Consider the following 72089-nt stretch of genomic DNA (forward strand, 5'->3'; position numbering starts at 1 on the left):
CGCGCCCTACTTGAGAAGGGGCAGCAGACCGTATAGTTGAACGTGGGGCTATTTTAACTTGTCCTGGTGTTGGCATTGAAGTGGTCGTGCTTCCAAAATTGCTCTTTAGCATCCGTTGTCATCCCTGTAATTCTTTTTCTGCCAGACATGCAAGTTAGAAAAATCTAGGAACACTATTGTATTCTTTGTAATCAACTATGTCTTGAATTTCATGCCTTAACCCTCCATAAAAGCATGCTATTGCAGCCTCTTCATCCTAAAAAATATCACAATACAACATACTAATTTGTAGCTCTTGATAATATTCTTTTACGGATCTATCACCTTGATTTAAGTGCTTCAATTTCTTACGCAAATCATGTTTAAAAAAGGGTGGAACAAATCTGTTATGCATAGCAACCTTTAAAACATTCCATGTAGTAGGCACTAACCCATCGATGCAAACTCTATTCCACCAGATGATTGCAAAATCTTTAAATTCACTAGTAGCTTGCCTAACTCTATGCACTTCAGGAACCAAATGAGCATTAAACTCCTGTTCGACCGTCATTTTCCAATCTAAATACTTTTCAGCATCATAAGCACCAGCAAAAGATGGTATAGTAAACTTAACCTTAGCAAATGGATCATCATTAACACGTGGGTTATGTTGCTAAAAATTATTACCTCTCATACCTTGACAGTTGAAGTTCAATCGATTCCGTTATCGTGCATCAAAGGTGTCTTGTTTTTACCTCAAAATTTTATCATCTGCGACGGACTCCTCTTGCTCATGGGCTGCACCATGAGGATCCACATGCCCATGGTTTGGTGGCTGATTAACCACTCAATCAAAGAGTGTATTGAGCATGGCAATATTATCATTAAGTCGTTGCAATGTAGTGTTTGTCTCTGCAAGGTTCTTATCAATGCTGTCATTAATAGGATGATTATCAACACCATTGTGAGTTCTTCCCTCAAAACTCACTCCTGTTCATCCTATGCTTCTCCTACCATGGTTAGTCGAATATAGAAAACAATGAAAGATAAATTATCCCTATCGACTATTAAGTGGTAGAGGTGGAGTCACACACTCTCAAGCGTCTTATCACGCTCTTGCAAATGTTTTTACCAATCACCACAGTTAGCACAACTGGCGGCTGGTTCGTGATACCTTATCGGGTGCGAGTGAGGTAGCTACAGGAGGAGAAATCGTTCTGATCGAGAGAAGGTGTAGCTTGGATAGACAATATTTACTAGCAAGGAATAACAATAATTGAAATCAGATTAGCAAAGCTGAATAAAAGTCCACACTACTCATCACAGTTGCTGGCCTGAACACGTTCGTAGAACTAACTCAAACAAGCCAAAAACTATAACAGACACAAGCACAATGGAACAAAATTCGCAAAGCAAACTGATTCTTTTTTTTAATTCTCTCTCTCTTTTTTTACACTCTTTGATTCTTTTTTTACACTCTTTGCTTCTTGCTTTCTTTTCTTTTCTTTTCTTTCTTTTCCTTTTTTTTTGAATGTGACATAAACTCAAAACTCTTCTACTGCTTTTACTAAGACCAGTGAGGTATATGGGTCACAAACTTCTTTTGGAGAGTAGGGGTATAAAGGTAAAAAAATAAGGAAAGTCATGTCGGACAATCCATTCTTTCGTAAATGGCTGGTGTCTAACACTCTTCTTGATGTATCATAGGTAGACTCTGCATGTGTGTGATTATTACCGTAAGTAGACTTATATTCAATCAAATCAAATATTACCAGAGTAATAACGAAATGGTTGGGTTTTACCTTTGTAGCAAGTCAATGACGGGTTGTAGGTTTCTTTTGGATTATTTTGTGAGATCAAAACAATGATCTTGCTAATGTCTGGCTGGATGATAAGGAGGATCCAGTAATAACTGCACATAGTTCACCATATGTTAGTTGGTCCTAATTTCTAACAATGTATTGCTCAAAAACACTAGAACATTCATGGAGAGAAATATATAACCAACGTGGTAGGGCAAAAGTATGTATTTCTTCAATTTTAGCTCTAGAATACACTTCAATGCATAGTCCTCGATTTCTTTTGGATCAGATTGCATCATTGTCGGGTTTACATGATGCGGATCGATGAATCCCACATGGTCGATGCCCTCCATCCCGCATCTTTGTACCTCTATTCTACATAAGGAATAAGTTAAGACATTGAATCTAATGGTACATGAATGTATACTATAAATTATACGTATACCACACTTACAGAGTCCAACAGCTTAAGATAGACACGTCGAGGGCATCTTGCTGGTACAGTCGATACATTTCCTCAAATAATATATAAATAGAGCTATCCCTATGGAGGAAATCTTGATCCTTGTATCTGGCCACGAACATTTCTCTACCATCTCGCGACTCCTTTATGTATCACGCATGGAATTTTTGAAGTTGATATGTCAGTTTGTCCAACACATTTGGCGCAACCAAGAGTTTGCCCAGCTTAAATTGCCATCTCTTGACTGCTTTTGGTGTCAGGGACTCATCTAGAAATTGCTCTTTTGTCATTTTAGAATATTCAAGAAATCTTTCTAAATTATGTTCTTGTTGTATCTGTTCGATAGAAGACTCCTTCAAGTATTTTTGCTTTTGATGTGTGCATAGTCTAATTTAATCTTACGCTTAACAGATTTGGCCATCTTCAAGAAAAACTTCTGTGTTTCTGCACGGATTGGTATTTTCTTATCAGGCTCTGGCTTTTGAAAGAATTTCTTGACACTGGCGTTCACTATCACTCTAGTTTCCTCTGGTGTTTGTTCATAAGGCAACTTCTCAGGTGTTGCCACCTTCTTAGGTGCCCTTTGCTTCTGGGATGAAACCGACTTCTGAGATAAAGTCAAATTCTTAGACTGTGCAGCTGTTGTCAACTTCGGAGGGGGAGGAGTTGGCTCTCTTGGTGGTGGCGGTGCTGACTTCGGAGGGGGAGGAGTTGACTCTCTTGGTGACACTAGTGCTGACTTCTGAGAAGGAGGAGTTGGCTCCCTTGGTGGTGACTTGCGTTAGGGAGGATTTGGCTCTCTTCTGGGTAACGGTGGTGGTGGCGGCGACCGTGGAGTTGGCTCTCTTCTTTGTGACGGTGGCGATGACGGCGATCGTGGAGGAGTCAGAGAAATTCTGTGTGGTGGGTCCTACTTCGCATCTGATGACTCGTCTGTCTCATCTTCAAACACTATGTAACGCTTGGGCCATAGAACGAAGCCACCCATGTTTGATCCAAGCCTCTTGGAACCTATCTCTCCGGGGTAATCCATGTCAATCTTATGGTACAGCCTTCGCTTGGAGTCCACGTGGACCTTGGCGTATCCTCATGGTATTGTAAGATCGTTAAAGAGAGCTCCTTCCACGCATTGGTCGACCTGCCCCATAGCCACTGTAGTGGTAATATTCAAGGTGGGCACGATAAGCTTGCACACTTTACTTTTTATGATGCTCTCCACGGGGTAACGGGTCGATTCTTCTTCTGCAAACCCCACGGACGCGTAGCTACTCCGACGACCACTAGGGCTCACAACATTTTTTTCGCCTTGCTGATGTTTGTTTTCTTGCCGAAGTGCTTCTCTGATTTTCAAATCATAACTCACCGCCACTTACTTACACCTTAAGCAAGCCATTTGATATCGACACATATACTCCGTCTTGCGATATCGACCGTCGGCAAGTCTCTTCCACTCCCGATCCCTCATGCCGCCTTGTCACTTGCACCGGCATCCCTTTCACTTGACTTTGTCAACACGTCGTCTTCATCCACCATCTCATTACTTGCTTGTCCTCCATTGGGCAATCATCGAGTAGGTCTCTACAACAAATTGGGCAATCATCATGTTGGCACCAGCAGATTGCCAAACATATATATCAGCTGTGAATGAATCTATAGTGGAGAAATGCTGCGAAGTATATTGGAAAAACGTACATTCTAATGAATCGTTGTGAAGAATTGCTCCTAAGGGCTTAAAATGTTGCTATAGTTTCTATATCACCTGTGCGCTGGCTTCAATTTGCTGGCACCTTCCTGCTGAGTAAAAAACTGGGGAGGACCGAGGAAGACAACTAAAGTAGATGAATATGAGCCTTACCAATTTCTTGAACAGTCTATCAGTCTTTTCATTCAACACATCTCAGATCAACACGTGAAAAAAAAACAAAACCGAGAGAAATAAAACACAACAAACATCTCTAAAGAAAGCAAGGCTCTCATGAATATAAACTTTAGGTTTCATAGAAGTCAACTCCAAGAGTCATAGCCACAAAAACTTACAACTTGATTCACTTAAATTCAAAGAAATAGGCACTGGGTGTAGAGATTCTCCAAATTGATGATCTAGAGGCAATAGATGGTTTAAGACCAACTCATAGATGATTCTTATCCGTCTAATAACAAGAAGAACAACTCTAAAATGATAGAAAAATTCAGCTCTTCAACAAAAATGAAAAACACAACCGAAAACTAAAAGACTTGAAAACTTGCAAGAGAAGCTAATAGAGGAAAACTATAAGGAGATGAACTCAAACATAAGAGGAAACATAAACTTCATTTCTTGCAGATTAACACCCTATTTTTGACGAATTACAAAGTATTTTTACTTTAAAAAAGCTCTCACCTAACACAAAGGCTAAGCTCCTCTCTTACTCTCCTCTAAAACTCTAGCACATAATCTTAAATGATTGGCTCAAGTGGGCTTAATCAGCCCTCCACTCTATTTATAGTCTATGTTCCTTTATCTTTAAGTTTTCTAGATTATTTCCAAAATGCCCCTCTCTTCTAATACACTCCTACCTACTACTAAGGGCATTTTCGTCTATCTTTTTCTCGTTCATCAACGGTTGTACCTTCATGACTTAGTTTCGTTTCAATGCAAGCTTCGCGATGATGCCACATACACTTTACACTTTTCTACGATTTTGAGCCAAACTGTGAAACCGCCACTTACTTACACCTTAAGCAAGCCATTTGATATCGACACATATACTCCGTCTTGCGATATCGACCGTCGGCAAGTCTCTTCCACTCCCGATCCCTCATGCCGCCTTGTCACTTACACCGGCATCCCTTTCACTTGACTTTGTCAACACGTCGTCTTCATCCACCATCTCATTACTTGCTTGTCCTCCATGTGTACATCTATGATCACCCTTGACTTCACCTGACCTTCTTAATTGTCCAGCACCAAGCACCTCACTTAGTCCCGATCATCCCGTTATCGACTGTCAAGTTGCATCCATCATTTACATATGACAAGACAAACGCACACGTTTCTCTAATTCCATCTCTAATTAGTCATAAACAAAAATTACTATAGAAATGCTCATCTCAAAAAAATCATGAACACCGGATGATCCGGTGTACACTCCTTTTGTACACCAGACCATCTGGTGTGTGTAATCCCATCTTCCATTGCACGGATACAAAAACTCTAGAAAACACTCCAGTGAAGCCTCCGGTGTACACACCGAACCATCCGACGTGTACAAAAGCTCTTTCTCCACTAAGCCGAGGGAATTTTTTTGGAAAATACTCTGGTGAAACATCCAATGCAATTTAGACATTGTCAATGACTCATCACATATAAACCAAGGTACATATCCTCTTGATTTCTAAAGAACATACCGGATCAACGAGTCTTTGATCGATAGCAGCGCAGGAAACTCGTTCTTCAACTTTGTCGCATCGATCTTGTTGTTGCTTCGAGGCGCACTGCTACATAAACCCCTATATATATATATCGGCTCATTACTGTCGGTTCCTAATGGGCCATCAGTGATGGGGAATCACTGCCGGTTCATAAGCCGTGCGGGAAAATACATCACTGCTGGCTGTTGGCTTGAGCCAGCAGTGATGCCCTGCTCCATCTTCACTGCTGGTTTAATCCATCGACCAACAGTGATAGCAGGGCACACAACAGAGAGGAACTTTGTTTGCTCGATGACAGCCATTTTTGGTCACCAAGTTCTTAGTGGCTTCAAAATTTTGAGAAATCCTCATGCCCTAGGTGTTCCAAGGTATGTAACTTCATCTCTAATCCATTTCTAGTTCAATTTTGTTTGCTAAATTGCTCTAGATTTTGAAATGAGGGAGATGCACCTATGGCCATGATGTTTTAAGACAATGTAGATGCAATTATATCTCATTTATTATACGGAAGCTTCAATTAATAGCTTATGGTGGAAAGTGTCTTTATTATTGATTTATATTAGCTACAGGTTTGAGCATATTTTCTTTATTTTTAATGAATTAGAAAAATTATCCATAAAATTTAGATATATAGCAAGCTTCAATTATATTTTTTATATTTTAATTAATTTCTTAAGTTCCAATATAGAAACTTTAGGTATGAGCATATTTATTTTTGATTTATAATGAATTAGAAAATTAGCAATGATATTTAGGTATGTTGCAAGCTCCAATTATATTTTTATATTTTAATTAATTAGAATGCTCCTATATGAAAACTTTAGGTATGAGCCTATTTATTTTTAATGAATTAGAAAATTTCTCCATGATATTTAGGTATGTAGCAAGATCCAATTTTATTTTTTATATTTTATTTAATTAGCAAGCTCCAATATATAAACTTTATGTATGAGCGTATTTATTTTTTATTTTTACTTAATTAGTCCTACAAAAGGGTTGGATAATAAAGAAAATTTCTAAGAATGGCACCAGCAAATACTCATCGGAAGGGTATGCGAAAGCATACAAAAGGCGGTCCTCCAACACAGGCCAATTGCCAGTAGGAGATGACGAGGTAATTTATTTATTGGTGATCGCAAAATCTTCTAGATGTTATGAATTTGGATTTACAATAATGATATAATTATAGATGGACAAAAGATGGATGGAAGATGCAAGCCGTGTGAGCACATAGTACAAGAACGGCATGAATTGTTTCCTAGTACAAGCCGCGGCGCACAAGTCAAATACACAGTCTCAATACATGTGCTGTCCATGCGTCGATTGTGAGAACAAGAAACAGTTTTCCACCACCTAGCAGATACATTCCCACTTGATGCCAAGGGGCTTTATGCGTGGCTATACTCGTTGGACTGAGTATGGTGAAGCTGAGATTGTACAGGAAGGGCAATACATTGGCAGATAAGATGAAGACTTGTGGACCGATATGCTGGCTGACGAATACACCGATATGCCGCCTACCGGAGATACGTTGGTCGATGATGATCTAGAGGAGTTGTTGGTCGACGCCGATGCTGATGATCTGGATCAGATGTTGCGCGATGGAGGAGGGGAACTTCACCAATGAAAGGGAGTTTCAAAAGTTCCAGCGTATGGTAGAAGACTCTAAAACACCGTTATTCCTGGGCTGCGAGAAGGAGCACACAAAGTTGTATACCGTGCTTTCACTGCTACAATTGAAGAAAAGCAACGGATGGTCTGATACAAATTTCACAGAGTTGTTACTGTTCTTGTAGAAATTGCTTCTAAAGGGAAATGTGCTGCCAAAAAACACGTACCAAGCCAAGCTAGTTGTGTGCCCATTGGGGTTAGAAGTGCTGCCAAAAAATACGTATGATTGCATGCTGTATCGCAGAGCATGCTAAATTGGAAGCGTATCTCATCTGTGGTGCATCACGGTACAAGCGTGACTGTGATAATAACGATGGTGAAGGAAAGAATAAAAGGCCTCCCATCAAGGTGATGTGGTATTTTCCTATAGTCCCCCATTTGGAGCGTTTCTTCGTGAACAAAGGCATGCCGAACTGATGCGGTGGCACGCCGAGGAGCGCAAGGATGATAGAATGCTGAGACACCCCGCTGATTCTACGCAGTGGAGAAACATCGATAGGAAATACAAGGAACCCTTTGCAGAAGATGTGAGGAATATAAGATTTGGATTGAGTACGGATGGGATGATTCTATTCGGCAACATGAGCAGTAGTCATAACACTTGGCCTGTGACTCTGTGTATCTACCACCTTCCTCCTTGGTTGTGTATGAAGCGGAAGTACATTATGATACTGGTGCTGATACCAGGGCCGAGGCAACATGGCAACGATATCGATGTATACCTGAAACCATTAATGGAAGATCTTATAATACTGTGGAACGATGGTGTGCAGGTATGGGATGCATACAAATAAGAGAACTTCACCCTACATGTAATGCTGTTTGTAACAATCCAGGATTGGCCAGCCCTTGGCAACCTATCGGGCTAGATTGTCAAAGGCTATTGTGCATGCGTGCATTGTTTTGATGAAACAGAGAGCTTGTGGCTGAAGAATAGTCGAAAAATTGTATTCCTAGGTCATCGTAAATTTCTTCGTAAGAATCACCTGTACCGCAACAACAAGAGAGCTTTAGATGGGAAAGTTGAGACTCGATCACATCCTAAGCATCACACTGGGAGACAGGTTATGACATGGTAAAGGGACTTAGGGTTATCTTTGGAAAGGGACGCGGGAGTACACTGGTTCCGAAATCTAATCTTAGAGCTCCTATGTTCAAAAAGAAATCTATTTTTTTATGACTTAGCGTATTGGCCAGATTTGGTGGTTCGACATGCAATCAATGTCATGCCTGGTAAAACAAAGGATACACTTGATTGGTACGTTACTAGACATGCCTGGTAAAACAAAGGATACACTTCAAGCACGGAAGGACCTGAAATGTTTGAAACTTAGACATGATCTACATCCTAAAAATATGGAAGAAGGTGACAAATATCTTGATCCCGCTAGCTACAGTATGAGCAAGGTAGAGAAAATTGCAATGTGCAAGTGTTTGAATGGAATCAAAGTTCCATCGGGTTACTCTGCCAACATAAAGAGACTAGTAAACATGAAAGATTTGAAATTAACTGGCATGAAGTCTCATGATTGTCATGTGATGATGACACAGATGCTTCCAATTGCAATTAGAGGCATTCTGCCGTCGAAGGTCCGAAACCCAATCATAAAGTTGTGTTCGTTCTTCAACGTGATATCGCAGAAGGACATTGATCCGATCAAGCTAGATAAACTGCAGGAAAACGTGGTCGAGACTCTATCCCAACTTGAGGCATTGTTCCCTCCATCGTTTTTTGATATCATGGTGCATCTCATTGTTCACATTGTGAAACAGATACGGATTCTTGACCTCGTGTTTCTGCATCAGATGTACCCTTTCGAGAGGATCATGGACCCATATGTCGAAGAACACCAGAAGATGATACGCACCATAAACCCAGGGAAGTCTGATGTTTGGATCGTGTGACAGCACCGAGATCATTTTGGTGCCTGGTTATGTAGATAGGTGATGTATAAGCAGATAGAGTGTGCTCAATTGACTGTGTTGGCTCATGGACCGTCAACTATAATCCTCACATTCCAAGGATATGACATAAATGGCTATACATTTTATACGAGAGCTCAAGATAATAAGAGTGCCAAGCAAAATAGCAGTGTCTGTATTGATGCCTACGACTACAATGGAAATAGGGAGACCTACTATAGATTCGTAGAGGAGATCTGGGAGTTCGACTATGGAGTGTTAAAGATTCCTCTTTTCCGGTACCAATGGGTCAGACTCCCAGGGGGTGTGAAGATCGACAAGTACGGTATGACTACAGTGGACCAAAAACTCGTTGGATATAGAGAAGAACCATTCGTACTTGCGAATAATGTTATGCAAGACTTCTATGTAAAGGAACCAGACCCGGCTAACAAGGAGGAGCGCCACGTGGTTCTTCAAGGAAAAAGAAGGATTGTCGGAGTGGAGAATGTTGTTGACGAGGAATACTACAATCAATTCGACGCGCTACCTCCTTTCAGAGAGGATGTCGACCTAGGTCCCGTGGAAGACACCGATGAAGCTCCCTATGTACGTTGTGATTATAATAAAGGGCGAATCGTTAAGACAAAGTAGCTAAATTTTATTAATTACTATGTATAAATTTGTTTTAGATGCAATTATACCTTACTTTTGTTATGGAACCTTTAGTTTCTAGTTTATGGTGGAAGATGTTTTTATTTTTAATGAATTACCTATAGTTATGAGCGTATTTATTTTCAATTTTTAATGAATTATCTATAGTTATGAACATATTTATTTTATTTATTTATTGTATTAGAAATTGAACCAGAAAATTTAGGTATATACAAAACATAATTTTGGTATATAGCAAGTTCAAATTTAAATAATATGTATTAGGATTTTAGGTCAACATAATATTAATATGTATAGATAGTACAAATTAAATCGAAATTACTTGAGTAGCACAGCGTTTTGTTTGGTTTTACTTGTGCAGGTCGTGGGTTCGAGTCTCTTCGCGCGCACGTGAAACGTAAACAAATTTTTTGCACCCCAAGCCGCCAGCAGGGAAAGGTGTTTCACTGTCGGCGGTCATATTTGACCGGTGGACTTTTTGGGCCGACAGTAAAAGTACCCTTTCACTGCCAGTCATCATATTGAGCCAGTAGTGAAGGTACCCTTTCACTGCCGGTGCTCAATTGAGTCAACAGTGAAAGTACCCTTTCACTGTTGGTGCTCAAATTGAGCCGACAGTGAAAGCACTCCCCTATATTGCTCGACGCCCACTCTCTAACACTTAAATTTTTTTTCCTTGCATGTGCCCTCTGTGACACCGCTGTCCCCGCTGCCTCCTCGTCACCGCCGGCTCCTCCCCAACACCGTCGTCCCCGCTGCATCCTCCCCGACTTCGCCGTCCCTGGAGCCCCGTCGTCCTTGTCCCAGAGGCCGCCATCCCCTTCCTCGGACCCCCGCCATCCCTATCCCAAAGCTGAGGCCGCCGTCTCCGTCCCCTGCACCACCATCTCCCGTCCTGCTCGTGCCGCCGTCGTCCAAGCCCGCCCGCCTCGCCGACCGATAGAGCAAAGGTAAATCCCTTGCCCTCCTTCCTCCCTTGTTGTGAGGCGATATCAAATTCGGCTGCACTCGTGTGCATTCAAAATCTACCACCGGTTGATGTCATTTTGATGATTTCTGCGGCATTTATTTGATTCTGTGCTAATTTTTGGTAATTTGAGTTTGGCCTCTCCTTACTATTTGTGAAGATGGAGGGATGTGGAGGATGAAGGAAATGCCCTCCTTTTCCATGAAACATTTTTTTCATCAGTGTAGCAATTACTATTTGTTTACTGTTACTGTGTAGATTATGCAACTAAATAATTTTGCATGTTAATGGTACTGAAGGATGTTTTGGCCACCCCTTACTTTTGGGTCACACTCCGCCATTGCTCACTCTATCACTTGGTCTTCATCAAATTTCTCACCTCTACAAGTTTGCCAACTATCTGCAATTCATGGCTAGTGTTGTGCTAGTGATACTTTTACCCTGCTTTGAGTTTAGCTACTTAATCTCAACATCTGAATATTAATATGGCCATGCTTTACTATTCCAAGTCTGGCGCTTTTGTTTTTAAACGCTTTGATTTTAGCTACTTAATCTCAAATGTGAAACTGCAAAATCACGAAAAGTTCAGATAATCAGACAGTTTAGGGCGGTTGTGGTATCATAATCAGACAAAAGGCAATACAATTTCACAGTTGGAAATTTTCTAAATTTAATCTGTAGCTTTTGAATGTTATCTATATTTAATGTTTCATTTGTCTTCGGTATACAATGCTAACTGAGAATTGTACTTAATGCTTATCGTCTTTTCCACTAGTGATTTACTTGATCCTACTATAGCTACGCTAGAACCATTCCCTAGGGTGTTCACACTAGCTTAATTACATCTTCTCAATTCACTTTGTTTTGTTCCAATACCAGCTAATTAAACCGATATGTATCACGATCTATGATTCGAAATTTGTCCATCATGGAATTATCTTGGTGATCATGATTCTCCATATCTTGACACAGCTGTAGCTGCGAGAAGAAAGGAATACATTCTTTTATCTCTGGACTATGCAAACTAGTTATTATCTTATCTACTATTGTGATCTTGATGGTGGCATGGTGATAGAAAAAATATATATAGTGGTGATGATGATATGGCTCGAGGATGCTTCAACATGGTCTGTTTAGAGAGGAAGCATTCTTCTCAAGTCAAAATTTATGTTTCAGTCCTACTAGTTCAGAGAGCAGCTTCTCTCAAGACGAGCTTTACACCCTACCTGAGGTTGAGCTCTAGAGTTTTCTTTTAGCCCATATTAGTTAGGGCATCCAGCTTGTCTTGAGAGAAGCTGCTCTCTGAACTAGGAGGACTGGCACATAAATGCTGACTTGAGAAGAATGCTTTCTCTCCAAACAGGTAATCAATACTGAAGTCCTAATAAGGCCATTTGCTAGAGCCACTGTGTTGTAATATTTTCATCGCAGTAACATTTTTTGGTGTTAGTGTGGTTTGTAGTGTATCATTTTTGCATATTCTCTAAAATTTAGGACTGCTATGACATGGTATGCTATTCATCGTGGTCGGCAAAGTGGAGTGTTCTCCAGTTGGGAGGATTGCCATGCACAAGTTAATGAATTTAAAGGAGTATGATACAAAGGATACAAGTCCAAACATGAAGCTGCTGTGGCATACAACAGTCAAGTCATCCAAGCCAAGCTAAAATTGGCTAACTTTGAAAATAAGAAGTGTGATTTCACGTGTAAAGATGTCATAATCCTAGTTCTGGTTGTAATCATCATTATTTTGCCATGTAAGATGATGTGACTTGTAAGATCAATGTGTCAACTGTCAGTACCTTTACGCCTATTTTGCTTTGTAAGATGCGACTTATTTTTGTTAAATGTGGTCATAACGTACTCATTTACAATATTATACGTGCATGCATTCTATCTATCGATTCCTTCATGGTTATCTCACTGTTTCGACAACCTCCCTCCCTCCCTCGTTGACTTTATCTCTATCTTCCTCCTTCCTCTGCTCTTTATATGTAGAATACTCAACCGCTCATCATCATCGTATAAAGAACTCCCAGGAAGTGATGGCATCACTAATCACCGATCCAGGTCAGATGTTAGAAGGAGATGTAGTGCCACCGTCAAACATTAAAGAAGGTAGCCCGAGCCACTACCTCAACCTGGACCAAACAGACGCCTGTGGAGGCGATGAGGTAATTCATAAGTAGATGAATGCATCTATTCTACATATTATCATTTAGGTTCCCAATAGTTTTTTCGCTTATGGGCAGATGCTTGATGCTCTGGAGGGTCACGACAATGAGCAATCCTAGGAGTGGCATCGTGTCTGAGGTCCCTCGAAGATGCCTACGGGACGATTTGTGATCACGGAGGTCTCACCAGCAGGGGAGCCAACTGCACCAGAGAGAGTTCTGGGGCCATACAAGTCAGTCTATGGGATTGCTGTTAAGGATCACGTGCCCATCAGCTATAGATTGTGGACTGGTGAACGAGGTGATCCGCACATAGTTCCTGATTTGATCAAGAATGATATCTTGCGGACCAAGATATTAGAGAAGTTCGACTTCCCTGAAGAGACAGATATGAAAGTAGTTAAGTGTAAGATGCTAATGATCATGAGCCTTTCATTTAAGAATTGGAAGGGGACACTAAATAGAATATATGTGCAGAAAGGTACAACGCAGATTTCCGTAAATGTCTGCAACTGGAAGATCATTGGCAAGCGTTTGCGGAGTACAAGTTGTTGAAAGAAGCATAGAGGTTGAGTGAGGTGAACAAAGCAAACTCGAAGAAGAACTTGTACCCCCACAGAGTCGGCAGTCATCGGTACGTGAGGAAAAAAGGCAGTGGCAACAATAGCTAAATGAACTGAGAGAGAGGTGTCACACCTGAGATGGAGGGCTGAAGCGAACGATCGACACACTTCCTTCTTGGGAGGGGTGCTTCTTACTCGTATGATGGAAGCTTATCCTTTACGACCTCCAAAGACCTAGAAGCGACGCAAGATCTTGCAAAAAAGCTTGCGGAAGCCCACGAGCAGTCTTCACAAGGCTCTTTCAAGCCAGACAGGGATAGAGACGAGCTCACCTTGGTCCTGGGAAACAAGGAGCACGGTGGTCGCACACGAGATGTTGGGGTGATATGTTGGAAATATGGATTCCCAGTCGACGTCGACAGTTACAAGAGTCGAAAGAGATCCCAAGCAGAGCGAGATGCAGAACGAGAGGCAGAACAAGCTAGGATGATGGAAATGCTTGAACAAGCACTAAAAAAGGAGAGGGAACATGTAGAAGAAAAAATAGCACAAGCAATGTCCCAAGCCCTCATGCGTCAACGGGGTACCATTGTGAGCGAACAGAAACGGCCGAAAGCATATCCTGATGGTGCGCGCTCCAGCCCCAGTGGTCGTCGGAGTAGCTATGCGTCTACGGAAGTTTTGGAAGCTGACTCCATAACTTATCTTGTGGACCTCATCATAGCACAGACACCGTGTGAACTACACATTGGTGCTAGGAACATTACAATCAAGGTAACTTCTGGCGTGGCTTATCTCCGTGGCTCCCATGAACGATTGCACGGATGTTCGATATCGGAGGGCTACGCTATCGTCGAAGTAAACGAGGCAGTTGACCAGTATTGCCATGTTGAGGTGGACCACCCCATAGAGGATGGGGCGAACACTAGGAGAGAGTAAGTACACATTCATCGCATGGGAGAAGGCCTACATAGTGTTTCCACCAGGGATAGCTCCCGAGAACCTCTACTCTCCAGTACACCTCGAGCCATCATCTCCTCTTAGATCTCCCTCTCCTCACCCATCTCCTAGAAGAAGTCAACCTCTTTAGCCATTGTCTCAAAGAAGTCCACCTCTCAAGAAGCTAGCACCATCAAGAACCCAGCCATCAGCTCGGAAAACACAATCAAGTTCCGCAGCATCCAAGCATACTACATCATCTAAGAAGTCAGTGGCATTTAAGAAGTTGGCAGAACTCAAGGATGTCTATTCACTCACTGCTGAAGAAACCAAAAAGATTGTGGATGCCAGTGCCACGTCTCATTTCCATCCTCCACCGAAGCCTGTTGTGCCTGAAGATGCTGTGAAAGTTTTCACGAAAATGGCCAAAGTTAAACAGACAGGGGCGGATTCAAGAAAGCTGCTGACTGACTATGAACGCATCAGCAAGAAGCAGGCTAAGAGCAAGTCAAGCCCAATCATTAATGATGCTCCAAGCATTGCAGACTTCCTGGCTGAATCAAGAATAACAGCAGAGGAACTAGCATGGCTTACTATGGGAGCGGATATCCAAAAGTTGGATGTTACATGACCGTTTGAGTTGACCAAACCTTTGGTCAAACCACATATAGAAAGAAACCTTACAACTCAAATGCGCCGATTACTTCAGTTGTACTTGGAGCATTCCAGACAGGGTTTTTAGGCGTTCCCTGTAAGATATATAGATGATTATTTCCTCAACAGGGATGGCTCCTTCTGGGTGTATTTCAAGGCTTGTATGAACTGTATAAGGCAGATGCCCTCAGCGTGGCTATAGTCAGAGTGTGGACTCTGTAAGTGACTTATGCATATAATTCACGTTATATGATCTTGTACCTTAAAATTGCATAGCTAACTTCTCTCTTTCGTAGAATAGAGATCCAAGCATGCGGACAAGACTTAGATAAGCAAGTAGGACTCATCGATCATGGGCTTGTAAACCAGAAACTTATAAGGGAGAATCCAGATTTCACCGAGGACTACTTATTGAAGAGTCTGCTTCACCACCAATACAAGAAATTCATACTCTTACCCTACAGTTATGAGTGCATGTTTGCGCGCCATGGCGTCCTCATTTTATGGGCAACTCGATTCTAGTACTAATTTGCTATGGTGACATATTCTGCAGTTTTCATTGTATCCTCCTTGTCATCCACCCAGACTTGAGCAAGATCATTGTCTTGGACTCACAAAAGAGAGATCAGACGACTTACCAACACCTCATCGATATGCTAAACAGGTTAACTCGATCATCTAATCTTCTCGATGATTGCATCTAAGTTTATATTCATATTCATGTACAGGGCGTACACAAGATACAAAAAAAGAGTATCATCAACTTTCCATTCAGGAAGCAATATGATGTAAAAATCGACTTTCCGGTATGCAGGGAATATTCATGTCTTGTATTTTCTACTGAATAAAAAAGTTCAATTCATTCCACTGACGAATCCTTTCCTCTTGAAGTGTATGAGGCAGGCAGCAGGCAACAATCTCTACGTGTTTTATGTTGTTACTAACATGAACACATTCAGCCCGGACAGAGACGCTGTTAGGTTCAATGATCTTGAGGTATGAAATAACATATCGATACCTTCTTTTCAATTTCTATACGTGTTCAAGGACTAATTCTTTTGATTCTTCAAACGCAGCACTCGAAACTACGCACAAATGTGTTACAACCTGCAGAAATACATGCCCTTCAAGAATGGATCACTGAGTTCTTCTTGGAACATATTATCAACCCAAACGGCTAGTTTCATAAACTGATCATGCCGTCCACGCGTGATAGACCTTCAGATGACACCATTCCTTCTAGTAGAGAGTATGCAACAAGGAGGAAGGCTATCAAGGGGCTTGACAACTTATTATATTTCGCCAAATGACACGATATTAATGTATGTCATTAATTACTATTTATTAATGAATGATATGAATTACTATGTATGATGCGAAGTTGGTATCGACGGGATGGCCTTCCAATGATGATGCGAAGGAGGAGCAAGAAGCAGCGGCCAGGAAGCGTGCCCAGGAGGAGGATGAGAGGCTGGACCGTCAGCTATGCGCTGCGGAGGAGCAAGAAGCTGCATCTTGTAAGCGTGCCCAGGAGGAGGAGGACGAGAGGGTGGCCCGTCAGTGTGTTGTGGAGGAGGCCGAAGGCTCAAACTGTAGAGGCGTTTAGGTGTCAGACTTCAATGTCTTTGACACACTAGCGAGCCTGGAGCTTAGGCGACGCTGCGGTCGATTAGGCGTGGTCGGGTCCAACGCTCCACCACCATCCCCCCCCCCCCCCGGCGTCCCCAGACGTAGACACGCCAACAGTCGACAGTGCGTAGATGCAGTCCTCATCGCAGGAGAGGTAGAGGTAGAGGTTGAGGGATACTGGACTGGCTGAACTTGACCGACTTTTCATGGAGTGACCTGTGAGAACTATTATGTATATATGTGTGTTTGTCGATGCCTATGACTTGAAATATGTGTTTATTACTATATATTAATGAAGATGCTTTTATTATTGATTTACATTAAATATATGTATCATTGTATGCATGTATTGAGAGAGAGATGGAGAGATCGAGGAGTGAGAGGGAGTACAGAGGGTAGAGAGGGAGGAGGCGAGGGAGGAGAGGCAAAACACTGCCGGCTGAATCCTTCAGGCGACAATGATTTTAGGTTTATCACTGCCGGCTGAAGGATTTAGCTGGCAGTGATTCGTTGGGTATCACTGCTAGTTGAATCCTTGAGCCGGCAGTGATAAGGCCCTTCACTGCCGGTCCACCGAACCGACAGTAATAGTCCATGACTATCACTGCCCGTTGCCCACTGCCAGCTCCAAAACCGGCTGTGAAGGTGGTTTTGGAGCTGGCAGTGAAAGGGGTTCCTGCAGTAGTGTCACAACAATGACCTTGGCCTACTCATCGAGCGCGAAGTCTGTCCACTTGAAGCTGGGATCCATATACTTCGGGGCATTCATTTATTTGCCATTCTGAGGGAGTAGCAATTACGCATTTGTCATCCTGTCCCACATGCATAGACTAAGGGTGGCCCACATGTCATCCTCAGTAGCAATTGTCACTTGTTTATAGTGGCAACTGAGCAATTATCCCATATACTTCTTGTATATCTTCAAAATCTCATTGTGGCTTACAACGCCAGGGTTGGTGAAGTTCCAGATGTCCCGTAAGTTCCTTTTTGCCATCTTAATTGAGATTGGCAAAAGTTCATCCAATATTGTCATGCTGCTGGGGATGTTCACCACCTTGTTGTAACGACTAATCTTTGTGACAAAGTTTCAGGGATTGCTGAGGTCAAAAGATATCGGCATCCGGACTCTTAGTGTGCAGACATTCTCATACTCCTTCAACAGCTCCTCGACCTGCATTCTGCATAGAGAAAATAACCAGATGTTTCATACACAACTTAAAATTATTAGGATCGTACAAATTTAAAAATCAGAAGATAGTAAAACCAATCATTTCAGGGGTAGCTATTAACATTGCCTTGGTCTTCGAGTAGAATGAACCAGTAAAATTTGGTGTATCCCTCCTCTTTGAAGCCAATGCCAGACCCTTCACCGAACGGGCGAATGCCCGGGTGGTAAAGCTCGGTGGGGAGCAACCACGAGTCGGGGATCGAGCTCCAGCTCTTGCACTATTCTGCAACATGCACGGAGCAGGGGGGCTTGAGCCCAGCAGGCGCTCCGTACCCCATTCTACATCCAATCCTGGGTCTCCAATGAAGACCATGCAGATGGGGTCGCACTGTTAAAATAACGCCAGACCCTTCAGGATGCTATGCATCATATTCAAATATGCATACAGTGGCATAGTTCATCATCAATAAGCCATGCTCCCTACACACATCATCTAGAGTCAAGGTGCCCACAACATTGGTTCGAATGGTATCCAGCTTGTGTGATTCACACCAGTCAACATTGGGTCTTCCAGTAACACCAGTAGAATTGAAGACATGTGTTGGCTTAACACTTTGGATATCCAGGTGGAGAACGCTCTTCCAAGCAACCTTTTTCCATATTCATATGGAATTCCTTACTTCTCACATATTTTTTCAAGAAGGTCACTGTCGAGGGTTAGTCTCTGATAATGATTTCAGAGTATACTGGACAACGGATGCATGAACAGCATTTCAGGAATTGATGTGTGCATGTACGATAGACTCAGGGACATAGAGAGTTATACAGGTTCAGGTCTCCCGAAGGATAATAGCCCTACATCCTGTGTGTTGTGTTATGGAGGACCTCAATTGGTCACAGAGGTAGTTCTAGCTGGCTGCCAGACTTGATCTGCCCTTCTCTACAAATGGAGTCATAATCCCTTTATATAGTAGGGAGGAGGCGACCTTATATGTGGGTCCAAACAAAAGACCCTACTCATTCTAATATCTAATCCAAGCCATCATTACGGAGAACCAGGCGTGTCCATTTGTTCGAAGGGCTTAGTATATCTCATCATCATGCGTCGTTGTGCTGGTCTGTAAAGTCCCCACTATGTAGCATTTAATGCTATGGGATGGAGCAATGCCCCTTTGTGTCATCCCTGGCCACTTGCTTGATTGGCCTACTAACAACATCTCGTCCTTCATGCGGCGTCGCGTCTACCTGCAAAAGTCCCACTCTGTAGTATTTAATGCTATGAGATGGGACAATGCCCCTCTACGTCGTCTATGACTTCGTCCACTGGAGTTAGTGCCTATGGAAGGAAAACACTTGAGTGGATGTCAATAAATGCAATTGGATAGGTTGTGTCAGATCCGGCCCTGCAACCAGTGAGGCCGGTCGCGGGTTTATGCGATGGCTCTGGGAGACTAGTCACGTATGCTTCTTCTAGCCATGGGAACCATACCCTGGTTGCGTGACCGACCAGTTTTAGGAAATATACGCCTCTGGCGGTTTTATTCTCCATCTGCTCACAACGGAAAATATCATTTTTCAAGTCGGGGCGAACATAGGTACCATGGAAGTTGGCTCGAAATAGATCGCAGAGCTACTCCCATGGGCAAATTGTCCCTGGTGGTAGGTTGGTCAGCCAGGTCATGTCTACCCCTTCAAGGGCTGTGAGGAGGTAATTTTCCATTACCTTTTCATCCCCGTCAGCCGCTTGGATGGTTGTAGTGTAGATCTGGAGGAACTCAACGGGATTAGTATTCCTGTTATACTTCTCAATTGACCCAAGTTAGAATTGCATCAGTTAGTGTACCCTCCATAGTTCCAGAGAGAAGTCCTGGTACTCACTGATGGTGCCCTGCTCGATCTGGGTAGCCATGAGCATTCTACGTACGGGGGTTAGAGATCTACCCCGGCCTCTACTCGAGCGGCACCAAGACATCCTCTAGTTATACCGCTAAGGAGCAGTTGATTCTTAATCATGGGTCTTTGAGCATCTTTGGCGATCTATAAACACGCACATAACATTGATGGGATGGTCTCTGATCGATGAGCTCCTGCGGTGGCTAGGTGCCCAGTTATCTTCCTGGGTCATCTTGTTCTAGTGGTTATTTCTCTCTGAATCTAAGTCACCACAAGAAGGGTCAGCGCGAGACATTCCCTAATTATGGCTATTCACGGTAATGGTTAGATGAGAGTTTTTGTACTGGATGCTAGCTTCCTTGGCCAGATCAGTCACCAAGTTAATTTAGTTCTTGTCGTTGAGGGTGGTCAAATCTATAATAGGGGGACACGTGAGGGCCTCCTGTAAAAGGTGGAGCCTCTGCGTCATTGTGGATCTAAAACACTAAGCCCCCTATTGATGGTGAGGAGATGTTAGATTTTGGACTCCGTTATGGTTTGGGATCTAAGGAGTTGTCACTAGCAGAGGCTGACCATTTTCTCCCGCAGCCGGAGTGGTAGGTACTCGTGTGTTTGCAGGATCGTTATCATAATGATCGAATAGACTAGCATCCCTGCCTCCAATGGTGAAGATTTATTGGGAGTAATCTCCAATAGAGGAGGAGTCTAGATCCATCAAGGATTTTTCATCAGAGAAATTCTCCGGATAGGTACTTCGATAATCCATGTTGATAGAAGCCACATGGAAGGATCCCAACTTGTGGCAAACGTCGCTCTCACGACTGTCTTGGCAATTGAGTGGTTCAAACTCAATACCATAATGCTTGGAGTACTGACTCATGAAGAGACTTAACTCGTCACTAGAGTCATCGCCGGTAAGGTCTTTAGCGACGTTCACCCAATCGATCATCGTGTCGTCGTTGGTCGAGGGGGTTAAGTTATCATAGAATCTTCATCCGAGAAGCCGGTCCTCGGTGTATGTTTAGGTGAAGCCAACGACATGTCATGTGTAGAAATTTCAATACCTTTTGTCATGATCCCCATGGATGGTGCCAACTATCGACGATTGGTGAACTGGAAATCTCATGAACTTGCACAAAGGGTAGGGGATGGTTCCAGTATTTGAATCACATAGGACACACACAAAGTTTTATACAGGTTCAAGCCTACCTTGGGATAATAGGGACTTATATTAATATCTAAGATTGTTTACAAGGGGGTTCTTGTCTAGCTAAGATGGATCTAAACCTAGTTGGAGGGTTCCCTTGCGAGCAGTCGGGAAGAGTTGCTAATACAAATCTAAACTACAGAAGGCTCGAGGGTTCAGAGCTCCTACATGCCTGAATGACTTCAATGGACTTATCCTCTATAGGGTCCCATGGCTTCGTATATATAGTGGTCATCATAAGACTCCTGGAGTCTTTTCTTATCATTCTTGGAGATAAACTTCCCTATTTACAAGATATCCTGAGTATCTACGGACAGTTTCTATACGTTCGGGAATTCTGTTCCCAGGGATATGATTTGCCTCGAGAATGTAGGGAACCTAAGGTATCCAGATACGGTAGTATTATACTACCCATCGTCAAGTTAAATTTGTAATTTAAATGAGACATGGTTTAAATTGTTGTGCTTCCTAGATTTAAGGTGATTGGAATATCAACTGATTTCAGTTTGTGGCCATTCTGGTGAGTTAGGGCATAGGGGAAAAGGATTTTGAAGGTGACGATGACTAATGGGTAACTACCATGTCTGGACACCCCAGGGTTTCCCGTAATTTCTGGGGCATACCTCTATCTCTGGGAAGGAGATCCCTAGATAAAAGAAAACTACCAGTTGGAAGCCAGGGTAAAACGTAAACAAGGAAATTTATCACTAAGAATGGGAAGAAAGAGTTCAAAGGACATATGACGCCCTCCCCCTCATGTATGTGAAGCCTGGGGACCGTGCGGAGGACAACATTCATTGGAAAATTTGCACAAGTTAGAAGACACCACAAGCCGAGCAAGGAAGTCATTAAATAGGATAGATCTATCTAGGCTAGTCATGCACTCCCTTGTAACAGGCTCAGGTCAATAGAACACAAACATGACATAGGGTTATTATCCTAAGAGAGGCCTAAACTTGTCTAAAAACCCCTCTGTGTGTTTATTTGATTTGTCTACTCTAAGCATCCCCATCTATTCTACAAATTCATAAGATCGGTGGTTCACCAATCATCGACAGTTGGCTCCGTCCGTAGGGTTAATGATAATAGGTGTTGAAGATATTTCACAGAACATGCGTCGATTTCACCCAAGAGGATCGGTTTCTCAGACGAGGGGTTTTGTGACAACTTCATCCCTCCCATTGATGAACCGGTGATCGATCAGGTCAACTTCGACGAAGAACTTTTCAGTGATAATTCTAGTGATGAGTTAAGTCACTTCATGGATTAATGTGCCGAGTATTACGGCTTCGAGTTTGAACCACTCAACTACCAAGATAACCGTGAATATTCACCACAAGTTTGGATTTTCTCCCATGACTTCCAACAACATGGACTATAGAGACACCTATACGAAGCAATACAATGAATGATGGAACTGAACACCTCCTCTAGTGGAGGTTACCCTCGAGAAGTCTTCACCATCGGAGATGGGGATGACGGTCTAAACAATCACGATGATGACCCTGCAAGCATGCAGGGCCCTCCTGTAATAGTTGAGCATGCCGCCCACAATCCTGAACCCTAACAAGATGCGGGGTTTACCATCTCCCGATCATCAGCATGGAGCTCAACGTTTTAGATCTATGATGGCTCATAGGATTCTCCTTCTACAGGAGGCCCTCACACGTCCTCTGACTATAGATCTGACAACCCTATCTGGTAAAGGCTAGATGAACTCGGTGATCGACATGACAAAATAAGTTCTCATGCAGACTAAGAATTCCCATCTGGCCCTAGCCGGTAACAACTCTAATCAAGGGAGGTCATGTAATGCCCTATCATGAGAAGTATCGGACTCAAAGAGGTGTAATCAATAGAACAAGGCATCCTGGGATGACAATAGTGCGCTAACCACAGCAATGCCTTGCCAGTTAGAGTTAATTCGATCAACAACTTGCACCCCTCAATGATATGATTGGGGCACCCGAGTTATCAATCAGTAGAGGCACCTGATGACAAATGAGGTGGCACCATCCGCCCCTCAATGATATGATTAGGGGACATCCCGGCACTGTTTATGCTCAGGCAGCTGGGACCTAGCAAGGTGCCATCAATGATGTCTGGCCTTTTCTCTGGACATTCAAAATGTGAGCTGACCGGATAGCTTGCACCCCGGTCAATCAAGAAGTATAATGGGAGCATGAATTCCATTGAGTTCCTCTAGATCTATACCACGGTCATCCAGGTGGCTGGTGGGGATGAGAAGGTAATGACAAATTACCTGCCCATGGCCCTTGAAGGAACAGCTAGGACATGGTTGACTAATCTATCGTCGAGAACTTTCTACTCATGGGAGCAGGTTTGTGACGTATTCCGAGCTAACTTCCAAGGTATGTATGCTCGCCCCAGCACAAAAAATGGTCTCTACCATTGCGAGCGGACGAAGAATGAAACCTTGCGCAAATTGGTGCTCCACTTAAGCAACACCCAAAACACCATCCCCAAGATGAGCGACTATGATGTCATCCAAGCGTTCACTCAGGGGGTTAAGAGCCAAAGATGTGTTGAAGATATCGCCAGAAAGGAGCCTGAGATGGTCAAAGAGCTCATGAAGACTGTCAATAAGTTTTCCAAGGGCGAAGATGCACTCCTCTTCGTCAAGGAGAAAGCCCAGGGCATCAAGCGTCCTCAACCTGGCTTTAAAAGTGACACTGTCAAGAGCAAACGCAAAAAAAGCACCAAGGGAGGTAATGGCAAGAAAGCTAAATCTCATGAAGTTTTTCTATCTACCCAATACACGTCCTGACAAGCTCTCCGGTTCTTCCCGAGGCAAGAACTTCACACCAGGCTCTAGCGAACGTGATGGTAAGACTTGATGCGACCTCCACCATACCGACAACCATAGTCTCCATGGGTGCCACCTGTGGAAGAAGATGGTTAGGGCGGAGGTCAGTAAAGCAACCAAACAAAAGAAGACCCAGTTTATGGCCTAGAGTAGGGACTCAAGCGATAGCAAGAGCAACACGGACAAGATATCTTTTCAGCCTTACTAGAGGACAGTCGACCACATGTTTGGTGGTTCTGCCTCCTACGAGTCTAAGTAGCAATACAAGATGGTGGCCTGAGAAGTCTTAGCCACCATCCCCAAGGGTCACCAGGCCATGAAGTGGGCAAATGTTCAGATCACCTTCAACCAAGATGACTACCCAGAAAACTTCATATAGCCAAGCCACTTCCCGATAGTAATCGAGCCTACGATCAACAACTGTACGGTCACATGAGTCATTATCGACAGAGGTAGTTCCCTGAACATCCTCTTCGTAGGGCGCTCAAAGCAATGCAGATATCCTGATTTGTCATCAAGTCAGTTACGTAACCCTTCCACGGTATAGTACCCAGATCATTGGCCACTCCCATTGGCCAGATATTGCTTCTCGTTACTTCAGAAACATGACAACTTTTGGACAAAAAAAATTCATTCGATCTGATTGACTTCAAGAAGGTGTACAATGCCATCTTGGAACGACAAACTTTGGCCAAGTTGATGGTTACCGTGCATTATGCTATCGAGATCGGTCCAAGGAAATTGACCAATCTCATCTATGTGGTGAGCCCAGGAATGAATCCCAACACATAGTGACTTCATTGATAATCATTACAATATACATTCCTTAATTGACAAATCATCTTACAAAAGACCTCCAAAGGTCGAGGAACCAAATGAAATCTGTAGTGGATCCTAAGCGTAGTCTTCATCTTCACTGATAACTCCACAGGGAAAATCGGTGTAGAACACTTCCCTAGATTTCACCTCCTTGAAGTCTTTCAAGTCTTTCCCAACTGAGTGTTTGGTTATATCAAGTATGAGTACATAGCATACTCAGCAAGTTGTGAAGAAAATAGTATGCATATTAAGGCTTTCACAAAGATATGGCTAATAGGCTCTTTTGCATAAAACGACATTTAAGTAAATTTTTTTTGAAAAAGTGATAATAATTAAGTGAACAACAAACCACTTCAAGATTTCATCCATCCTGACTTAACCAACTGACCACCTCAACCAAGATTCTAACCACCAAGGTTGAACAACAAACACCTCAACAATGGTTCCCACCGCCGAAGTTGAACTACAAACAAACTACCTTAACCATAATTCCAACCATCGTGACTGACCCACACCTCAACTATGGTTCCCACCACCATGGTTGACCACACTAATTAAACCATCATGTCATAATCAAGGTAGGTTTTTTATGCCACTCATGGCCGTGAGCACGATCGAATATTCAGTTTTAACTCTGCAGAGGTTGTACATTACCCACAAGTCATGATATCGTCACCCGCAAGCGGGTGACTAAGTCTCCATTTTGCCCATACAGATCAGGCACGCTGCACACTACCGAGGTGTGTGGCTAGCAGATCACTACAAAGACTTTACAATGCCCCTCTCAGCACATGTCTACCCTCTAAGGTTTCACTGCCATGTGATTCCACCTCAACAACAGAAGCCCCCTCTCGTGCCTTTCGGATCTTAAGACATCGTCCATTCACCACTCCTCTGCTTGGTCTACACTATGCTGAGAGTAATCAAATTACTTGGCTAGGCCCGTTCCATACAAGGTTTGTGGTTGTACTATAAACACAGAAAGATCACCCCATGAACCGATTCTTAGATTTGATCAAGACTACCACTTTCTCAACCATACATCTTATCATACCACCTGCTCAAATCCCTATACCATGTTGCTATAAAAATTATTCCATCATATTTTATTATTGTTGCATAGGATCATTATCAAGTTCGTGGAACAATTATCATGATTACCATTCCAAAGCAAGGCTAAGCATCATTTACCCTTCCATAACCCGAAACCATACTAAGGCGACAAGGATGATAAGGGAAAACTAGGGTAACACCTAACACTTGAGATTCCCAACATATTATTAGCATGCATGTTTATAAAACAAAACATTTGTGAAACTAGGATAAATATGATCAAGAACACAACTTGCCTTCACTCGACTCGGTTAGGTCTTCAGCGAAATCTTGGTCTTGAAGTCCTTCTAGCTCCTTCAAAACTTGGCGTCTACTCGCAAAAATAAGAGAAAAGGTAACACATAAACACCAAGATCCAAAAAGAACCAAATAATACACAACAAACATTATCACATACAAGATCACGCTTATTCGGACAATCCAGCAAAAGAACGGGTCAAAATGGAGCTACAGTTAACAAGTTATGATGTTTTAAAGATCAAAATAGGACTAAAAAGATTAACTACATATGGAATTATGTTGTTAGGAAGTTTCTAGTATTTTTCCAAAGTCATCTATGATTTTCTAGAATTTTCTAGAATTTTCTAGAATTTTTCTTTGAATTTATTAGCATTACTCTAATTATTAAACTATATAAAAACATTAAACATAATTAAATAAAATTATAGAAATATTACTAAACAATACTAAAACTATTTCAGATTTTATCCTTTTTATGAAATTATTTTTATTCTAGAAAACATCATTTAAACCATAGAAAGAAAAAAAAATTAAGCAGAATTAACAAACATTTATTTGAACTATGTACCATTACATAAACACTATAAACACCATGAAAACTATTTTCATATGTTTACCCTAATTTTAGAATTATTTTTATTGTGGAGAATATATATGTTAGAATTATTCCACGAAAGAAAGATTATATAGAATTATAAATGTATATACAACTATTAAACAGAATTAAATATACCTATAAAACATTATTAAGCATTATTAGAAATTAATTCCCTATTCTATTTATTGCGCAATAATTAACATTATGACATCATCACAACAATAAAAGAAAAAGGACGCTGACTCGGCAGGCTGACTAGGTTGTTTGTCTGATGTGGCATGACACATCAATAGATTTGCTGACGTGGTAGGGTGAGCTGGCGTCTGACTGGGATCATGTATGACACAAGGTGCTTTGCTATTGGCCAACGAAGGGGTATGGGATCCTTTTAATTTAGGCTGTTTAGATTGGATTCGACACATGAGGAGATTTAGTGCTTGCGACTGGGAGAGAATGACGGCTGAGGGCCTCAGGCACGGTGGTGAACTCACCAGAGTTCAGCGAAAACCTCATCACCGGCCTTGGGACTCGACATCGAGTAGCAAAAGAGCATCACAAGAGGGTGGAGATCATACCTCAAGCTTCGGTGACATCGGAGAAACGGTGAGATGAGCTGGTGGTGGTGTATAGCAACAACAGAGCTCAGGAATTGTCGTCGGCGCTGCTCCAGCGATCAGGAGGCAAAGGTGACAGCGGCGGTGCACTTAGGAGGTCACAACAAAGGTGTGGACGAGTAGGTGGATGTCGGCGTGGCCTAGACAGCGAGACGAATGAGCTCGGTTGGAGCTTGGCAATGGTGGCGGCGGCGGTGGGCTATGTTTTGCGTTGGGGTGCGGCAAAAATTGGGCGTCTCAGCCTCTATTTATAGGGGCAGCTCGACTTGGGGATCATGTTAGGGCGATGGACACTCGGGCTCGGGCTGGATTCATGTAGCGTCACATCGAGTCAACTCAGTCACAGTGGTGATGCTCCAAGCTTGGCTCAGAGTCCTTGTTTAAACACGATTCGGTTGGAGATAGGGAGCAACACATTTGTGGGACTTAGGGTTTATCTCTTAGTCGATCCTTCGGAAGCTTCTCCTCTGGATTCCATTCAGACTTGGGTGGTCTTGCATGGTGGCTGACTCAGTTTAGGAGGTGTACAAGGTTCAGCTGGAGGTGAGGGACGACGCCAACAAGTGGGCACATGTGATCAGCGGAAGAGAGGGGGCCAAGCAAAGCTGGGCTGCGGTGTGACCCAGAGAATAGGAGGGTGGCTAGCTAACAAGTTGGGCTACGGCCGAGAGAAAAATAGGAGAGGCGCAGGAGAGATGGGTTGGACTGGTTGGCTAGATTGGAGGGTTTCGGCCCTTTTACTCCAATAGCTTTTCCATTTTCCTTTTCTATTTCTATTCTATCACACATATACTACTATACACATGTACATATACTTGTACGGCATATAATCTTCTCAGTATACCTTATATTGCCTCACATAAACAGTCAATCAACAATCATCAAACAATCAAATATATACACACATATATATCTATAAATATTCTTTTATAAGAAAATAGCCCTCAATGTATATATGTATTTATGCATATAACACACATACTCACATATATGTGTACATGAATAAAAACACACATACACACCTAGGAATTTTATTTAGTTTTGCAAACCCCCTTTATTTTCTTTGGAAAAGTTTTTATTTTCTTGATTTTAATAATTTGGGCTATTACATATGCTTACCAATGCATGAAGATCTCAGGACTCGAAGGAGTCATCACCATCCAGGATTGCCCCAAGGCCGGTCTTCGCTGTGAAAAGCAAAGTCTCGATGTGGCAGCTCAACACCAACCAAGCAAGTAACCCAAGAGCTCAAGAATCAAGGTGAATAATAATCCTTAGTCGTGACCACGACTACAGTGCCTCGAGATGCAAACCCGGGAGGCCTGATTCAATGACTAGTTTGGAACCCATGTAATAGGGTCCCTACTTCTTAGCATAATCTAGTATGTTGTGGGCCGTCAGTAAGCTCTATAAGTCCCAAGTATAAGTACTAAGAGTACATTTATAATAATAAATATCATATTGCCAAGGAAGTCGCTTGAATTATTTTCCTACCTCACTTGTCTTCCTATGCATCGTCATGCCCAAAAACAGGATAAACTACATATCGGCTCCTTCATCCCAAATGTGCACCCAGGGCGGAAAAAGCTTTTCTCAACCCAAAGGAAATATGAGCTTTTTTTTTCTCTTTATTACTCTTTTGTTTAGACTGCCTACCCAAAAAACTTCTCAAGGTAGACAATCAGGGGCTTTATCAAGTACTTAGTACTGGAAACCGAAAACCAAATATTGTGTACCATCTGAAAGCCAATTTTGATGAGAAGGGGAGGATTGTTACATTGCGAACTCGGGGTTGCGAAAAGTCTCCTTACAACATCCCACAAGTGGTTGGGGGCTATGACGCCTTCCACTCAAGCAGACCTAAGGCTGGTTATAATAATCACTCCAACTAGTGATTAATGCGTCCCGAGCTAATAGAAGGAAGTAGTTAGTAAGTAGATCATGATATGTTATTGAATGCATCTAGCATGAAGTACTCCCATCAAATGCGAAAAGAGTTTAAATTCCTACAAGTTTAGCAAAAGCTACCAAGTATTTATTATAAACCGCAGGGTAAAGAAAAAATCTACAGCAAGGACCCAAGTCCAAAGTCCATTGCATCCAAGAAAGCCTTGGCCGGCCCGATCACATCTGCCACCTTCTGTGCCGATGACTCATCTGACTCCTCCTCGAAGCCATCTTAGAGAACATCGGGGCTGACATAAAGATTAGGATGGCCAACATAAAGATGTCTACTTATTTCGCACTCTGCCTGGCCTGGCCTGAGAGGTGCTCAACCAACCTTCCCTTGGAGTCCCCCGTACACCTTGGCCAGCTAGGTCACTCGAGTCGCGAACCTGGCTACATCGCCATCACTGATAGGCTCCACTAGGATCCTGACTCCGACAAGCGCCTCTTGGATGACATTGAGGGCCATGGCAAGTTGTTCTCAGACTACTAACATTTGGACCCATTCTCAGTCCATGGATTCCCAAGTCTCGGAGAGTTCTGCATAGCATCATGTTACAGAGCAACAAAGGCAAAATGATGGCATATCAGAGTTATCAAAGGCTTACCCTTCACCTGACCCTCCAGTTCCACGCATGCATTCTCCTTCTCGATGAGAGCATGGGAAAGATGATGGCACAGCTCGATAGCCTCCTTCACGAGTTCGGCTACTCGAGTAGTAGTCTTATCAGCGTCGTAGCGGGACTTTCTCAAGTGATACATGAACAACTACAAAAATGTCAAGTTAGTATAAGTTATTTCATTGATTAAACGGCTAACCTGCAGGCAGATGCTTACTATAGAGAAGGCATTAAAGACCGAGTCCGGGTGGTGACCCATCATCCCTTCAACCATATCCCTCTAAGTTGCATTCGGAGGAATATTGTACATCCCTTTCGCTAGTGCGGCAACGGGCCTCTGGAGCGGCGATCTCCAATTCGTAGCTATTGGTGACCGATGTCGGGGGCTCGCCAAGTTTTCTCCCGCCTCCTTCGAATGAGGTTTTTATTGGAGACTAAGGCGGTCGGATCTTAGGGGCTGCAAGCGGTGCTCCGAGTATCCTACAAAGAGAGTAATTTTAATGATATGCTCCTGTTAACATAGGAAAGGCATTCATGATAACAGCGCATACGTGGGTTGTTTCCTAACCAAGGAAGGCTTCACCATGATTAGAATGGGCGCGAACCTCTTGAGTGTCTTCTCGAGGTCTCCTCCTTCAGTCCCTGATCCCAGTGGGACTAGGGAGCACCGCCAGACCAACCCATGACAACGATCGCCTTCCCGTGCTCCTGATCTAGGGCCTAAACACACCCAAGTAAAGCACTATAGCTACAAAGGCTCTAGTTAAATGCTCAACTTATCGGAGTCGGGGTTGCTACTTCGAGTGCCCGAGTCAAAACCAGACCCCCGATGGCCATCGCTAGAGTCAGATCCCCAATTAATGGAGCTGACACCAGGTCTGTAGGAACTAGGAGAGCTTAGGCGTCCAACGTCGGTGGCCTAGAGTTAGCCCTTGGTGAGTCAACCTCTGCAAGCAAGTCATCCCCCTCTAGCGCCAAGCCACTGACATAGGATGAGGCTTGCAACATAGCGCCACCGCCACCGCTCCTGCTCAGACCTCTGTTCCCTGTGATCTGAACCTCGTCTGGGTCCGCATCCCAAGCGCCCGCGTTCTCAGCTTTCAAGTTGAGTTGCCCATGCCTGGGGAGCTTCATAGGTTCGTAAAGGTCGTTACTATGGCCACGACTACTCTAAAAGAAGATTTGTGGAACTTACCAACAAGATCCTTTCTTGAGCGTCAGTCTCTATCTCCACAATGGGGATTGGGACGTCCGAGCGGCTAGAGGCGTGGTATCATCAAATTGGAGCATGGTCCTTTTTTCAGCCACCTCCAGTGAAAGCACTATGGGAGGCAACAAGTAATGAAAATTTGTGAGGACTAAGCCTGCAGCTTCTTTAAAATGGCTACTTGGGATCAATAAGTACATGTCTCACCTTCTCTGTTGTGGTCCATCTCGGTTGAGAATTGCTAAGCATCGGTGATTTTCAACTTCAGAGGACTCAGGCGGTGCTTGATTAAATTCTTGGTGAATCTTACACCGTCAACTTCTTCTCCTTCAAATCCCACATGTCTGTAATAAGACTCTGGCAAAGGGTGGTCATCGTCAGCTCTTCCATCTATGCAGACCTCCACAACAGGGGAAGACCCCAGTAAGGAAGCCCTGGTGGGATGGGTTGGCAGTAAAACCACTTCTCGTACCAACCTTACCAGGAGCTCTTGGTGGTGAAATCAATGTACTATATCATCTTTCTCTCCCATAGCTAAAATCTAGCGTCGCTGGCGGCCTTGCCCTGGAACCCCTTCAACAGGTAAAAATGCCTGAAGAGGTCAAGGGACGGACGTACACCCAAGAAGCCCTCGCACAAATGTGCGAAGACACCCAGCATGATGATTGAGTTAGGGTTAAGGTGAATGAGTTCCAGGCCATAGAAACCAATCACCTCAAGAAGAAAACTGGAAGGGGGAAGTGAAAACCATAGCAGAAGAAATCAAAATATATCACCGTCTAGGCAGTATCTAGGCTTGGGATTGTCTGCCCCGCCACCGATGCACAGGCGATTAGGGCCCGAGAAGGAACCACCTCCTCGAGCTTAGCCTTGACCAGAGCCTCCTTCACGATGTCAGACTTTTGTAAGGCTAGAATCATGCTCGCCATCTCGTTGGTGGTGGAACTCTCTTTTTGGATCTTCTTTCGGCCCACAGCGCCGGAGGAGTTGGAGGAGGGGGTTTTTGGAGACAAAGGTGTAAGAGGCGCAATGAGATGACATGAGATAGACAATGATGGAGGGGTGAACATTAAGTGGGCTCCCCCTCTACTTTTATATAGGGCGGTGGCTCTCGGAAATTGCTCTTCGACTGACGCCATGGCATGACTCGAGGCCACAATCTCCTGCTTTACTGTCACATCGCATTTAATGTCCGACGCTTGAGGGAGCAGTTGGAGCATAACATGAGGAACTCGGCACACCACGCCTCCACGTGCGCGCGTTTCCCTAGCATAATCATGATCTCCTGTCATGTATAAAATTATCACCACTACCCAAAATCTCTGTTGCGACGGTCCAACTTTCGAACCGGGCCAATGATGAGTCTTCTCTTCCCTCATCTTTTGCAAGGATAGGACGATATTTTTGGACTAATCAGAAATCCTACTCGGATGGAACACCTTCTCGATGACTTGCTTGAGAACTTGGAGGCGTTCAGAACTCCGAATAGATGATCTGGGAACCTTGAGAACCTAATTAGACGCATCATCCTAATCGGGAACCCAAGTCTTACTCGATGACGCGATCGGACAAAATGTTTATCTTTGTTAGCCAAGTACTTGATCTGTAGAACCCTCATTTCATATACTGGTGGAGGGCTTGATGATAACTAATGAGTAACTACCATACTCGAACACCACAGGGTTTTCTGTAAATCTCGAAGCATATCTCTATCTCTGGGAAGAGGATCTCTTGATAAAAAGAAACTATCCGTAGGAACCTAAGGTATCATGTAAAGAGAAAAGTTTATCTCTAAAAATAAAAAGAATGACTCCTGATGGTATACGACGCCACCCCTGATATATGCGAAGTCTGAGGACCCTGCGAAGGACAAGTTACAAATCATTAGAAAAGTTACACAAGCCAGAAGATATTATAAGCCAAGCAAACACGGCATCGACTAGTATAAATCTATCTAGATTAGTTATGTACCCTTTGTAACATGCACATATTACCAGAAAATAAATATAGTATAGAGTTATTATCTTAAAAAAGATCCCACCCTATATAAAAATCCTATGCACCTCGTCTTGCGTTATAAGTGGATGTACGTTGACTAATGGAGGCACCCACAACCACGAACACTACCTACAGTATCTACCAACTTGCCTGCCCAACTTCGTTCCTCCATTTTGGCTCCGATTTCTTCCCGTCACATATAGCACATGTGCAGTTTTATGCGCAATTCCTGCAGAACTCTGAGATTTCTACATTCCAAAAGAGATTTACTGCCTTTTTATGGTTGTAAGTGAAGCACGATCTTTGGATGGTTCAGTTTTCAAATACAGAAGAAAACGCGGCCTCCCACAGTATAAGAAATTTGATGTTCTACGATGACTAGTAATCATCATAGTATCCGGAAATTTCGTCACAAAAATACCCTAGTGATATATTTCCAATGTTACCCTCATAAACATAATGTGTAGGATCGAATAGGTGTAAATTACCTCATCAGAGAGGATGAATGATTGCAGAAGCTCGAAGCTAAATTTCAGATTTAAATAACCTAATCAAATATGGAATTCATTCGTGAAATTCAGTTCAAGATAGACAGCTATCACATCACTAAAAGTTGTCCAGAAGTATCCAACCATTAGATTTCTCTCAAAATTTTATTGTAAAAAAACACTAGACAATCATACGAAACTATTACTATAAAAATCATGTCAATCAGATCTCTATATTTAAAGATATAAAATTCACAAGCAGTCTGTGATTGGCTATTGGCTATGATGAAAATAGATCAAACGTAAATATCATAAGAATTATAAAAATTCATCAACCAAATTTCTCATAATATTAACTTGATGCATTATGAAGATTTTAGATGTATCAAACCAGTACAAATCGCAATAATCAAGCTATTCATAAAAAATGACCATGAAAAGACTGAAAAAAAAATACGAAAGAAAACTTACAAAATTTGAACTTTATTAAATGTATAGGTTACAAGATACATCTTCAAAACATCTCAAAAATTTTCGCGTGAGATCCTGATTAGTTCATCTAATCTCCTATTCTTCTTTCTTGCCTACTGCTATGCTCGCATGGTCGGTCACTATTTATTAGTCGGCAAAATAGCACAGTGTCTTGATCTTTTTTAAGTCTTAATATTAAGATACAAATTGTAGTATCTAAACGTACAACAAACATATGCCACATATTACACACGTATAACTAAGACACATAAGATCAACCTAACATGTACACACGTTCCACATTCACACAGTATTCCGACCCTATTCCAACACGATTTCGACTTCATCTGGCCAACACGTATGGGCCTCGGCCAGCTCCCTGTGCGCGACCTGCCACAGCAGCCACGTGCCCCTCCTGGGCCTCAGCCTCTCCTCAGCGTGGGCCATCTTCCCACGGCCACCTGCAGACCGCCTGGACCGAGCTCCACTAGAGCAGCCCAACAACAGATGCTGGCCTGTCCACTGGACCTCAATCACCAGGCTGAGCTAGCCAATGAACACAGTGCAAAATGCACCTTTTCTTTTCTTCTGTACGGCCGAGTCACCCATATGCAAGTATGCAACCTGCCGAGAACCAGCGCCTACCTCGGTGGTTCGCTCCACCCGTCCTGGTTGGGTCCCTGAGATCGAATCACGTGTCTGATCGGGATTTATTTCCCAGTATGAAGTATGATATACCCTTGTGTGCGTTTAGTGATACCACGTGTTTCCACATATTGAAAGTCATAAATCTCTCAATCCCTTTTAAATGTGTATTTAGACGTGCATACGTGCTTTCCGTGTAGTATGAGTATAGAGTACGTGGATAATTCAAATTCTCTTTATACCCTCTTAAAAAAAGTTACAACCTACCAACATATAGGCCCTGATACACCCATCCAATAGCGCAACAACACAGTGCTTCCTTTTTTCCTTTATTCCAACGCAACTCACGCATGTATGTTTGGAATAAATCTTCCGCTCCCCTTCAGACGACTTCTCTGCGCTTGCCCAGCACCTGTCGTTTTATGGACCAGGACCAATTTCACCTCAGACCATGGTGGCTGGATAACGTTCTCTCAAGGCTAAAATGCCTTTCATTTCTCTTATAGGGTCTTTCTTTGTCCTACTTATAGTATCTTTCCTCTAGCAAGAGGAGCAGCCCTATACCACGTGTAGCCACACTCGTCTGTCCTTTTCTACTTAGTTGGACAGATCACTTCAGAAAATAGTATAAAAATCAAGCAAGAAAACGGATGTGCGTTAGCGCAACGGCTTTCGTGCCTGCTCTATTACATCGACCACCTTCGAGTTCTCTATATGCGAAGAGCCTGGAATGGTGATAGAACTATCGGAAACTACCCAACGACGATTCTAGAAAGTGTCAAACTTCGCTTCATGAAAACCAACACTTTGAAGTAGTGTAAGTGTATAGCACAATTGAATGTAGGATTTATCTAAGTAGTTTCAATAAATCACCTACAGCAGTTCGTCTTGTCTCCAAAAGCCTATCAATAAATAGGAACACATTCCCACAAGTTAAAAAAAAAATTATATCAAATTAGAACTAGTAACCAATCCCAACATAGAAGTATTAAAAAAACTTATATAAACAAAAAAATCTCATGTGTATCGCTCTTTAGCTCGAACGTCTCACCTGACCTTCTAGTCCCATTAAGCTCAGTTTCTCTCTGAATTTAGTCCCGATCTTGTCACGGATCACGTTCGCCCTCAAGACGACACCTGCATATGAACAAAATCAATAACTCCAAGCATAAGTTTTTTAAACTTAGCTCTCGTCAATCGGTACAACACCACTCATACTAGTATATGTTGCACATATAAAAACACAAATACTATTATGCTACCATGAGCATCATTATCACATACATAACTATGTTGCCACAAGCATATTCAGTAACATTATCGCATGCACATAATCATATGAAATGATAAAAACACTTTTTGTCTTTTGCTAATTTCATAATTATGCCAATTATTTATTTATCAATTTTTCAACACATAATCTCACATAATGAATTTAGTGACGTTGTATCGGAGATTGTCATGAAATATGTTACATTTGATTACCAATATTATTGCATCATCATGAAACACCATTCATTTTGCGATGCTAAATTTTGCCTTGCTATCTCAAATTTAACGTCATGCATTCCCGATGCGTCATCACTAAGACGGTGGACAGGTTACTTGCATCCCTGCATCTGCTTGGAACCACTTTGAATGAATCAAGGAAGCATGACGCGGATTGGAATACTAACAGTGAAAAAAAAACTCAATTGCAAACTGCAATATCTACAAATTCAGAATGATATTGTACCTTGTTTAATTTTCCAACATTGAGCTTTGTCAAATTAGTTAGGTGCGAGCATATATTCGTATTTTTGCCTTTAGCGGACAACTTCTTATTTCACCAAAGTAGAAAAAAAATCAGCATTTAGAGTCCAATCCAGTATGTCAGTATCAAGAACCTAAGGTGAAATGCTGAAAATGCTTGGCATACAATAATGCAAAGGCATCAAGCATGAGCAACATCAATCGACCATGCCATGGATGGTGCAGTGGAATGGATAAGTTTTGAGAAAGTAAGTTGAAATATATCTTGATTTATACATGATGAGTATTTGACATTAGTATTTATTTGGTTTAATGATTTTTGATTTTGTATGAGTTTTGATGGGCTGATTTTGGTGAACTCAGAACTTCCGGTCCAAACCTGAAACTTCCGGTTGAATATCCGATGTTCAGAATTCTTATCTCGCCGGAGCTTCTGGTGTTCAGTTTTGGCAGCCAACCCGGAACTTCTGGTCTAAAACCAAAACTTCTGGTGTCATGGAAAAACTGAAACCGAGAGCCTCTATCCGGATTGAATCCGGAACTTTCAACGACCCAAGTTAATGTTCCGATGTCCGGTGTTCACGATTTTTTTTGGTGTGATTTTAACTAAGAATTTTTTATTTTGAACTAATTGAAGATGGAGTTAGAAAAATATGTTTGCTTGTCTCATAACGTGTAGGTAATGGATGCAACTTGACGATCAACGGCGGGATGATCAGGATTAAGCGGGGTGCTTGGTGCCAAATGATCAAATAGGTCGGGTGGAGTCAAGGGTGATTCTAGCTATACACGTGAAGGTCAAGTAAAATATGCAAGATGAATGGAGATGACGTGTTGACAAAGTTAGATGAAAGAGATACCGGTGCAAATGACAAGGCGACCTGAGGAATCGAAAGTACATGCATTGACATCGGAGCACTTGCTTATGATGTGAGCAAGTGGCTGTGAGTCACGCTTTGAGGAGCGTGCAAAGGGTTTCGTGGTTTTAACCTCAAAGCCGTGGGAATGATAAAAGTGTACGTGGTATCATCGTGAAGGTTGCATCGAGGTGATCCTAAGTCGTGAAGGCGATATGGTCGTCCGATGGATGGAGGAGAAAATGGATAAAAATGCAATCGGTGATAGGTAGGAGTGTACTACAAGAGAGATGTATTTTGGGTACAAGAAAACTTGACATCCAAGGAAGCTCCTAAGGCCTATAAATTGAGGGGTAGACATATAGGGAGAGGGGAAGCCAACCACTTGAGTTTGTAGGCTAGAGTTTTAGAGGAGATAAGAGAGCAGAGCCTAGCCTTGTAATAGGTGAGAGTTTTTTATAAAGAAAATCTTTGTAATTCGTCTAAAATAGAGTTGGCCTCTGCAAGCAAAGGAATTTATGTTTCTTTTCATGATTATGTTCACCTCTTTCTAGTTTTTGTCACTTGGCTCCCTTGCTTTGTTTCAAGTTTTTTGTGTTTCATTGTGTTTTTCATTTTTGGTTGACAACTAAATTTTTTTCACCTTGTGAAGTCTTTCTTCTTATTGCTAAATGCATAAAATTCACATACAAATATATACAAGTTGGACTTGAATTCCATTGCCTCTTGATCATCAACTTGGAGGATTTTTTCACCCAGTGTTCTTGTTTCTCATTTGTGTTCTTGGTCAAATCCATGGAATCAATGCTGAAATATTAATCTTCTTGAAAAGATCTTTTGGGCAAAAATCCATTATGAACATGCTAAGTTATGGCTAAAATTTTGTTGGATATGGTCATTTGATTGGATTTTGAGTTTGGATTTTGGGTTTTCATGCTGCAGTTTTTCCTTTGAAAACTCAATCTGGAACTTCCGGATTCTTACTAGAACTTTTGGATTATTTCAAAATTCCATCCAGATGCTATTCTTCCGGTCTCAATTTGTAATTTTCAGATCCAACTCGGAACTTCGGATTCTTCTATTTTCGCTATGTTTATGCGTTTTGAGTTGCATTTTTGTTGTAATCCATTTTGAGGTGCGTTGGGTGATAAAATAGAAGAAGGGCATCGATTTTGAAAGAAATTATTGAGGTACCTATTCACTCCTCTAGTTATCGTTCTTGGTCCTCCAAGTTACACATTAGTAACAAATATTTCGTATAATAGCAGATCAACAATACACATATAGATAGTATAACTCACTAGTGACTAGAAATGGGAGAAACCCACAACCAAACACACCGACGGCGGCGAGAGCACACGTGGTGTGAGCGAGCAAAGCCATCCAACCTGAGCGTCGGCTCGGTTGGCAAGGACGGCGCGTGCGCCCGAGCCAGCGCACGTTCGAGCGTTGCTCGACGCGAGTTTGCACCGTGTTTTTTCGTTTATTTCCAGGTCTACCTCTCGTGCGTGGAGCTAAAAAGGGATCGTGACGTGCCCGTCACCTACGGAACCAGCTGGTTTCGTCGATTCCTAGAAGGACGCTTTGCTTCGTATAGATGTAGATCTGTGTGTATGTGTTGGGTGTGTGGAGGTGGTGTGTGTTGTTGTGTGTATGTATGTACGAACAGATGCTACATTTGTACCCAGTCGAGAGGTGTCAAAAAAAAAACTCTCTCCATAGGGAGAAATTTTATTGTGTAGCCGTAGTATAGCCCGATTTGTGTCACAAACCAACCAAAAACTAACACGTGGTTGTGTGGACTAAGAGAAGCACATCCCCACCAGACCCATCCTTCCACATCCTCGAAGTTGCATAAATATAACAAGATTGCCACTGTTTCGAGTGCCAAAGCTCTGCACATTCCCGCCTAAGTCCTTGTTTGTGCCTAGCTTTTTGTCGCTTGTCATGGTGTATTGATTCATGAATGGGGAACAGAGAGACCATGGAGGAGCCAGGAAAGCAGATGAACCAAGGAATCGATAATACAATTTCCAGGTAATACCCATCCCATCCTTTTTCTTACATTTATTCATAAGGCAGAAATTAGAATATAGATTATGCTATTTTCACTATAATCATGCTAATATATATCCGAACTATCAATTTAGGACAATTGAATCATTCAATTTTGATCGGTCTGATCATCAGCATGCAAGGAATGATAATGTATGTGAGAGATCAAACTCGTCCATTTTGGAACTTAAGATTGGAATGGAAGTTGCATCTGAAGATGAAGCCTAAGATCTCTACAATCGATATGTTATAAACAAGGGGTTCAGTATCCGGAAAGGAAACAAGTGAGTTGTGAATGGAGTTCTTGAGAATTTCTTTCTTCAAAAGTAGGAGAAAAGAATTCTACCAATGATGCTCCTGTGCAGCGCAATCATTTGTCAAAGAACCAATTGCATGGCCAGAGTTTGATTCTCAGTTATAGATGGCATCTGGGAGATTACTCGTATCAACGATATGCATAACATGAGTTCGCAACACTGGAGGAAAAGTGCAACTCGAGATCTGGGAGGAAAGTGTTAGACTCTCATGCTGAAATTCTTACTTCCATATACTGTGTTGGTATAAAACCGAATCAATCATTCAACTACTGGCAAAACAGGTTGGAGGTGTAGATAATATTGGCTTCAACTACTTGGCAAAGCAGCGCTCACTTTGACCCGTGCTTTACGTGTAAGTGAGCTAAATCACTTAGGACACATTATTTTTGACAAGTCTTCATTGACACTCCAAGGGAATCGGATTGTAAAAGATAAGTTAAAGGAGGTCCTAATTTTATTGGAGAAGGAACTGGAAAGCAATGTCACCGTACATGCAGTAGAACGAACTATTCAAGTGAAGGAATTGAGGTGTATGATCCACCACATATCAGGATGAAGGGCTTAACTAATACTAGAATCAGGTGTCAAGTTTGAAACCAAGAAAAGGAGAAAAAATGCTCCACATGCCACACATGTTTCGTCCACGAAAGAAAATATGCATCTTGGGTCTCAAGTGAGTGCTGCTGCTGCAAAAAGTCAAAAAATTCATTCTGCTCAAGGCCACACCAACCGGGACCTAATAAAGTTGCACAAGTGTCTGAGAAACAAGAGTAATATTTCCCTTCTGCTTTATTTTGCCAGGGTAATCAGTTGCATGCAAATCTCAATACTATTGTTGGTTTCAGGACTCGTATTTTGTTTATATGAATAAAGGATGGCTCTAGATTTCTCTCGCACAGTTGGGTTATGTGATGCCATTCATGATGTATGCACAAAGCATTTCATTTGGACAGTGGTAATAGCGGCGGGGGTGGAGGGATAACGAAGAGCTAAAACGTGAAGGTAGCAATGGTAAGCTACGGCGGAGGGATGGAGAAGAGACGATGAAGGCATCGAAGAGGGCAGTGGAGGGGCGAAGAAGAGGCGGCAAGGGCATCGACGAGGGTGGCAGAGGAGTGAAAAAGAGGCGGCAAGGGCATCGACGGTGCCAGTGACGTCGAAGACGATGACGGTCTAGTGATTAACCGAGTCCAGCAAGGGTTAGGGATGTGGAAGGATGGGTCTGGTGGGGGATATGCTTCTCTTAGTCCCACACAACCACATATTTTTGGTTAGTTCGTGACACAAATTGAGATATACTCCCTCTGATTGCAAATGTAAGTCATTTTAGACTTGTGCACAAGGATTAAGAAAGTAGATCAAATGACTTTATTATCCTTCATTTATTCTGTATTGGAAAAGATAACTCATTCATTTGTAAGAGTGGTAGCATTTATTAAACAAGGACAAGACGGGAATAAAAGAGAAAAAATACATAGAAGTTCAAAAATAACTTATATTTAGAGAATAGTTGAGGAGGCTAAAACAACCTATATTTACAATCAGAGATAGTATATCCCCGTTACACAATAAAATTGAGAAGCACTGGTCTTACTGGGCCGAGCCGAGGGGCGACGTGCCTGAAAGCCTAATACAAGATGAGATGTCTGCCCATTTAAGTTTCTACATGGGCCGAGTCCACCCGTGGTTCGTCATCCCAGAAAGCCAACTGGTGGTTCGTCTCACTCTCAAGACAAGTCAAACTCCTCCCCTCTCGAGGTGCTGTGTCAGTGGCCCCTGTCGCTGTGCGCCGTGGTGTTCGTGGCGCGGGCTGCACCATCCGTGCCACCGACTTTTTCGACGCCTCCCCGGGCTGCCCGCGCTGCGCTGGGCTCCCCGAGGAGCACCACTTGATGTGAGTCGCTCTTTGCAAGGGCTACGCCATCCTCGCTGTCTCCAGCCGCGACAAGTGCTGGTCCCTTGACGCCGTCGGGGAGGGCAGCGAGCTCACAGCGGTGGAGTCCATCATTAATTGGTGAACCGAGGAGAAGTACCCTCAGCTCACGGTCGTTCCGCTCGTCGGCATCGGTGCGTCATCAGGCGGGTACTTCCTCTCGGCGCTCGCAGTGAGGGTTAGGTTCAACAGCGTTGCTTGCAAGATCGCCGAGGGCGTGTACGGGGGCCATGGGCGACGTCCCGGCCAGGTACCCACCAGCGCTGTTCGTGCATATGCCCAAGGACATCGAGAGGGCGTGGGAGGTGGCGGCGAGCATGGACAAGCTCAGTGCGAAGCACGTCAACGTGCGGGAGATGCGGTGCAACGACTTCGCCATCAGCGTGGACTATTTGGCGAAGAGGGTGCTGGGGTGACCCGTGCCGTCGCCAAGGTGCTGGTGCATGTGCTTTGCATGAAGGATTTCGTCGATGATACTGTTAGGATATATAGGCTTAGTCTATTATATTTGAATAATTCAAAATAAATATTAAAGATCCGACTAAGTGGATATGAATGTGTATCTTTTAACCTTATTTTGCTAGTAAAGATGGAGGAAGATCAATTTAAAAAGAATTCTCTCATTCACTTACTTAGAATGCGTGGATGAGAAGACTAGAAAAATACACGTGCATATTCGCTCGCTAAGGTGTGGCCAGGCCCTGGCCGTGGCCTGAGCGAGGGTGGGGGTGCGGACACATGATACATGTGTGAATGGTTTGTTGAAATTGGATCCAATAGCTTGCGTAGGTGCGATCTCTTTTTGAGTTTTATTCTTTTTGCTGCGTAGGCAAAAAGATAAATATATGGAAATCGTGTCGGTTAAGAATCCGATCGCAGCGCATAATTGAGTCCGATCATGATGCATCTTAACCATGCAATTCTCCCCTCTCTCTATATATATGCGAGCTATCGCCACAAAAGCATATACACAATTACAGTTTTTCCTATTTTCTCTTTGCTGCACTATTGCACGTAGTCTACTCCATCCTGTTGCATTGGCGTGCATTGACAAATGGGAGAGAATGCCTCCGAAACCCGTCGCTCTTGGGATCCTGCACCGGGAGAGGGTAAATAAGGTTTTTGTGAAGCGTTCGACGCGATTGCTCACGATCTGCTTCATCTACATCATCACAATTTGTTCCGTCTACTACATTCACATCACGGGGGCCTCTATATCTCACACTATCGCCGAGTACGTACATTGTGATATATTATATACCTTGTTGGAGCTTGTCGGGTTTGTCAAGACCTTATCTGGACTTGTCAGATCGGAATCCTTATCAGTAAGCTAGTCGTGAAGCTAGTCGGGAAGCTAGTTGTTTGCATGTGTTCTTGTTCATGTTATATTTAGGAATTGAATTAAATTAAATATGAAAGTGTGTATTTTTCTAATAATCCAAAAATATCAGTGTAGGTATTTTGATTTAATGATAGCTGATTTTACTAATGCACTGAGGCCAAACAAGTTTATCGATGTGCACATTAAGAGGTGGCAAGTCAAAGTCACTCTATGACTTACGGCTATGAATTGCTACTGAGTTACGTCTGGCAGGCCTAAAGGAACTCTTTCCTCTGATGAGGAGAAGAAGTTCGAGGAAGCCAACACGCTCTTTGTAGGATGTGTTCTTAGCACTCTTGTCGGTCATTTTTATGATGTGTACATTCACATAAAGGATGCAAATGAGTTGTGAGACGCACTAAATGCAAAATTTGGTATGTCAGATGCAGGCAGTGAACTGTATGTCATGACTACAAGATGGCTGATAATCAATTGATAGTCGAGCAGGCTCATGAGATTTACTACATTGTAAAGGAACTTGAACTCCTAAAATGTGCATTACTTAACAAGTTTGTGGCTGGGGGCGTCATTGCCAATTGCCTCTCTCGTGGAGGAATTTTGCCACTTCTCTAAAACATAAGAGACAAAAAATCTCTATTGAGAGTCTGTTCATGTCTCTTGATGTTTTGGAGAAAGCTCGGGCTAAGGATGTACATAACAAAGGAGGCGATGGATAGTGTAGTGCAAATGTGTGCAACGGTCCTCTAATGGTAAGTTCAAAGGGAAAAAATAACAAGTTCAAACAAACTACCAACTTCAAAAGGAAGAAGATGAAAAAAGATGATAAACCTTGTTTCATGTGCGTCGAGGTTGGCTATTGGGCTAAAGATTGCCACACCGCAAAAGGAAAGATGTTAATTAAGGAAAGAACGCAAAATCTGTCAATATGACCATTGGCAACATTAGAGATGGAACTACTGGGTATGGTAATTTACCTATGGTTCTTTAGGTGAATCAGTCTATCAGTTGGTGGATTGATATTAGGGCTAATGTATATGTATGTGTTGACATTTCAATGTTCTCTTCTTATCAGGTCACTCGGGAGTATTCTGTCTTAATGGGGAATGAGTCTTATTCTTTTGTTCATGGTGTTGGCACGATAGATCTAAAGTTTACTTCAGAAAAGATCGTGCAGCTGAGAAACATGCAGTATGTTCTTTCAATAAATAAGAATCTAGTTAGCGGTTCTCTTCTCTGTAGAGATGGGTTTAAGGTGCTATTTGAGTCTAATAAAGTAGTTGCGTTGAAACATGGACTTTTTATTAGTAAAGGCTATGAGTGCGGAGGGTTGTTCTGCTTTTCCCTTTCTGATTTCTGCAATAAATCTGTGAGCCATATTTGTGACTGATGACAACACAAATAGGAATATAAAGATATTAATTAAAGAACACCCTATCATACTAGACAATTAACGACATATAACAATTAAGCAAGAGAAAGTCTAGCACTAGAGCAACCTATCATGCTAGTAGAATAAGAATTAAAACTGAGCATGAAATAAAACACAATTTGATGACAAGCGAAACACATCAATTAAGAACTAAATAGCTTGTCATTATATCAAAAGACATGAATAATCAAAATTCCGACCCTAGACTACCCAAGCTCCCTCTAAGACTAAGAACTAGAAGGCTCACTAGCCACTCTACTATCTCTCTCCAATACAAAAGACTCCCCCTATCACCTAGACTCTCTCTCCCTTTGGCATCTAAGCACCAAAAAGAGCATAGTCCTAGACTTCTGAAGCAGGAGGAGAGGAGGAAGTTGGTGCTGCTGCTGACAGTCGCACCTCAAACTATGAGCTTGAATCTATATCTAAATATGACAACTCAACGGTAGCGGGGTCAACAATAGGCTGAGGAGGTTGTTCTGTCTCTGTAGGGGCATCTAAAGCTGGAGCTGGGGTGGAGTTGGTAGTGCCGGTACCCTGAGTAGCTATCTCCTATAATGCTACATCAAGCTCCTCGAAAGTAGACTGAACGACAGGTGGAGATTGAATGGACGGCTGCTGAGAAGGTACGGTCAGTTGTGGTGAGTCCTAAAAAAAAAAGAGTGCCAGAAGTCAATGGTGTATAAAGAGAAGGCAAGACTGGTCTCTGCGTCGTCCCGTCAGGCTGAGAAAACATACCAGTGCTGAAGAGTGGTGACAGGTGAAAAGCTAACACTGCTATACCCAAAAGACCACTGACATTGTCCGGGAGAGGACTAGGTACTGGGCTGGTGCCTAAGGAGCTACTGGCAGCTGAAGGCCTGATGCCTAAAAGAGAGAACCAAGACATTCGGATATGAATCTGAACATGCGGTTGTTGTTATCTCTGTCAACCTGAAGTGTTGCTAACGTGGCCTACTGCTGCTGCTGAAGCAACTGCATCAGCACAAGTTGCTACTCCTACTAGCGTAACACGTCTGCCTGTAACTTGGTCTGCTGCTCGGCATGGGCTGCCTGCTACTGCTGCATCTGCTGAAGGATGAGAATGAACTCTGACGGAAGTGCGACAGGGGTCACGGAGGGCACTATCTTAGGTGCTAAAGTAACTATAGTTGTAGGTAGCCTGAGAGGATCCTCCAACCTCAGCGTCGTGTGACTTAGCAACCAGTGGGAAATACTTGAGATCTGAAGAATCTGAGTCGATGTCACTCAGGTGAAAAGCGTGCAGGAGCTCTACCTTGGCCTCTACAAGGGCACGGTCCTCTACTGCTACTCTCTCTCTCTCTCTCTCTCTCTCTCTCTCTCTCTCTCTCAGCAGCTGGCACCTGCTCCTGAGCGTGGAACATCGCACGCTGATCTCAGCATCTATCTGAAGGTGCTCTGGGAGTATATACACTGAAGTGCTTGGGAGACTACTCGTAGGCCTGAACAAACTCTAGAAACCTGACCGAATGTGCAAGCAAATGAGATATGAAATGAGCATACAACTGCTTTCTGGTCATGGTCATCCCCTTTGTAATCACATCCTCAATCTCACACAGGATCAGGTCAACTACGTCAAAGCATTGGTGAGTGAGTATAGATAGAATCAGCCACTGCTGCAAGCTGGTGATCGCCTCTCCATATCCAATCCTTGGGAGTAGGCTGTGTCTCAAAGCCATGTGTAACGCCTTCGCCTTAGGAATCAGCAAGTCTGGCACTCGGGGTGATCTTGGAACAAAAGGCTACTTGAAGATCGGTTGGATATCATTGTCTGTCAAGAACACTCCACCAATAAGAGGACGGTGGGGTGGTTGAGCGTGAGGGTGTACTATCTCGTGCAAAGACCGAGAGCTCGCTTGAAGGCCCAATGCCTCTAGAATGGTGTTCCTATAGAGTCTCTAACTCTCTCCCTATAACATGAACTGTATGAAGTTCCTCTTTGGTGCTATCCAGACCGTGGCTTGGAAGACTCTCACCTAATCCTCCACGTAACGACTCACTCCTAACAACAACTCTGTAAGCCCCAAAATAGCCTAAAAGTGTGCTCTCATGTCCACACCTCTAGCTGCCAACTCTAATAGTGCCAGTTGAGCTTCTTACGAACACTCAAGATGGCCCCCCTCTTGAGGTATGACGCGTGAAAGCTCTCCTAGAGAATTTTCCAGAATCTGGGGGCTGACCCCCTCATCCCTCTGCTGGGTAAACCACTCAGCAATTAGCATGAATCAAAATATCTTGATCCTCGAGGACTTGTATGAAGTCAAGTCCAAAAGTTGAATCTCCCCCTAAGGCTGAGGCTCCTCTATCTGCTCTATCTGTGTTGTCTGCTCTGTCTCGGACTCTGGCTATGGCTCCTGTCGAGCCCTCTTCTGGCTCTCCTAGCCGGATGGAGTCTAACCCAACCCATCTGCCTGATGGGTACGTGTGGATCGACTTAGCGGAGACACCTCTCATCCTTTAATATGCAGTACTCGCTGAAAGATAGGGGTATCAATGGCTGCAATCGCCCAATCCAACTCCTTCTGCTCCTTCAACTTCTTTTTCTTGGAATTTTGAATTAATTTTTCCCAAATTTTGAGTCATAAGAATGATTTTATGGAGAGTTTAGATGAACATGCTAGGAATTCATGTTTGCGACTCTAAATGAGGAACAATTGCATAGGATTGAACTTTAATTTAAGCAATTTGACTCAAATTTGCTTAAATTTGAATGAAATTTCATGGAATTTAAGCAAATTTGCACTAGGGATTTGCAAATTGAAGGAATCACGAGAGAAGAAGCCTCACCATGATGAATATGTGGATTTGACGACTAGAGGTGAGATTGCTTGGCGGCGATGGCGAGCTATGGCGGCGACGATGCTGATTTCTTGCGACGGCAGTGACGCTGGGTGCTGCGGCGGTGGCGGCTATGGTGACGGTGAGGTGCGACGGTGGCACTAGGCTGTGGTGCTGAGGTTGCTGTGTGGAGGTGTTGGAAGGCGGCGGTGGATGGCGAGGCAGCGAGAACGGCGACTTCGATAGCGCGAGAGATCTGGGAAGGAGAGAGCTGATCGAGTGAAGTAGTTAAATGACTTGTGGGTCCAACCTAAAACTCAATCATCGGATGAACCGACGATAGGCCAAGGACAAAGTATCGCTCCATTTAACAGAACGTCTGAAAATTTGCTCCAACTCAAAAAGTGAACTCCGGATAGTCCGATGACTGAGCACCAATCCATTTTTGACTTAAATATCTATTATACACATCGGATGGTCTGATGAGGAAAAATTTGAACCCGCCGGACTATTTTAGACCAACTGAATTTCTCTGCCAGTGATACAATCACCGGAAGGTCCGGTGAGGCAATCTGAGAAAGCACTGGACAAATTTTCAGAGACCTTAGCAACGCCAACAATCAGAACACTGGATGGTACGTTGAGAGGAAACTAAAGATTACCGGACCATCCGGTGAGAAGGAAAGAATTTAGCTGAACTAAAAGCTCGCGCTTAGTCCAACTTCAAATAACCATTCAACAAAACACACATGTTTGTACCAGTTTGAGTGAAATATTACCCTATCAAAAACTCATTTTCAAATATTTGCCAAACGACTATCTTATAATAATTTCAAAATAGGCAATAAAAAACTAAAGAAAGGAGGAAGAAAACTCCAAGGAAATGTTTGAGCCATATTTTCTAAGAATTCAAAGATTAAGGCTTTAAATTCGCTAGGACATGACTCAATAGCTATTAAGCACTTATATTTGTCTAATCACACTGATAGAGGTGTATGTTCACATGGAAAGCGAACAACAATCTCAAAGAGTGATATTCTCCTTTGTGATCTCTACCGCCAATGCATATACAATGCATAACAAGTACATAAATTTAAACATGAGTGTAAATTATATGGCATGTGAATGCATAGCAATAAAATAAACTATCTTGTCATATTACTTCCCTTCTCAAGCTTTTTCATAATGAACCCAACTACATGCCTTGAGTAAAAAAAAGTGGCCACCAACTCAAGCAAGACCCATGTTCACCACTATCTTGAGAATGTTAGACAAACGCCTATCATAATGTGCATCTATATAACAAGGGCATCATATGACGTTAGAAGCATCTAAAATGTTTAGCTCACTTCACAACCTACTAAATGTGGCTTCATCTAGAGGTTTTGTGAAGATATCTGCTAATTGATCTTCCAACCTTACACCACGAAGAGATATATTATTTTTAGCCACATGGTCTCTAAGAAAGTTATGACAGATATCTATGTGCTTTGTGCGACAGTGTTGAACCAGATTATTAGCAAGTTTTACAGCACTCTGATTGTCAAAAAGAAGTGGAACCTACTCTAGATTTACACCAAAGTCTAATAAGGTTTGCTTCATATAAAGGATTTGAGCACAACATGCTCTGGTGGTTATATATTTGGCTTCCGCGGTTGACAAGGCTATGAAATTTTGCTTCTTAGAAGACCAAGAAACAAGGGACCATCCTAGCAAGTGGCACTCACCCGAAGTACTCTTACAATCCACACGGCATCCGTCAATGTCCGAATTCGAGTAACCCAAGAGTAGGAAACTAGCACCTTTGAGATACCACAAGCCTATGGTAGGTGTATGCTTAAGATATCTTAAGATTCTTTTTACAGAGCTAAGATGATATTATTTAGGATTTGCTTGACATCGAGCGCACATACATACACTAAATATTATATCGGACCTAGATGCGGTAAGGTAAAGGAGAGACCCAATAATAGAATGGTAAATCTTTTAGTCAATCAATTTACCCGATTCATCCAAGTTGAGATGTCCATCGGTAGGCATTGGAGTCTTGATTGGCTTGCAATCATCCATCTTGAATTTCTTGAGAATATCCTTTGTGTACTTCTCTTGATGGATGAAAGTCCCTTCCTTCAATTGCTTGATTTGAAATCCAAAGAAGTAGTTGAGCTCGCCAATCATCGACATCTCGAACTCCCTTTACATCAAGTCCCCGAATTCCTTGCAAAATTCCTTGTTAGTTGAACCAAAGATTATATCAACAACGTAAATTTGACAAAGAAAAAGCTCATTGTCGATGATCTTTATGAATAATGTGGTGTTCACCCTCCCGATCTTGAATCCTTGATTGACGAGAAAGTCATGTAGGCACTTGTACCAAGCTCTTGGCGCTTGCTTGAATCCGTAGAGTACCTTGTGCAACCTATAGACATGATTAGAGTATCTATGGTCTTCAAAATCGGATGGTTGTTCAACATATACAAGTTCATTTATAAAGTCATTTAAAAATACACTATTCAAATCCATTTGATAAATCTTTATATTATGATGCGAAGCAAATGCAAGAAGGATATATATGTATGGCTTCAAGTCTTGCCACTGGAGCAAATAATTCGTTGAAATCCAAGCCTTCCACTTGTGCGAAACCTTGAGTGACTAATGTTACCTTGTTGCAAACCACCACACCGTTTTTGTCTTGTTTGTTGCAGAAGACCCACTTGGTTTTAATGACATTCTTATCTTCCAAACTTTATTGTGGGTGAAGTTATTGAGTTCTTCTTGCATTGCCATCACCCAATTCAGATCCTTGAGGGCTTCATCTACACGAGTAGGTTCCACAAAAGAAACAAACAAGTAATATTCACAAAATAAAATATATTGATGAGAATGGGCTCTTACTCCCCTCGATGGACTCCCAATGATCAAATCAATTGGGTGATCCTTTGAGATATGCGTTCGTTTCAATTGCGGTTCTTGTGGTGTGTCTTGCGGTGGTCCAACATCTTAAGCTTGAGCTTGAGCTTGAGCTTCCTCTTGAGATATATGTACATCATGTGACAGAAGAGGTTGTTCATCCTTTGCTTCATCTTGATCCACTTAGGGCGTCAAGGAGGTGTGTGGAGTGAAAGTAAAAGATATGTCTTTGTAATCCTCCTTAGGCTTGTTATGCCCAATGACCATTTTCTTCATCACTTCTCTCAAGGGTTCATCACATACATCATCACAAGCAATACCTTCTCCTTGGGAGCCATTAGATTCATCAAACTCCACATCACATGTTTCTTCAACAAACTTATGGCATTCCTAAATACTCTATATGATTTGGAGTTAGATACGTAACCAACAAGAAATCCAATATAACAATGACGCTCAAACTTCCCTAGACGTTCTTTCTTTTTGAAGATAAACACTTACAACCAAATACCCGGAAGTAGGAGATACTGGGTTTCCTCCCAATGAAAATCTCGTATGACTTCTTCTTCAATAGTCGGTAGAGGTACACTCTATTTGAAGCATGACATGCCGTGTTGATTACTTCCGCTCAAAACTTCTCTGGTGTACTATACTCATCCAACATAGCTCTTGTAAGTGTGATCAATGTCTTGTTCTTCCTCTCCACCATGCCATTTTGCTGAGGAGTGTAGGTTGATAAAAACTCATGCTTAATTCCTCTTTCTTCATAATATTCTACTTGAGTATTTTTGAACTCTGTCCCGTTGTCACTTCGGATCTTCACTAATGTGGCTTCAAACTCATTTTGAGCCCTCTTTGCGAATTTCTTGAAGATCCCAACGGTCTTGCTCTTATCATCTAGAAATAAAGTCCAAGTGTATCTTATATAATCATCAACAATGATAAAGCAATACAGATTACCACCAAGACTTTTGTAGGTGATTGGTCCGAAGAGGTCCATATGTAGTAGCTCCAAGGGTCTTGATGTAGATATTATCACTTTGTAAGGATGTGAGTTTACAACTTGCTTTCCTACTTAGCATGCGCTACACAACATGTCCTTCTCGAAGATCACTTCAAACCAACCACCAATCCATTCTTGAATGCCTTCTTGAGTTGGCTCATTCCAATATGTCCAAGTCGATGATGCCAAAGCCAACCCAAAGATGTCTTGGTGAACATGCACATTGTCAAGCTAGCTTATTGAGATGAAAAATCCACAAGATATATATATTCATGTCTAAATCCTTTAAAAATTAGATCATTATGCTTCTTGCTAGTAATGACAACATCAATATCACTAAAAAGACATCTGAAGCCTAAATCACATAGTTGAGCTATGGAAAGTAAATTGAAACTAAGAGACTCAACTAAAACTACATTAGAGATAGAGAGATCATTGGAGATTACCACCTTACCAAAACCTACCACATTTTCCTTTTAATTATACAAAAGGTGACCTTGTCATGTCTGCCCACTTCATCTTCTAGTGAGGTGAACAACTTTATATTATCGGTCATATGTTATGCACATCCACTATCAAGCACTTAACGCTTGCCACCAGCTTTATAGTTCACCTACACATATAAGATCAAGCTTTTTGTTTAGGTACCTAAACAAGTTTGATACCTTTGACGTGAGTCACAAGAGCTTTTGACACCCATAATTGCCTAGGAAGCCTCCCCTTAACTTGAATTCCAATGAATTTTGCTATTACTTTTCCACTTTTAAGTTTATGCAATAAGAAATGGCTATTGTTGAAGGTGTATTTATATTTAGAATGCAAAGTAAGGAGAGGTTTAGAAGGAACTGGACACTCCCATGTGTGGTGACCGGTGACTTCACAATATTGACAATAGGAGTCAACTTCCTTGATGAAGCAATTGTTGATCTTCAGTGACTTGATGATGTTTTTCACCGGGTTTGGGAAGCAATCAAGGCCTCTCTTGTTGTAGTACATAGTATTCTTCATGAGAATTTTCTTTTGCTTTTACTCTCCCTTAGTCAACCAGGCCACACATGAGTTGAGACTTGCAATCTCATCCCTAAGTTCTTTCTCCCTTGCATGGTTAGTCTTAAGAGATGATAGATTATCACATGAAGACGAGCATGGTATTTCAAAGAGATCATCACGAGAAGTAGATGCATTGACCTTAACTACTTCAATAGTAGGTAATTCATTTAAGCTAGGATTAATAACATCATAAGCAAGTCCGAGTTCTTGATATTTGCATTTTAAGTCCATATGCTCAAGTTTTAGCTTCTTGTTATTAGCCTCAAGTGATTTGCTAGAAGTAATTATTTTATCATGTTTCTTATGCAAATCATTGTACTTAGTAAGCAATTCATCATGACTAAGCTTGGCATTGATATTCTCAAGAGACTTAATCTTAGCCTTTTGCTTCTTGATGATAGTAGCATAGTCATTCATTAGTTTAGATAGATCATTAGGAGATAGACCATCATCATCGCTACTACTATCATCATCACTACTCACTTTGTTACCTTTTGCCATAAGGCATATAGGTTGTGGTGGAAGCGGTGATTCTTCATTGGTGATGGCAAGGCCCGTAAAATCATTGTCTTCATCATCACTTGAATCATTGCTTGAGCTTTCACCGGAGACCCATTCAACAACAATATATGCCTTGCGGCCTTCACCCTTCTTGTTGAAAAACTTCTTCTTTTAGTGCCTATCTTGGCTCTTCTTCTTGTACTTATCCTCATCCTCACTTGTTTCAATCTTCTTGCCCTTTTTATTACTCTTCTTGTTGGGATGAGAGCAATCATATGACACGTGGCCAAGTTCACCACAATTGTAACACCTCTTGTTCTCTCCACTACCAAACTTGTCAAAAAAATTTGAAAGAAATTTGTTCTTCTTTGGATCATAGTTGTACCCCTTCTTGTTGAACTTGGAGATCATCCTTGTAGTTTTTCTCATGAGAAGAGCAAGCTCAGTTTTGGAGTCGGAGTCATCATCATTCATCATCTTTATCAGTTTCACTTGATGATGGAAGCATGATCTTCTTCTTCTTCTTGTCACTTTTTGCCCTGAGAGCAAGGTTCTTTTTTGTTGAGGATTCTTCTTGATCACTAAAAAAGAACATCTTATGAGCTCTTATCTTTCCAATGGTATCGGTGACAGTCATGTTATTGATATCCTACTTATGAAGAAGAGATATGATAATATTGTATTTTGGCTTAGGAAGCATCATCAATATCCTGTGAATAATGTCTCCTTGAGACAATTGAGTTAGTTCAAGATAATTGATTTCTTCCACAAACATATTCATGCAAGAGTACATAATTGCATAGCTCATTAGGAAACATCTTGAATTGATTGAGAGTGTTCATTAGCACAAGATATCTCTCCTCCCATATTTTCTTAGACCCTTCATGAATTTCACAAAGTCCGGTCCAAATATTATGAGCTAATTCTTTACTCCTCACTCTTGAAAAGACCTCTTCACTAATATCCTCAAATATGGCATTTCTAGCTTTAGCATTCCACCTAACTTGTTGCTCGGAAAATGGTTGATCAAACCTAATGAATATAGCAAGCCAAACTTCGGGGGAAATTGCCTAAACATAGCTCGCCATACGAACTTTCCAATACACAAAGTTCTTTCCCTCGAATTTTGGCATGCTACCGCCATTCCCCGGGGCCATTGCTCTAGGATTTTAAGCCTATCAAGAGCACAAGATTCTAATACCAATTTAAAGGATCAAATGGCCCTAGAGGGGGGGGGGGTGAATAGGGCTCTAATAAAACCTTAAAACAACTATCAATTTCTAGAATAAGGAGTAGCCTTAGCCTAGAAGAAGGAAATACAACTACTCGAGCAAAAAAGCTAGAACATAGAGAACAAACATGCAAGCATATAACTTAAGAATAAACTGTGGAATTGAAATTTGCATGAAAGTAGATGCTAGAAGTAAATTGTGGAATAGAAAGAGAGTAGGGAAAGAGGACACCGATTTTTTCCCAAGATATCGAAGAGTGTCCTCTTTGGAGTATCCACACAATGATATCGCTCACCTTTGAGTCATCAAGATTCAAGTGCTCCTTAGTGATTGCCACTTCTCCATCTCCGGATTGGTGAGAATCAAACCAAGTACAAGCTCTTCCTGGAGCTCCAACAAGAAATACAAGAGCTCACCGAGAACACCTCTAATCACCACGACCGGCTAGGTGTTGCCAACCACCAATAGTAACAAACTAACTGGTTAACTTGGTCCCTATCAAGATTACACAATAGCTAGATGCACACTCGTTACTCTTGAAGCAATAATGAAGTCCTTAACCTTCAATTAGGGACTTGAAAATCAACTCAACTGCTCTCCCTTGCTTCTTGATGACACACACAATGTATGAACTTCTTTGGGTTACAAGAGAGATGAAAGAAACGAGTGAAGGAGTATATAGGCTAGAGGTCAAATCTGGTCGTTGCCCAACCACCCACACTTTCTATGAACACTGGATGGTCTGGTCCACACACTATTGTATACATCGGACAATTTGGTGAGTAACCTTTTCCAAAAGCCAGCCTACCAGCTATTAGTAGTTGTTGCCTGAAAAGCTCCGGTGTTCTTCATACCACATCACCAGACAAACCCTTCAGTTAAATATTCCGGTGCACATATTTACCATCACCGGAAAATCCGGTGAGGTCATTCAGCTTCTGCTTAGAACAGAAATAAGGTCCGATGAGTACAAGTTCTTCAGCACCGGACAATTCGGTGAGAACAAAAACTCTGAGGCTCATCCAATTCAATCGACTTTGAGCACTAACTTCTTGACTTCTCACCCATGGGCTTCTTTAAGATACCTAGTGTTAGATTTTCGCAGGTGTGCATCTAATTAAGTCTAGACTCAACTAGATCAAACTACAACACTTAGCCCATTTTCATAGTACGATCAAAAGATCAGAAAAGAACCTATATCTACTCTAAGTGTCATTCATCACCTTGTGACACTTAGAACTAGAAGATCCTTAATTTTGACGCAAATATCCTTTGATCATCCAATAGAAACTCAAGAGGGACCAAGAAAACCCATCTAATCATTGTGAACTAAGCTTTTAATTCCCTTCGAAATATACGTGTTAGTCACAATGATACGGTTACCATTAATCACCGAAACACTTACCACTTACCTAGTGGTCTAGATGCTACATCTGAGATATGCTCATCGAAGGATTGCCTATAGATTTTTAGTAGTTAAATCTGAAGTATCTAATATACTTATCGATACAATTATGGAGTCTAGATATGCTACTTTCTTTGAGAATATTTTTCCCATGATATGCATAACACTTCTAGTCAAACCTTTGAGATAATTTCTAAGCCTACCACATAGCTTGAGTATTCTAAACAAACACATGATCTAGCTTTTGAGGAGTATGACAGTGAGGCTCCAAGGGGGAGTAAGAGACAAAAGACAATAAAATCCTTTTGTGATAATTTCACTATGTACCTTATAGATGACACTCCTAAGTCTATTTTAGAAGAATATACATCTATAGATTCAAACAACTGGAAGGAGGCAGTTCGTAGCAAGATGGATTACATTCTTGCCAATGAGACTTGGGAAGTCACAGATCGATCTTATTGTTGTAAACCTATAGGTTGCAAGTAGGTGTTCAAAAAGAAGCATAGGCCTGATGGTACTATTGAAAAGTATAAGGCTCGTTTTGTGGCCAATGGTTATACGTAAAAAGAAGGTGAAGATTTTATTGATACTTATTCATATGTCACTAGACTAACCACTATAAGAGTACTACTTTCCTTGGCTGCCTCACATGGTCTTCTTATTTATCAGATGGACATTAAGACAACTTTATTTAATGGAGAGTTGGATGAGGAAATTTATATAGATCTGTCTGATAGGTTTGTAGTAGAAGGCCAAGAGGACAATGTATGTAAGCTATTGAAATCTTTGTATGGTCTCAAACAAGCTCCTAAGCAATGAATTGAGAAGTTCGATAGAAATTTAACATCTGTAGGCTTTGCAATCAATGAAGCTGATCAATATGTGTATTATCGCCATGGTGAGGGTGAGGGAGTTATTATGTGCATATGTGTTGATAACATATTGATTTTGGGACAAATCTTGATGCGATTAATTAGGTTAAGTCATATTTGTCTAAAAAAGTTTGATATGAAATATCTGGGAGATGCTGATGTGATTTTAAACATCAAGTTGACCAGAGGTGAGAATGTGATTACACTTTCTCAATCCCATTATATGGAAAAAATCTTGAGCCGCTTTGGCTACATGGACAACAAGATCGCTCCAACACTTATGATCCTAGCTTAATACTTCAAAAGAAAAAACAGGATTTCTAGGGATCAATCGAGATACTTCCAGATAATCAGATCAATCATGTAACTAGATAGTGCTACAAGACTTGATATCTCATTTGTTGTGAGCAAATTGAGCCAGTTTACTTCTAACCCGAGTGATGATCATTGGTGTGTGCTTGAGCGATTCATGTGCTACCTACTAGGTATTATGAATTATAGACTTCACTATACTGGGTACCCATAAGGACTAGAGGGTTATAGTGATTCAAACTGGATATCTAATATTGATGAGATCAAGGCCACAAGTGGATATGTATTCACTATTGATGGTGATGTTGTCTCATAGAGGTCTTGAAAACAAAACATATTGATGAGGTCAACCATGGAAGTAGAACTCATCACAATGTTACACGTAGCCACTGTTGAGGTAAAATGGCTGTGTGAACTCTTGATGGATTTGCTAGTGGTTGAAAAATTGGTACCGGTTATCCTTATGAAATGTGATTATTAAACGGTTATTGCTAAAGTGAACCGTTCTAATGATAACATAAAATCCTCAAGACATGTAAAGAGACGGTTGAAATCTGTCAGAAAAATTAAGAAACTCCAGAGTGATAGTGTTGGATTATATCCAAATAGCTAAAAACCTGACTGATTAATCTACAAAGGGACTATCATAGAATATGATAGATAATACATCGAAGGAGATGAGTATGAAACCATTGTGAGTTATACTATAGTGGTAACCCAACCTATGTGATCAGAGATCTCGTGAGTTAGGACCTGAGAAGAACAAGGTATTGGTTAACTGAAGAAGAGTACAATACAACCCACTCAAGTAAAGATGCAATACTCTTGAAGTCTGTAAGGTAGGTTGGATATTGCCTTAATGTGTTATGTTAGCTTTAATTAGAGAAGATGCTATCCTATAGGGCATTCTTGAAAAAACACACCTATATGAGTCTAACTATTGGTCATAGTCTATAAGACTTGGGTGATCTCTAATAAACTCATGATAAGACCATGGAGTACGAATTGTATGCTCCACTCGAGGGGTAGCCTACTGGCAGCCAAGTATCAGTTATGACTTTAAGTGAAACTTGTTGCACAAAACTTGCAATTCAAGGCATAGTCCATTGTCCAAGATGTAAATGAGTGTAGCTTAATGTTCTAGGTGGATGTTTAACTCTAATTTGTCTCCATCAAAATACTAATATATCAAACAGTATTAAGAAAAGACAAATCTCCATGAGACTTTGAGACCTGGTGGGTGATTGTTAGAATATATGGGCTTGGCCTATTATATTTGAGTAATTCTAAATAAATCTCAAAAGCCCAACTAAGTGGAGGTGGGTGTGTATCTTTTAGCCCTACCTTGCTAGTGGATATGGAGGGAGACCAACTTAAAAGAAATTCTCTCTTCCACTTACTTAGTATGTGTGGATCAAAGTATTAGGAGAACACATGCGCGCGATCACCTCGCTAGGTCGTGGCTAGGGTGGAGGCAAAGGGCACGAGCGCACGGCACCTATGTGAATGGTCCGCCGAAATCGGGTCTAGTAGTTTGCGCATGTGCGGCATCCTTTTACAATTTTATTCTTTTTGCTACATGAGCAAATAGATAAATATATTGAAATCGTGTCAGTTAAGAATCCGATCGAATCGCAATGTGTAACCGAGTCCGATTGTGGTGCATCTCAACTACACAATTCTCTCTCTATATATCTGCCAGTCACTGCAACAAAGCATATATGCAATTATGGTTTTGCCTATTTTCTCTCTATACGCTGTCGCATGTAGTCTACTCCATCCCGTTGGGCCGGCGTGTACCGATAAACAGGAAAGCAGGTCTCAGAACTTGTCACTCTTGGGATCTTGCATTGGAAGATGGTGAATAAGGTTTTTATGAAGTGTTCAATGCGACTGCTCACGATCTGCTTCCTATACATCATCGCAATCTATTCTGTCTACTTCATCTCCGTCTATTGCATCGACATTATGGGACCTTTTCATCTCACACTGCCACCGGATACGTACACTACAATCTATTATATACCTTGTCGGAGCTTTTCAAAAGCTTGTTGAGCTTGTTGAGACCTTACGGGCTTGTCAGATCTAGTCGGAATCCTTATCGAAAAGCTAGTCAGGGCTTGTCGGAGCTAGTTGGGAAGCTAGTCAAGGCTGGTTGTTTGCATCTGTTCTTGTTCATATTATATTTAAGAATTAAATTAAATTAAATCTGAAAGTGTGTATTTTCTCCATAGATAAGGGGTGTCTGAAGAATGATGGGAGGAGCACGCCATGGAAGAAGGCAGCGGAGGAGGCCAAGGTCTTGCCGGAGAGGTTCCGGCTGTAGAGACATGTCACAAAGGAGCTGAATCTTGTGTATGCGTACTATGAGTTCACTAGCCTCAAGAATAGTGAGATCTTCGAATGGTTTGAGTCCCATATGAATCATTAGGAGTTAGGATTGAAGCCTGAAGGTGATTCAATGTCATGAAGACAGAAGCTATTGTAAGCCGAGTAAGTGAGCGATGCGATGTCATGCAGTTTCGCTGATTTTTTAGAAGATGAATGGATTTTGACCATGATTCGCGATAGCTGGGAAGTTAGAACAAAAACTTATGTAAGACTTCTGCTCATAGCTTATATTTTACAATGTCAACTTGTAGTTTTTGATATGATTGTATTTTCCTCGTTGTTATTACTGTTGTAGATTTCTAGAAAAAGAAGTTGCAACACAAAGATGTCTTCACACTTTAGAAACTAGAGGATGACACAATTTTTGCATAATTTGTCCTTCCTAGGCAATATTTTTCATGTTCATTCAGGTTTGCTTTGGACTGTAGATAGATAGTGTTGGGGGAAAATAGACCAACCTGAGGATAATGGTTGACAATCACTATCAAAGGTCCATTCAGAGCCTTTGATCTCCAGACCCTCAGCGGGAGGTTAGGCCCTCGGAGGCTGCAGACCCCCTCGGGCGACCTCTCTGCTACGTACGTGGTCTTCCGAAGACTCGAAGCTACAGCCAGTCCCTCCAGAGTCTTCGGCCTCCAGACTCAGCAGGAGGCCTTATCCCCGGAGGCTGCGAACCCCTTCGAGCCACCTCTCCGGTGCCCATGCAGCCTTCTGAAGCCTAAAGATGCAACCGGCCTTCGGAGATAATATCAAGGAAGAAAGGACACCCCCTGCAGTTGACCTGACCCGAGGTGACGGGCGATTAATGTCGGTGCAAGCGGTGCATATCTTGACACCCCTGCACGATGCAAGTCATCCAGACACCCCCGGCAGAGCGGCGCTGGGTCACAATTGGCAACTGGCTCACCCCTCAGGGGGCAGGCACCACAATAGTTACCACGGTAGATATTTTTCTTCTATGTAGAGTAAAAAGTAGTTATCCAGGATAAGACCTAGTAATTCGGTCAGGTTCTAGATATTTGTACATCGTGATAACTTATACACTAAGCTACGTACCACCCTATAAATAGGGGGTCATGGTCATCTGGGAGAGAAGAGGTCACAAGGGGCACACTGAACACAGCACGGAGGAGCACAATCACAAAGTCTTCCTATGATACTCCCCGTAGCCCGGTCCATAATTTTACTATCAATACATTTGTGGTATTCCTTCCTTTCAAACTTCATCTCCAAGCTTGAGTCTCCTCCTTAGAAGAAACTCTCGCCGTACTTGCTGGGGCAAGACGATCTCTTGCTCCAATAGTGCGCCGTCCGTGGGGATTAGAACACACAGGTGCTAAAGAGAGGTAGAAATCCACCAGAAAAACCACCAACGCGCTAGCCGTCATATCCACTGTTGCAGCCATGCAACCGTATGCGTGGCTGTCTCAACCGTGCACACTACGTATACCCTTCAACCCTGCTACCTTATGGGATAGTGTTCCTCCGGCATTGACTGACCTAGAACCTTGGGTCGGTACGAAAACTCCAGATGGAACGGAGCCCTTCCAGCCTCTGCATGGCGAAGACCTTGCTGCACCAGAAGAGGTCGCGACCAAGGAGGCTGCTTTCCAGTGGTTCTGGGCAGTCAAACCCCAAAATGTTCCCGCCTAGACTTGATCCCAAGATATCCCCTTTGACAGCACCTGGGATGCCCCGAGCGAGCCAACACCTTCAGAGAATCTGTCCACCCAGCGTCCTCCTTGGGCCCCTCCGATGAAAGAAGATTCCGAGGAGGCGCAAGGCTCCGGAGTGCGCAGACCCCGCTAGCGCCCCCGACGCAGCCCTCGTGACACCAACCGCGTGCAGGGAACCCCAAGTCCACCTTATCGAGGGAGGCGTAGTCGGAGCCACTCCGGCTCCGAAAACCAGTTCACCAGACGAAACTTGACGATCTCCCTAAAGGAAAGGAGGCCCTGGGGAAACCACGAACTCTGGGGCACGCGGTCCCCGGCAGCGATCTCAACGTCAACCACAAGCTCCGGTATCCCCGGAGGCATATGAGTCTATCCTGCATGGACCAGGGCGCGGCCACAACACCAACGACTACCGAACCCTCACGACCCTCACGACCTTACCGGAGCCAGGCAACGGCTAAGGGCCGAGGAGGGTCGAGGACCATCTCTTCCGGCCTTGCCGTAGGCTTTGAGGCCTTCAAGCCTCATAATAGAGGCCTTATTCTGACAAAGGTACGTCCACTATTACCTATAGATAGTTTACCTAGCTAGTCATCTTTCGTACAATACTATCAAAATATATTGGAGGCCTCCGACCTTACTGTTAGAAGTTTTTACAACAGATAGCCATTAGGTAGAAATGGTAAATCTAGATTACGTCCCTATTTAGCAGTAAGCGGTAGAACTTAAGTTACATCTTCATTTGATATAAGTTATGAATAGTCTTCTGACCTAGCTATATCTTACACTGCAATTAGCTGCTTATTTGCCAACAGTAGACTACAAAACTTAACTAGTATATAACCATGTAAAAACCCACGTACCGCAGACGCATCATGCATATGTCACCTAGAAGGCAAGACTGCCTAGGTTTTCGCGGAGAGAAGAGGTCACAAGGGGCACGCTCAACACAGCACGAAGGAGCATAATCACAAAGTCTTCCTATGATACTCTCCTAGTCCGGTCCATATTTTTACTATCAATACATTTGTGGTGTTCCTTCCTCTCAAACTTCGTCTCCAAACTTGAGTCTTCTCATTAGAAGAAACTCTCGTTGTACTTGCTGGGGCAAGATGATCTCTTGCCCGCAACAGATAGATTGGCATCATATGTTATAGACTTATAGTGTCTGAATCTATAGTCTGATTTGACTAACTGGAAGTGTAGAACATATTAAAGACCTCTATATGTAGGACATCTTGTATTTCAATGGATATATTTACTAGAAAGACCCAGCTTACTCAGCCACTACTCAAAAGAGCACTTTCTCTAGATTTTTTTCCTGAGCAGGAAACCAGATGTTGCTTGGTTCTACTAAAGAGTATAATGTAAGAAACGACCATACTTTGTAACCTGGAATACTATCCTGCATATAAATGCATTCGCTCATTTCATTTTTAAGCTATCAATCATTACATTAATCTGCAAAATGCATCAAGTCCTTCATCAAAAGTTATGTGGGTAATCTGTGATGAAATAACTTTGGCACCGAATCATTCTCATGTAACTTGACTCATGGAATAGTTAGCCCTCGTGCAACCTGAACAAGTGAACACTCTTATCCCGTGTAACTTGGTTCTACTAAAGAGTATAATTTATTCCCCAACTTGCATGATCTTTGTAGTGTTAAAAACTATCCAGCAAATTGGACAGATGCAGATTAATATCTGTGAAGAAAGTTAAGTGACCATAATATTGTTGACTTGTTAAATGTACAACAAATGCTATCTTAAGAAACGAAGTTGACTGTTTCAATGTTTTTTTTTTCTCGAACACGCAGGAGAGCTGTACGTCATTGTATTAAGAAGAAAGAGTGACACAGTTTATAAGGGAAACTAGGTCTGAAAACCTTAACAAGCACTGCAATACAACCGGCGGAGCCTAGCTCACGCGCAAGACAAAGAAGAAATGAAGAAACCCCGAACCCCCAATAACAATCGAACAACGTAAGTACAGAAAGTAGCTACAACCCGACAACCACACAACAGACAACATCCACACCAAACAACGCTACACCACAAGCAACTATACCATGCTAGCACCTTGACCAGGACAGCCCGGCAACTCAATATACAGAGCCCTGCTCCCACACGTGACTACCCGACTCGGTTGGTGGCTCCCATGCCAAACCGTAAGTCCAAAGAGGGGTCCTGAGATGTCAGAGTATAGCCACTGCCATGAAGCATCGAAGGTGATGGTAGCCCTCACCGACTAGGAGAACGAAGAGGTCGGATTAACAATGGAGGATTGTGTGCCCCATAAGGAGTGTCGCCAATTGTAGCATCAGATAGTAGAGGGATTCTCCGAAACGAAGCCTTTAGGATGGTAGCGGTGAATGAACCGCCGTCGCTCGTTCGGAAAGCCGAATAGGGTTTTGACCAAGAGAGATCCCAAGGGGAAGCTTCGTCACAGCGCCTCCAGGGAGGTTATGACACCAGCGGGTGTCACCATCATCTACAAGGCATGGAGCCTATTAGGGCTTTCGCCCTTAGGTCCCCTTACCACGGCACAATCCCTAAAGCTAGAGGCTCGACAGATCAACCAGACCAAAGCTCAACTAGCAGCACTACAGCACATAGCATCCACAAAAAAGAGACGACTAGGGGTGAAGCCCCGGCCCGCAGCAACGAACAACATGACCGCTAGGGTAGCATCAATGTCGTCTTCAACAGCGGTCGACCACCGCAAGGAGCTGTGGAGGCCAGCACCCCCTATGAGAGATAGTTGAATGATGTAGGGGCCACAGAAGGCCATCAGCCAGCCAAAGTAGCATGGACAGCCACCACACATGTGGTGCAGCAGCATGGTCGACCAATGGCCTGACCGGGGCTGTCGACAGAGGCAGCCCAGACAGCTCACGCCCAAAGCCCTGCTGGAGCCAGAGCCAGACGGCGAGAGGCAAGCAGGCACACAGGCACGACACCGCACGGGATCCGACCGGGAAGCGGTAGATATGGCGGTCTACAGCGCAGATCTGGCAAGAGCATGCCTCCACGTCAGCGGATCCGGCCGGAGCAAGCCTCTACGCCGGTGGGACGGGCCAGAGCAGCACACAACAGGGGCAGGGGGAGGGAAGGGGAGATGGGAAGGGGGAACAGAGGGGGAGAAGGAGGGAAGGGGGTGACCATCGTCACCGGCCAGCCATGGCAGCGGTGGCCTCGCCGGATCTGGGCAGGGGCTAGAGCAGCGGTGTTAGGGGGCCGAGTCGCCTCACGAGCTAGACGGCTCGGGGTCAAGGACCAATTCACACGGCAACTGACTGATTCAATGCTGATTCAGGCATTGAGTACTTTCGCCCAGGAATTAGTTGTATCAGAAATAGTCTGGCTCAATTTGGGGCATCTTTGTAATTTGTTGATTTCAAGGTATCATAATGCCTGGTTTTTAAGGCAGTACCATCTATTGTTAAGAGTCAGAGCTCATACTGCAATTACGACTGAATTTGGGACAGGTTTGAATCAACATTCTATGAGTAAATTAACACTTCAGATTTCATCTCACATCCAACTTTCTGAAAACCGCTGAAGTGATAGCTCGAACTCATATCATAGTCCATGGATTAAAGTGCTATTTATTGTTTATTTAAAAGAGCATAGTATTCATCCATTGTTTTATCTCAATGTTTTTTTTTCTATGGACTGGTTGTTGGATGATTTACCCAAGAATACAGTTTGTTTTTTTATCAGATCACTACAGGAAACATGTAGGCTTCTAGCCCTTTTTTGGTTGAAGGGCAAGATTTTAAAGTCTTTCTCTATGGAGTTTATAATAGTGAATTTTTGTAGCTAATTCTGTCTGTGTAAAGACAACAAAACAGTCGGCAGTCATGAACATCTAATATTAAGAAACTGGAGTAGGACTGTTCGTCTTTTCAAATTTACTTGCCCTGTTACGCTGTCCTGAGTACAGTATACTCCGCTATGGGAAAAAGTTGCAATTCAAGCCCAGCAACAGGAAAGACGGAAAGAGTTTACGACATCCAGCATATCTTAGACAGTGATATTACATTAGAAACCAACAAATTACAAGAAATTCATCAATATGTATAAAGTGATTTTACATAACAAACCAACAAAATACAAGGAATTCATCAACATATCTTGGACAGTGATATTACATGACAAACCAACAAAATATCAAGGGGAAGAAATGAACGATAGCATCAATCGAGAAAAATACAATTCAGGCAGGAGACATCCAGGACTAGTAGTGGTATTCATTTGCCTTCTTGAAGATCCCAGCCTGGGCAGAAGCGGCACTTTCAGAGGTCACGGCCACAATAATGCAGTCCTTCACCTGCTGGGTGGTAAAAGGAAACTTCTTGTTCACAATGGAGTTGAGGTATGCAGCTGCTCCCTCACGCAGGAGGGCACCGACACCATCAGTTCTGGTGTTTGAGAGTGCATCATGCAGATTCTCAAGCTTCTTGCCAACGATCATACTGCAAGCAGCACCGAATGTATTGCCAATGTTGCCGAGGGACCCAACGACTGCAACGATCATGTCTGGGTGTTTCTTCCAGTAGCTGCAATTTAGGCCAAAACAAGACCATTTTAGAATCTTCGCTTCATGATATTTGATAACTATGTTGTGTACTCATAGTGTCTCTTACTCGCAGGATCCAGTGAATCCGTGCTTTGGAATTTCAGGGAACCCATGGGAAGGTGTACTTGGCGAAGTGCCGTAAGATGGTGTTGGCGTAGTGCCGTAAGATGGTGTTGGCGTAGTGCCGTAAGATGGTGTTGGCGTAGTGCCGTAAGTCGGCGTCGGTGTTGGCTTGTACCCGCCTCCTGAGCCGTACGTTGGAGTTGGGGAGCCGCCATCTGGTAAGACACATAGGTCACCAACTGTTATTTCGGAGGATGCATGATTCTGATTGCTACTTGCTTTGCTAGGCATAATTCTGATTGTTCAGAAAGCATGCAGCTTATGTTCGACCGAGCTATCTTTTCGTATTTGCATTAGCTAGCTAGATGCAGTGTGCAGTGTTCTCTAACATATTGACATTCATGATTCATGCAGTATAATACTATACTTGCACAATATCAAAGGTTGTACTATTACTACACAGAAGGCTGATCAAATAAACATATGCTACACAAAAGGAACGGGATCAGAGAAAATACAGTGGGGAGCAGAAGAGTAGGTCTTCTGTTCAGACAACTCTCCCAAGCTCCTGCATGAGCTCAGAGCGACGAGCCCCGCCAGGACAGCACTGACAAGAAGAACCTTGCTGCTCATCTTGCTCTCAGTGTCTGCAGAGAAGACTGAAGGTGTGGCTGGACCGATTGAGAAACTTGAGATGCTTGAGTTGATGAATTGAGTTGCCTTCGGGCACACATATATATACATGCGAGTGGTGCTCTGCATTTCCATTGATGCTGTTGCATGCAAAGATCTGTATATGTTTATCACACTGTTAGTGGTTGGCTATCATTTAATGATCTTGGTTTGTCCAGCTTGTCACGAAGGTGATCTGCTTACTCTCAACTAGCACCATGAAGAGCTTGCACTGTGAGTATCTAAACCCAAATCTTTTTCTACAGTTCTTGTGCAAAAAAAAGAGAAACTAAAGTTGTGGTAGCTTCTCTGGATTTTGGATAGGCTTCTTTCCACGGAGAATGAATTCCTGCATGCAGTCTTGCAGATTTAATTGGAATCGGCGCTTGCCACCTACTCCAGTGTAGTTACCTATACCTCGAGCTGGATTCTATGATCTGATCCCTAAATTGAAATATTGAATCTGTCAAACTTATTAATGCAAACATGGGTTTGGTTTGCTTCGCTGGTCCAGTTGATATACGAGGGATCCAATTCGAGTTCGTTCTGATATTGTGGAGCGGCTGAAGTTATTTTGTGGTCCAACTGGAATGCACAGGATTCGGCCTGATTTTGTCATGAAGTCTAACATCCACACAAATAGATCTGGTAACTTCTTTGGAACTAATTTGACAAATTTGTGCTGCGATTTTTACTGCTGTACATTCAATGTTTTGCTTACTCTATGAGAATTTTTTTGGACGAATCTCTATAAGAATAGTGCTGCAGAGTGCAGAGTCCTCTGTTTTTCTGTTTATTCCGATTGCATCTATCTAGCTTTTAGTGCTTATCCTGTAGTCCTTGTGCTATTCCCTGATACTTGTGCTATTCCCTGATAAGGTGCAGTGCGTTGTTTCCAAAAAGAAAAAAAAAACAAAAGGTGCAGTGTATTGCTGATGCAGTCATTCATCGATATTGTTGTCCTTGGTGCCGCGTGTGATGTCTCACATGTTTCTTTCAATCAATTCTTTGTTTGAACTGTCTTGTTTTACGGTTAATCCATATCATGGCAGTATTTTGCTCATAGGAAAAGACCACTCGAGTTACAAATGTGCTGTTTCATCTATAAAAAAAGGAAGAAGAACATATGTGCTGCTTTGTTCAGAACTGCCTCTGTAATCTGATGTGCGAAACTCAGAAATGATTGTCAAGCATTGATATACAATACCAGTTTGCAAGCTCTTGCTCTTCAGATGAAAACTCCAGAAACATTGCAGCTGAAAGCACATATACATTATACATACTAAGCCGAGTTAATTGAATGTTCATCTTTTAACACCACAGGTGACCTTACAATCAAGGAGATTCAGTAGGTGTACTTGCGCGAGATTTGATTGGCCCTGAGGGTCGGGACTCCATGTGATCTTTCGTGCATCTGCCAGACAGAGAGTTTGCTCTGTGGCCGCCATTTTTGAACGGTGCAGTTCCTTCGATGAATGGTGATGGGTGGGGGTCCTTCACGAGCACATGTACAAGCTCACGCCCTTGCATTCATTTGTTTCTCATGGAGGAAATAGATTATGCGTAATTACTGTATCTGAAATGTTATTGATTAATTACATGCTAACTGTCTGTTTCACAGCAGAGATGTGTCGAGCAAGTTAAGTGTTGTCCATGATCCATGAACTGCCAAACTTACGAATTTGAAAAAATAGTAAGAGATATTTTGAGTAAACGAGTCACATAGTACACACATAAATAGCTCTACATTATATTGATCTTATATTAATCTCTGAGACCGAGTATAATTGGTATTTAGCTAGCTTAGATAGATCTAGAGGATTTTTACTGTACACAATACTAGAAGTCGAGGGGTATTGGTATTAATCTAATCCTACCATTGATTTGGTTGGGTACTTTTGTAATTAGAGTGTGCTTTGAGAAAATTACAGGTTGTGCCACCGATGGCTAAGTCTGTCCATTCAATGTTATGGTGCTTCCTCATGTCGCACACACCGACATCGTCTTCCTTCTACCTACGTTAGTAGTGATAACCTCATCACCGTCGGCAAACTGGCCGACCGGTATGGAACCTAGCCACCTTTTCTTCCCTTAGCACATCGACGTGCCGACGATCCCACGACGTAACCACCTAGCTGCCCTTCGCCATCACACGCGTCCGCCCAACCCGCCTCTGTGTCCATCTTGCGCCTCCACCGAATAGCACAGCGGCGTGGGCCGACTCCCTCGCCAAATGTGTTGCCTGGCCACCTCTTCTATTTCTATTCGTGAACAAATGAACGATTAAGACTTTAACCTAGTAAATATAAAAAATTACTAGCATGCCATTCAATTTCTTTCCCGTAATGCCCTCATACTAATAATCGTAGGGTTGAATAGCGTCAATGAAAATGTATTGGGTTCCAATAGCTTGTATGAACTTCTATGCGCCTGTCCTTCACAGGATCCCCTGATTCTATATATATAGAGAGGTCATCGTACAGTCTTTAGAGTCATTCCTTCTTATTTTTAGCGATAAACTTTGCTGTTTACGAAATATACTAGGTATCTACATATGGTTTTCATGCGTTTAAAGATTTTCTTTTCAAGAATAGAGATATACTCCAATAATAATAGAAAACTCTTGAGGTATTCAGATATGATAGTTGTGTAGTGCTCATCCTCAATTGTGGATGGTAATAGAGCTTATTTCCGCTAAGGTTCAAGTTGTTGATGCTACCGGGTACTACAGGGTCGATCTTGTCGGTGGAAAGAGGGTCTTGTAGTCTTGCTATTATGAGCCCATTTTGGTAGCTGAGCATTTAAAGGAGGCATGCAGTGCAAGTCGTGGAAGAACTCGATATGGTAACCGGCATTTGGACTTTCAGTTCAAAGGAAATGATGAGGGCATATATTGGATTTGGTGCAAAATATTGTTTCAAATTCCCAAGACTTCGTTCCGATTTGAACTACACTTCAAAAATTCCAGAGCAGTACTCCTGGTGCAAACAAAAGGTGAGACGGAACTAGCCTCTCTGTTCGATCTGGTTTACTTATCGTTTATCACATATGTGGGTCCTGAAGGCATATATTGTGTCATCACTCTTTGTAAGATTATATCCGGAGGATCTAGAATCGCGACCAGAGAGAGATAAATAAACATCTTATTAATTTTTTTTTGAAACAGATGATTTTTTTTTCTTTTTTCTCACCAAACGCATCTAAAAAATGTGTCTTTATGACTTAACTTCACCTCGACATAAGCTTTACGATGATGCTACATTCCACGGTTTTGAGGTTAAACCGCGAAACGGCCATGCACGTTTCTCAAAGAGTGACTCACCACCACATGCTTATACCTTAAGCAAGCATTCCATGTCAACACGTTTACTCTGTCTTGCGATCTTGATCACCGGCAATTCTCTCCCGCTCCTGATCCCTCGGACCGCCTTGTCACTTGCACTGGCATCCTTTTCATTTGACTTTATCAACACATCATCTTCATCCACCATGTCATGCTTTGCTTGCTCTACACGTGTATATCTCACCCTTGACTCTTCTTGGCCTTCATGATCGTCTGACACACCACTTAGCCCTAATCGTCCCATCGTCAACCAACAAGTTGCATCCATCACCTACACATCATAAAACAAACAAACATGTATCTCCAACTCTATTATAGATAAGTCAAAATCAAAATCCTTTGTTGAAGAAGTTATCCCAGAAAATTGTGAACACCGAATGCTCTAGCATGTTCTGGTATCTGAACACTGGACATCCGGTCTATGCAATACTTTCTCTTCTAGAAACCACCTGGAAAACACGCCGGTGAAGCATCTGATGAGAACACTTTCAATCATCGGATCATCCGGTGTGCACATCTTCACCAGATAAGCTTTGCAATGACTCTAGAAAAATTAGTCTGGCATGCATAGTGCTCCATCGTCGGACCATCCAGTGCATACTTCAATTTTTACCACTAGCTTGGAATGCTCTGATGTTCACAATGCCCCATCGTCGGATCATCCAGTATGTACAAAATCTCTAGTGTTGGACTATCTGACTAGGAAAATTTTCTTGGTATCAAAGATAAAAATGCCAACTCTATTCTCCTGCAAATTTGGTTAGTCATGATCATAAATATAGACATGCTCATGCAATCCCATAAATTATCAAACAAAAATAGCAACCTTATCAATCACTCATCATATATAAACCAATACACATTTCAACTTGGTTTCTCAATATCACCCTTGATAAGTGCATTGACAACTCTCAAAGCACAAAGATTTTAGTTTGAAGAATTTTCAACAAGAGAAACTCATCTAAGTGACCAAAAGCTAAAGAAAGAGCAAATCGAGACCACTTGGCATTAGAAGATTGTATAAGCCCGAAGAGAAGCAAAGGCAAGCCAAAAATAAAATACAAAAACTCCCCCCTTGATGAATACACATTTTTCACTACACAAGATTCTTCTTTGTGATTTAGTGTATATTTTCTCCCCCTTTGGCAATGCAAACATCAAGGACAAAAATATCATGCAATGCATGAACGTGTAAACCTAAAGAGCTTTCACAAATATACCACAAAACATTTACAAAAGGTAGAGACATAAAAGGGTTATGGAGAGTAGAATGGGGAGCTCACAATTGCACAAAGGCTCAAAAACATACAATATCACAAGAACATGAAGCTATACAAGCTAATCCTTAAGCATTGTTGGCGTATTTAAGTTTATATAGCCAAATCATGGTAAAACCGACCATTACATAAGCATCCACTCATGCTGAGATAAATACAAGCATTAAGAACTAGCAAACTTCAATCTTGAACTAGGCAAATAAGCATTCATAATAATAGACTTTGCAAACACTCACATATGAAACCAAGACTTAATTAGATCAAATAATTAAAAGATGAAACATTTAGGCACAATTCTTTGTATTTCATTTCATCCTCTAGTTGCCTCTTATCGAAGGGAAGTGTCACACGACTAGGTACAGCAAACACCTCAAGGCTTTAAGACAACCGTATTAGATCACATCTTATCACAAGAAACTTGATTGCTCAAGATTATTCAAATTGCACAAATTATCAAATTTTTCACAAGATCATGTCAAGTAGTGTCTTTACGACACAAGGAGCACATGTTCTTTCAAGGTTCTATCATCAGATAAACATTTGACAAAGACAAAAAAGTATAGTGCAATGTTCCCCAATCTATAGTCTTGAACGAAAACCCGAGAGCAAGATATTCATCACACCAGCTTTAACACAAGTATTAACCAAGCTAAAGCAATTACAAATATGGTGATCAAGAATGTAGCATTTTATAGTCTACATGATTCATAAAATTGTTAAATTTTATCTTTAGGAAAGCTAGCTTGCTTGATATGTTTCATGTCAAAGCATAAAAAGGGAGCCTAAGATTAAAATATTGTTCCGTACAACTACTCAACTTAGTCCAAATTCAAGACTAGCAACTAAAAATGCTAAAGACATATAAGTCAAAACTCAACTACTATGATTATCTTACATGATGTTAGAGCAACTCCAACAACACATCTATATTTCACTCTCTATATCCCCATATGAATTGCCATCTATAATGATTCCTCCTCCATATTACTTCACCACTCCAACAGCACATCTATATTTCACTCTCCATAATCTCTCCCATTTTTAATAGTATTCTATAACTAAACTGGGTCCCTCAATGGTAGCGTTTCTGTGAACAATCAACTAAGCAGGAGTTGCAATGGTACTCGACAGAAGGCTCGGCAGCTGTAACCACATCTTCAACAAGTATAGGATTGACAACTGAGCCAAATCTTTGGAATCTAGCTGCAACTGAGGATTGGCATGAAATTTCATCATGATCGAATTTCTAATCCCCAGATATACATCAGGTGTCTGCTTCTCATATTCGCCATTAAAAAAACAAGGCAATGTTTTCTTCTCAACTAGGTGAATTTCTTTCCATGAAAACTATCCTATGGAAGAAAGGGTTAATTTCTTGTATACTTTATTTCAAAACCAAATTTGCATTAAGCAATGAGTAGAGAAGACACACAAGGGTCATCATAAGTAATACTTTTGAAGGTGCAAACTTCAAACACAACATGAAACAATGGAATGCATTGCCTGCTAAGTCATATTTGAAATACTTTAATTATACAAAAAAGATGCTAATATACCTTGGGTGACAATAACCGTAAATTATAGGAAATGAAGGTAATCTACCAAATACACCTATAATTAACACATC

At 42.2% G+C, this 72089-nt stretch overlaps 1 protein-coding gene and 1 pseudogene across 1 annotated transcript; one reads left to right on the forward strand and one right to left on the reverse strand.

Moving 5' to 3' along the window:
• Positions 1 to 23585: 23585 nt before the first annotated feature.
• Positions 23586 to 58887, forward strand: LOC133923195 (uncharacterized; annotated as a pseudogene).
• A 5660-nt stretch (positions 58888 to 64547) lies between these two features.
• On the reverse strand, positions 64548 to 65888 carry LOC133920637 (protodermal factor 1-like). The gene is made up of 3 exons (XM_062365239.1): positions 65689 to 65888; positions 65175 to 65385; positions 64548 to 65087 (listed from the first exon to the last, which is right to left on the reverse strand). Exons 1-3 carry the CDS (start codon positions 65801 to 65803, stop codon positions 64766 to 64768), a joined length of 648 nt encoding a protein of 215 aa, XP_062221223.1. The 5' UTR covers positions 65804 to 65888; the 3' UTR covers positions 64548 to 64765.
• Between the last annotated feature and the right edge of the window lie 6201 nt (positions 65889 to 72089).

The sequence above is a fragment of the Phragmites australis genome, chromosome 6, assembly GCF_958298935.1.
Source record: "Phragmites australis chromosome 6, lpPhrAust1.1, whole genome shotgun sequence".
Lineage (NCBI taxonomy): Eukaryota > Viridiplantae > Streptophyta > Magnoliopsida > Poales > Poaceae > Phragmites > Phragmites australis.

Excerpts from the sequence above, each read along its gene's own strand:
- LOC133920637 (XM_062365239.1), bottom strand. The coding sequence starts at position 65,803 with ATGAGCAGCAAGGTTCTTCTTGTCAGTGCTGTCCTGGCGGGGCTCGTC. Across the intron at positions 65,386-65,688 it reads CTACTCTTCTGCTCCCCACT|ATGGCGGCTCCCCAACTCCA; the intron begins GTATTTTCTCTG and ends GTGTCTTACCAG. Across the intron at positions 65,088-65,174 it reads GGATTCACTGGATCCTGCGA|CTACTGGAAGAAACACCCAG; the intron begins GTAAGAGACACT and ends CCTAAATTGCAG.